The sequence below is a fragment of the Adiantum capillus-veneris genome, chromosome 18, assembly GCF_014529385.1.
Source record: "Adiantum capillus-veneris isolate H3 chromosome 18, ASM1452938v2, whole genome shotgun sequence".
Taxonomy (NCBI): Eukaryota; Viridiplantae; Streptophyta; class Polypodiopsida; order Polypodiales; family Pteridaceae; genus Adiantum; species Adiantum capillus-veneris.
In genome coordinates, this window is record NC_140948.1 from 131,939,686 (window position 1) to 132,011,774 (window position 72,089).

At 42.0% G+C, this 72,089-nt stretch overlaps 1 protein-coding gene and 2 pseudogenes across 1 annotated transcript; all 3 read left to right on the forward strand.

The window, feature by feature from the left end:
- The first annotated feature begins 22,239 nt into the window (after nucleotides 1–22,239).
- On the forward strand, nucleotides 22,240–23,246 carry LOC147436436 (uncharacterized; annotated as a pseudogene).
- A 4,004-nt stretch (nucleotides 23,247–27,250) lies between these two features.
- LOC147436437 (uncharacterized) lies at nucleotides 27,251–28,583 on the forward strand (annotated as a pseudogene).
- Nucleotides 28,584–46,749: 18,166 nt separating this feature from the next.
- On the forward strand, nucleotides 46,750–50,863 carry LOC147436438 (SNF1-related protein kinase regulatory subunit gamma-like PV42b). Its single transcript, XM_086488165.1, has 3 exons — nucleotides 46,750–47,488; nucleotides 48,473–48,812; nucleotides 50,215–50,863. The coding sequence occupies exons 1-3, from the start codon at nucleotides 47,001–47,003 to the stop codon at nucleotides 50,635–50,637; spliced, it is 1,251 nt and encodes a 416-aa protein (XP_086344291.1). The 5' UTR covers nucleotides 46,750–47,000; the 3' UTR covers nucleotides 50,638–50,863.
- The last annotated feature ends 21,226 nt before the right edge of the window (nucleotides 50,864–72,089 follow it).

Below are 72,089 nucleotides of genomic sequence, written 5' to 3' on the forward strand. Positions count from 1 at the left end.
CAGGCTGGTTGGTGTAATAGCGGAAGCATAAAATAAATGATGAGGTGAAATTTTATTTACCTCGCTTTCATGCCCTGCACGCAGAGGTGTAAGCACTTGGTGACAATGAAGGCTCCTACAGATTGAGCCGATACCAAAAGTGCCTTGTAGAACTGGGCATGGATACATCACAATTTGTTGTTTTTCATATGTAAGTTGTAAACTTATATCCTTAATTTTTGAAATTCCCACTATTGTGTACCAATGTTGTTGATTCCAAGTCAACACTTATGACTTGGCATGAGTTAGAAGCCTTGCTTCTCATGAAATTCGTCAAAGCACTTTGCTTTGTACAACAGACAATCCTTTTCAAATCAAAGTTTTAAACATAGAAAGACAAGAAAAGCTTGAAATTCTCTGACCTTGTCGCCTTACTATGGCCTATGGTACTGAACTTTCGAGGGAAAATCTCTTTTTGAGAGTAATTATCAGCATGATTTTGTTGTCTTTACTGGAAATTTGGCTCGTAGTAGCCATAGCTTCTGCTAGAGTGAGAGATGTCATATATACCATGTATGGCCTTGTGGTTTGTGTTAGACTGACACCTAGTAAAATAATTGGTAGACACAATGCAAAGTCCCCCAAGTTCGTATGCTCTTAGCATATTCCAAAGTTTGGAAACCTCAATGCCACATGTCAACATTGAAGCCTTGCTTCACATAAGTAGTCATAGAGTTCTTGTGCTCATAGCTAACAAATACACTTGCTATAAAGGTCATAGCAAAAGAAAGCTGACCTTGTCGAGCAATATTCCAGATGAAAACTTTTAAAACATATATCTTCACTGCAGAAACAAAGCATACATGGCTTTCCCAGTGTTGCAGCCATTTACCCTTGAGCATGATAACTTGCCTACTAGGAGCCATGTCCTAGCATATCCAAAACTACAACTAGAAATAAAGATGCCTATTGACTGTTATAAATGGTCGGCCTACCGTAAACCTCTACCTTGCAAGCCACAGGCCTTGCTTGTACTTCCTTTTTCATGATATAATGCAAAATAAGCTTTAACTTTGCAACCCAACCGCCCGTCGGTGGCTACATAAGCTATTCACATGAGCACTCTTGTACGGAGCCTCGCTCCCTTATAGAAAAATCCACAGAACATTCGTGGCTAGCCTTTATTTCCAGGCAACTTGGTTGAATTGCATCAACTATGATGGTCATGAGTGGATTAACAAAAAAAAAAACAAAAAATGTAATTGTAGTCCATTCTCTTAGAGACCATTAAGGCCAAGAGTAGGCCTTGCTTGTATCAAAATTGAACTTTCAAAGATCCTGCCATTGAATCCAAAGCTTCTACATGATTTCCCACTCATGCTGTGCAGGCATTCAAAAATAACCATAATTGTCAAGTTGAAACCATCCTGCAGAATGCACCCGGTTTCCAGATGTAATGCCTTTGGAATGCCCTTTTGATTTTTTATTTTGAATCATGATGATACTTCCTCGTCTTGGCCCATGGCCGAAGACCATTACCTAGGCGTGCATGTCAATGTCAATGGCATTGCTCCATTCCAATGACCATTCCATGGGAAAGTCCATTAGGGTTGTCCCTTGAGTGGCCCCCTTGGGCACCCTTGGGTGCCCATGTTTGAAAGAGAAGAAAAAAAAGAATGATGCTCTGTTTCACAGCGATGGTGGTAGCCTACACAATCAAATTGCTGAGAGAGAGAGAGAGAGAGAGAGAGAGAGAGAGAGAGAGAGAGAGAGAGAGAGAGAGAGAGAGAGAGAGAGAGAGAGAGAGAGAGAGAGAGAGAGAGAGAGAGAGAGAGAGAGAGAGAGAGTTTTGTTGCTCAGTAGGCCTTGTGGCAGTGTGACGGCTTTTCCTCAATAGACCTGGTGATCCCAACGAGACTAAAAACTGCAATTTGGCTAGGGTCAATCCGCCCTCCTTCCTCGTTGCAAGAGGCCCTGCACACGCTGCTTTTCGACTTTTTCCTTTGACCCTCCTGTGTATCCTAGGGGCCATGCCCATGCCTTGCTTGGTTACATTCCTTACATGACAGCTTTTCCACGACTCAAGCTCTCCATGTGTGTGTGTGTGTGTGTGTGTGTGTGTGTGTGTGTGTGAGAGAGAGAGAGAGAGAGAGAGAGAGAGAGAGAGAGAGAGAGAGAGAGAGAGAGAGAGAGAGAGAGAGAGAGAGAGAGAGAGAGAGAGAGAGCGATCTTATACGACAGGATATTAAGACTGTGCAAGATAGACAAAAGAGTTATGCTGATCCAAAATGATCTCCCAGACTTTTTGAAGAGGGCGATATGGTATTTCTGAGAGTAAAACCCGAATGTAGCTCTTTATCAATGGGTAAGTGTAAGAAGCTAAGTGCTAGATATTGTGGACCTTTTGTAATCACAGAGAGGGTTAATGATCAAGCTTACAGACTCTTGTTACCACCACACATAAAGGTACATGATGTTTTTCACATCAGCTTACTCAAGAAGTATGTACCTGCTCTACAACATATTCTTGATGATTCTCTATTATCTACCTCTACCAATGGAACTTTTGAAGTATATCCCGAAGTAATAATTCAGAGCAGAACCGACCCTCTGCGTAATCGGACCATTATTGAACACCTTGTTAAATGGTCAACGTATCCTCAGGAAGATGCCACTTGGGAACGTGATGATGTAATGAGACTAACTTATCCATATTTCATGTCGAGGTGAGGACACCTCGAATTTTTCAAGTGTGGGAGGACATGAAATCCCCAATTTTTGAGTCTCCTAAAATTAAGAAAAATAGCTTTCAATATCTATTTTGCTAAATTTTGACTTAAGATGCTTGATTGATAGTATTGGAAGGTTCTAAAGTAAAAAGCAAGGTCGTTTCCATGTTCCAGTAGGTTAGACGAATGTTTGGTTCAGTTTTGAAAAAAATCGATATTTTTAGTTTTTTCATGCTTTTAGGTGTTTTTTTGCAAAAAGCAAGGTCGGATCCTTGATCTACGTGTTCTAGGAAAGCTATGGTCCAATTTTGTAAAAATCTACTTTTTGAGTGCTTTTCACACTATTTTTAGCTTTTCATGAATTTTAGTGCTTGTTAGTGAAAAGTGAGTCCGCTTTTTTATTCCAGTGGACGAGGGGAACCCGTGGTTCAATTTTAGAATTTTTGTTTTTTTTTTGTTTTTTACGCTTTTTTAAGCTTTTCGTACTTTTCGGCGTTTTTGAAAAGCAATGTGCTTTTTAGGTCGACCTAAACATAAAAATAGTAATTTGAGTCTCCGTCGGATATAAAAATGATTACCTGGAGCAAAAACGGGACCAAACGAGATTTTCACGGGAATTGTTTTTTTAAAAGCGGTACCATAAATACGCCGGGTAGTACGGGAAAGTCATAATTATGTCAGGACATTACGGTATGGCATACTCTAGCTAGGGTTTCAATTAGTTAGCCAGATATTGTTCAATTGACCAATTTTGTTGTAAAAATTGAATGGTAAGTGGGAAAGTTGACCACCAAAACCAAAGGGTTGTTTTTAGAAAAGTTCCCAAAAGCAGGAAGCTACTCCTAACTGCAAAACTAGCGCTACCTTCAGCTTGGGGCACACTCCGGGTAGTTGGAGAACCTATAAATTGGCATAGAGTGCTCAGTTTTGAGCTCCTATTTGGGGGGCTTACCCACCAAAGTAGGACCACCGCTTGTCCCTTTTAGCATTGACTTGAGAATTTTAGCAAATGGCATTCAATGTCTTTAGGCACACACACACACACACACACACACACACACACACAAAAGGCTTCTGAAGCACTATTCTGCAAAAAATTCAGAGAGTGGGAGTATGCAAGAGAGAAAAACCAATCAAGCTCTAGAATGTGCAAATGAAGGGCGATTTGAGCATGGATTGGCTTGATAGGAGGCACTCAAATGGGGCTACGCACACACACCAAATTGCAAATGTCAATTTGCTAAATAAGGAGCATCTATTGAATGAAAAATGCACGTTCTTAATGGAAAATTAATGCACTCAGATGCTAATTAGGCTTCCAAGTGGCCAGTGAATAGTGGCCCAAGAGTCTTTAACTCAAGAACATGCTCGTGCTAGCCAATGGAGTACTAAATAGGCATGCGATATCCAATAGAAGATAAAACCTAATGGACCTAGCTAATGATGATTAACGAATGCTAATTGTACAAACATGCAAATGTATAATAGCAGAACTAGCTAGCATACCCAATGCTCTGATACCACTTGATGGGAACGAGATTGTGCTAGCTAGGGTGGATGAAAGAGAAACATAGTGAAAGTGTGTGAGTGTGTAAGCAAGATTATCACTCAAGTGAATTAGGTTCCAAGATAGATTAGCTTGGACTCATAAACACAAACTTGAGTATTGGCTTAGCTTAGCACAGGCTCACCATAGACAAGCATGTAGTGCAAACTTGAACTGTGTTGTTTATTCATGAAAGTAAGCTTTAAGTAGCTCTATATCTTGACTCCATTACATGTGGGATAATTCTCCCTCTTCCCTCCTTCATTTAGACTCTAGGACAAAATCCACACTTTTCAACAAGATTAATAACAAGTGAGGAGTCTATTTCTTTCTCATATGTTACTTCTTCTCTCTCTTCCCTTCCCTTACTCCTTGCTAGCTCTCTCCACCTTTGAATGTGTTTGAGGCTGAGGATATGTTAATGGTTTTGCAAGTTAATTAAGGGCATAATTTTGGTCTATGAAGTCTACCATCTTCATTGCACCAACTAGGTCTCAAGAAACACAAGCTTGTATTGTACCAAGTCTCTCTTTATGGGGGAATCTATAATACAAAAGCCTTCTAGAGGGGGCCCAACTCCACATAAATCCAATCCTCAACTATTGTCAATTTCTCTAACCCTTTCTCTCTCTCTCTCTCTCTCTCTCTCTCTCTCTCTCTCTCTCTCTCTCTTTTACAAGTATTTTTCATGCCAAGCTAATTAGGTGTAATGTTCATCTTGCTACCTTTAATCATTTACTCTTCTTATGCTCTCTAAGTATTCTCATAAAGGAAGTGCTCACTATTGTTATTTCAATTTTTGCTACAGTCAATGTTATAGCCATATTCCATTACATATCTATTAGGTCAAAAATGGCTATACACACACACACACACACACACACACACACACACACACACACACACAGAGAGAGAGAGAGAGAGAGAGAGAGAGAGAGAGAGAGAGAGAGAGAGAGAGAGAGAGAGAGAGAGAGAGAGAGAGAGAGAGAGAGAGAGAGAGATTATTATCATCCTCGGAGGTCGAATATGACTTATGGGACCAAAGTTACATGTGATGTAGTATGTGTGTGGGTGATGAGTGACTCTCGATTCTCCAAAAGTGTGGTGATGAAAGTCGCAATGGAGAGCCCACACTGTGGTTGGGAGAGAAAAATGTGTGTGTCTAAATCATGGATAAAAATGTGAGGGAAGCAAGTTCAGATGTATCCAAAATTTGAGCACTCTAGTAGTATGTGGTACGCAGACTCTTGAACTTGCAGCAGTGCACAATCAATTTGACTCTTCTTCATTGCCCCAATGCCCTATCTGACATCGAAGGGAGTGGGAACTAAGCCGAATGGCTATGATAGTGTGTATTGCTGACAAGGGGATAGGATCAAGAATGTAAGGGTGAGTATGGTTTCTTCTTTGAGCAAAGAATATGGTTTTGTAGTTGGGGTCAATATGGGTGGTGTAATGTATGAAGCATGACCCATCGGATTCCTCCCAAGCCGTAATACATTGGCACTATAGAAAAGCTTCATTCACTTGGGAGTCAATTGAGGCATCATGAAGCAAGTGTAAGGCATCCCATCTCCCAAACCACTTCTTTATGTCTTGCATCCATCCCGTGCTCTAGATGTTGCTTTTATGTGTCTTTTTATGCAATTGTGGGAAGTCGATGTGAGGGGTTTTGACGCATCTTTATCATGTACTCCACAACCCTTTCCATGCCCATAACCTCGATTGGAAGAGATCCCAACTCAAGAAGTAGGAGAGTATATGGTGTTTGTGTCTTAACTTTGAGAAATTTTGTAAGAAAATTCTTTTGGACAATCTCAAACTCTTTAAAAGTAGAATTTGAGATGCTCCCGTCCCACACCAACTCCATAAAGAGGAACCGGTGTCACCAATGTGTCAAAAAGGTACTTCTTGAGAACCCAACACTTGATGTTTCCCACATTACACATGTTCTCAAATGCATAATAGTACCCTCTCTTTCCCTCTTTCAAATGATGCGTAGCACATTCATGCCACTTGTGATTGGCCGGAACCTCAAGACCAAGGTACTTAAAGATCTCAACAACTTCAAGTGTCTCATTGTTGTATACAATGTGTGGCTTCTCCTTATGGTTGGTTTTCACAAGCATAACCTTTGTTTTGGATTCATTCACAATCACCCCACTATGCAAGAAAAAGTTCTCAAGTACAACCATAAGCTTTTGTGCATTGTCTAAGTGTGTGCTAGAAACACTACATCATCCACATACAACAAAAGCATGATTACCTCATTGAAAATAGTGACCTCTTCTATGCCTTCTTCTTGCATAAAGTCAAGTACCATTTGTTCCAATTGATTGATGCATAGACCAAAGAGAGTTGGTGACAACGGACATCCTAGTTTAACCCCAATAGTGCCTGCAAAAATTTCTTGAAATTCCTCTTCCCATGTGCAATCGACACATCCCCTTCTCATAGATTTAAAAAACGGCAAGCATAAATTCACTTGGCACTTGGAGTTCTTTCATCCTTCTCCACAAATTGTTACATGAAATCATATCAAAGGCTTTCTTAAAGTCCACAAAGCAACAATACAATTTCTTGCCTTTCAACCAACTTTCCTCCATGAGAACATGAGGAGTGACATGATGATCAATGGTGTTATGGCATCAACAAAAACCTACTTGTCCTTTTGCATGCTTTCCATTCTCCAACCCAATCACTCAATTTTATCTCCATTATGCACCAAATAAAATTTGCCATAAGAGACCCAATCAGTATAGTCAGGTAGTTCTTTACATTCCCTCCTTTATGCAAAGGCTTGACCCAATTGGTACTCCAATCATAAGGCATACCATGTTGAAGTGCAAGGTTGAACATATCACACATCCACTCATGTGTAAAATCGCCCGTCCATTTAATCATTTCCGGCTTGATACCTTGAAGATCTCCTACTTTGCAAGTGGCCATCTTTTTGAGGCCTCTGCATACATCCTTATTAATAAAAAAAGAGGACATGCATGAGAGTGAACCATAAAATGGCATTTTTACAGGAGTTGGTTGCTCATATAGTTGTGCACAATGTGTATACATGTCCACAAGACTCAAGTTACCAAAACTCTCAACTCGCTTGTCCCTCAAGTTTCTCCAAAATCTTTCACATGCACATGCCTTTTCTTGGACTTGAAAAAGTTGTTTCTTTACTTTTCATCTTCTTCTCTTCTTTTGAATCAATGCCTTGTATGTATGCAAATGACTTTGATAGTTTTCTTTGTCCATAGTTGCATCAAGATTTATCAAGGACTTTTGAGCATCTTGACATTCTTTATCAGACCACATTTTGTGTGATCTATCTTTGTTGATACCATGGACATGCTTTATGGCAAAGCATTCTTTGGCTGCACAAGAACAAATAACTTTCTTGAAAGCTTCCCATTTAGTTTGCAGTGGTGCATCATATTGAAACTTTGTCATCCATAACTTTTGCTCAATCATTTCAATGTAGATAGGTGCCCGTTTGAAATCCATGCATAGTGATAAATTCTCTTTCCTTTAGCTGAGATTATCATGCTTAGTTGCTTCCCCACATGCAAGGTCGATATGTAAAGTTTGATGGTTTGTTTTTGGGGTCCATTGGTCAAGCATAAAACTCTTCATGCGATACATGATGGCTTTGGAGAGTAGCATATAGTTAATCATACTATCCCCATTATGTTTTCTACATGTAAATCCATTACTTCGACTCCACAAAGATACACCATTGGCAATGAGCATACCTGTGATATTACGCATGTGTAAAAGCAACTTTTCATAGTGGTTTGGATCTTTTTCATCCATTGAAGTACGATCATACAAGTGAACTTCCTCCAACTCCCTTGAAATGTATGACATATCAAATTGTTGAGTGTATCATGTTCCAATGTTTTTGTGCGAGCCTTCATATCCCCAAAGACAATTACATCACCTTCATCTTTAAAATTAAAAATGTCCTCCTCTACATAAAAAAAATAGCCCATCTCTATTCATGCAAGCATAAAAGGGGGAATCATGATGAGAAATGTAGCAATCGGCTATAAAAATGGGTGCTCTTTTTGGTGTCACAATTTTTAGCCATACATAACTTTTGTGCTTGTCATCTTTCATAATTGATATAAAATCTTTCATTCCTTACTTAATCCTACATGCTATCCCTTCTTTCCCTCTTCGTTGCCTGTACATTGTAATCCTCCAATTCATTAATCCTTCATGTATCATGCTCCCAAGTTTCAACAAGAAGTACAACATCGGCTTTGCTTACAAGTTCATCAATTCCAACCCCCACATTCCATGGGTATCCATTGAAATTCTAAAAGCATACTTTCAATTGTAACTCGACATCATAGGTCACACACTCCTATTTGCTCAAGCACTTGCTTCCTCCTTGGGTGCTACAAATAGGCACGTAGCGGTCTTGTAAAATACACAAAATAGAACACTACAAGCCATAAAACAACAGATTTGCATACCTGAAGAATTCCACAATGCATAATCCATGCAATATGTGAATAGAGAGAGACAGAGAGTGAGAGAGAGTAGAAGAGCAAATACAGATGCACCTCTTAAAGAGAAGTGCTACACCAACACGATGAGAGAGAAGAGAAGATAGGAGAAGAGTAGACAAAGGTTCTGGGTGCAATCTCCCCCATGCAAGAGTGAGCATTTTTCTCTTGCACATACTTATTTTATAGAGTTTTGAATGCTCAAAATGAATACAAATTGTTTAGTCGGACATTAATTGGTTATAACTCCTACAGAGCACTTTAATAATACAATGATAATAATTTGGTATCTTTTGTACATTCCATAAAGCATCTATGCCTTTACCACTTGTCAACTACAATAAACAAGAAATACAATAATTTATCATTTCCATTACATACCTCTTCATTGGAAAGCAATTGTCCTCAGTTGCGATGTTAAAAATCTGCAATCATATTTATTAAAAAACAATGGTTGGTACCATGTGCTAGAAGTAGCACATATTGAAAAAAAATCACAAAATTGAATAACATTGCTTATGCCTGCCATCATCCACATACTACCTATTTTAGTGTCCCATACCACTAGAATATGTCATACCATGATGATTAAGGCTATCATTGGTCACACTCATCATTCAATAAATAAATTCTTGAGAGATACCCCTCCCCGGGGGTCTATGCACAAAATATACAATTTACACGTTTATACAATTTTAAATATGCATTAGAGTTGCAGAAGAATTTGCATAGGGGAGGAGTTCTCAGTGCCCAATCAAGCATGGAGTTTAGGCCATGAGCCGGACTGCATCCAGAGGTACCTAGCGACTAGTACTACCCGTGAATGGGTGTTATGAATGAAAGCGTACTCAAGTAAAATATAACATTTTGGAGGGTGAATATATGTGTACACCACGTTGCGGGGGGGGGGGGGAGAGAGAGAGAGAGAGAGAGAGAGAGAGAGAGAGAGAGAGAGAGAGAGAGAGAGAGGAGAGAGAGAGAGAGAGAGAGAGAGAGAGAGAGAGAGAATATAGTAGAGGGTGAAATAGAGTGCACAAAGATGTGAGAGAATGACAACAAAGAATCTTTAAATACCCCATCTAAATGGAACAGGCAACCATGTATTAATGCAATGACAAAATAAGGGTATACCATAACATCAAAAGTTTATGACAAAATAACTAGCAAAGCATCGGACCCTATGTATGGATCGATCGGTCCACCCATCCGCATCCGCTCTACTACAGACAAAGACAGTTTCACTTCGCCGAGAGTGAGCCAAAACACCTCCACCTACCTGAGCCAGACATAAGCTGAGGCCCCTTCGCCTCCCTCCATGAACCCGAGCTCTGAAAGGATCCCAAGTACTAGTAGGTGGTAGGGTATCAACACCAACCATACAAATTTAGGGACCATACCTCTTCGATGCCCAACTCCGAGTGTTTAGGAAAAGCCAAGGAAAAATCCCCAACATGTTAGCCGTGTAGGTCATTCAACCCTGGACGCACTAACCGTGTAGATGAGCCTAGCAAAGAAGACCTAAGCAACACCCCGAATCCAGCAAAGCCCCAGGTCAATGACCCTTTAGTCTAAGGCTAAGCGATGTAGGTGATGCTAGCCTTGTACCGACGCTGCCATGAGAAACATAACACATGAGTCCAATCACAATAGCATTTTTCATATGTACAAACAATCTTTTTCAAGCAGTTAGACTATACAGGGTCTCTACCCTTACATGTCTACTATATACCATCTAGATCACTCTATGATACATTCCCAAAACCATAACCATAATCCAATCACATCACACGGGTGAGCACTCCACCCAACTTGGGTGAGGCACAACTAATCTTGCATAACCACTTTAGAACATAACATGGCTGCAAAAATTTCGAAAGCATTTTGGCAACATAACCATATAAAAAAGAAAAACATAAGCCATGCCGGCTTCCATTTTAAAACCACAACCATAATCCATGAGGGAATCTCAGCCCTTAACCATAAATCATAATCACATTGAACCAACTCCCACACTTGGAGTTTGATATATCCCTTGCAATCAATTGGAGTCCATACATATGTGACTCTGTTTTGCAGGTCAGCAACGGTGGGTAGCGACCACCACTACATCAAGTCAAATCCCCGCCTTTTTGTATTAATTTTCTGCTCTGAAGCCGAGCTTGTAATATTTTTGCTATTCAAATGTAAAGGATTTATCTTCTGGGGCCATGGGCTTCCAAATTGTACTGATTCCCAACTCAAGCACACAATTGATTATTGAGCCATGTATTTATGGGAAACCCTCCTCCCACAAGACCTAAGTATAAAGGTCAAAATGAAGGGTTTCGTATGAAGGATTTTATGAGTTAAAAAAAAACTCTCTGTGCTAGCAGCTTATCTATTTTATGTGTGCATATTCTTTGATTGCTATCTTGTGCTGGACGAGTCGCATTGCAGAACCGAGACCACAGGCGCGTTCAGCTCATTGAGCTCTTCGATTCAACGCCAACCATTCGCCATGAGAAGCTACTTCACGAGCCTCGACCTACGGACTTACAGGTGAGTTTTTGGGAGTTTAGGGTAGATTCTAGCGAAACCAACCATAGAGTAGGGTAGCTCTCCCTTAGACGCAGCTGTAGAGACCATCTGGGACCGGTTCCGACAACTTCCATTTTGCTGTCAGACAGTAAGCGTGTTTTCTGCCAGGGTGCAGAAATCAGGTTTGAGGGTCTAGGTAGCTTGGGGACATCTAGGAAATTGCCTACGGTGAGTTTCGTGTCAGACCAAGGTCATTAGCTCAAGGTTTAGCTTAGTTTCGTGACGTAGGAGGTTCTTCGCAGATTTGAGTATTCCCGCACACACAGAACTTAGAGATCTTAGATGACCATTCCATAGGTATTCGACAAGAGGTTGACACCCTCTTGGCACGCCTCCATGCCCTAATCGGGTCAGCGACGTCCCTAGTTGACATTTTTATGTGTTGAGTAGGTTCTCGCTTGCTACGAGCGACACTCGAAAAACAACTGGCGTCGTTGCTGGGGAAGAGCTACCTAGATTAGAGTGGATGCCTTAGTGTGTGGTTATGGCTGTACAAAAAGAATCTTTCATTACTTTGCCAAAGTCGAGGTATCCTTGGCTTTGTTAGTCTAAGACAGGTGAGTTTCTTGCCGCTGTCATTGTTAGTTTAGAGTATCATTGTAGTTTAGTGTAAAAGTTGTGTTTTCAGCATTCAATAGCTTAAGAGTGTTTGGCTTAGTGTGTGCCAAAAGTGCATGCTAGGTCAAGCACAAAAAACATCCAAAAAAATACCTAAAAACTGCTTTTTCTTAGGATTTAGATACCATTTAGTGTTTTCTTTGTTGTTTTAGGGTTCAAATAAGTAGGACACATGTGTGGAGTGTTTTGGATGTGAAAGGTTCAGTTTACTTTGGATTTGCCCAAGGTTTGTGTGTTTGGTGCTATAAAGTGACTGAAGTGACCTAGAAAAGCCATCTTGGTGTACAGAGTTGGTATTAGTGTCCAAAAGCACTTAAAATCACCTCTAGTAACCACAGCAAGTGTTAGGTACCAAAAAAGCTGCAATCTGCAAGTCCAGACAGTAAGCGCGCTTAGTGTCTCCAGACCCAGATTTGGCCAACTGACCTAGCAAAAGCATGTACACATGTTGTAGGCTCAATAACAAGCAAGTTTGTGTAGTTATAATCCTATTTTGATGTGTTTTGGTCTTGTCAAGTGCTTGGTATACACAACAAAATCTGCAAAAGTGACTGTAACTCAAGCCAGCAAGCCCACAACGCAGGTGAAGACTCCAGAAGGTGAGTATAAGCCCAGGTAAGAGGTTCCTATTGCTAGGAGTGTCAAAATACATCCTGTGAGCACAGAAAGTGCAATACTTTCCTCCAGACAGTAGCGCACTTACTGTCTCCAGAGAGATACTGGGACCCTGCTTGAGCTAACACCTAAGTGATGTTGTTTTATATGCTTGATTGAGTCTTTTTGCCAAGTTGTGACTAATTTGGTGAGAGTAAGGTGCATTTTACAAGCCAGAAACTGCATTCCAGAGACAAAAATCAAGATTCCATACAAAAATCACCTACAGGAGGGCTAAAACTTGCTAGAACAACCCTAAACATTGCATTAAACATAAGGGAGTGGAAAAAATCAAGCAAACTGTATCATTTTGTGAAACTTGCATTACCAAAGCTTGTAGTACTTGAAAGCAAACATGTGTGCAAAATATTGTGCTATTTGAGCAAGAAGAAAGGGCTCAAGACACCAAGAATTTAATTTCAATCAACAGTCCACAGAAAAAGGAGTCAAAAAGGGCCACAGGGTTGGTCAAGTGAGCTAACATTCACCATTTGCATTCAAAAGACATTAAGCAATCATTAGGTGTGGTGACCTGAAGCGGAAAGTGCAATACTGTCCTCTAGACAGTAAGCGCGCTTACTGTCTCTAGTGCCCAAATTGTGATATTTGGCTTGCCACCTAATCTATACATTGAATGCATTTATATATAGTTTCTATATTGAGAAATACTTCAAATAGATAGTAAAAGTGTGTAAACTGTTTGCAGGGTGTACCAAGAGCCTCCGAGAGCATAGCCAGCTGGAAGTAAGGTAACTTTCCAGGTTAGTGCATCCAAGGTTAAGCACTTTTCATGTTTTTGAGGTCAGGAGCTGTAGTACCCTCAGGACATAGACCACTTAGGGACCAGGTGAGTCAAGTTTCTACGGAAGAGAGTGTCAATCAGACCACCCAAGTATCCTTAGGCGCAATCCCAGAGGATTACATCTTTGACACATCATCAGAAGATCTATACTATCAGACCATGGCAGGGGGACAACCATCAGTGAACTTCAAAGAGGGAGTTAACTTTATGGGAGAATCCTCCAAAGATAATGAGAGACCTCCTACAATCTTGCTGTATGCCTATAACAATGGACAAGATGCCAGAATCTTCAAGGATTCTATGAACCATAGCTGTGTTCAGATTGGAGACAATCCAGTCGAATTATAGTATAGGGTCCTGGCCACTTATGATGGAAAAGGAGGTTATATGGATGAACAGGGTGCTTACTACATGATAGTCAAAAGCCCTGATGTCACGGACAAATGGGGACAAAATGCGTCCAATACGAAAGCTGATGATGAGGTCGAGGACAAACCGCCTCTAGAGGAAAACAACGATAGAACCATGTTCAGATCTTTCACCACTAGAAGGCTTATGTCCGACAATCCTCGATGGGGAATTTACAAAGACTTTCCTGAAGAAACTGCTGCGTACTATGTCAATGAGGACGTAAACGAGAAAGAGGCTACACCGGATAAGACTTTGTATGTCTACCTCTTGAATGAAAGCAAATTATTAATCGTAGACAAGTTTGGTCAGGAGTACACGCCGACCTCTGCTACAAAGATGAGTAGGTATACATACTTAGGGTTACCCATTGTGTACCCTGAAGTAGCAAAGCCCGCAGCAAGTGCACCGCCTACAATCCTAGTAAGAAACTTAATGGACGATGACATCCTTAGACCAATCCAAGTAGAGAGGCAACCTATGCAGAGACTAGTTTCTTTGAACCTATTCAGAAACCAGAATTCCACATGCAACAAGTGCCAAACATGAGTGGATATTCGCTCCAAGCGAGAACAAGGAATCCACCACGCGATGAAGCACTCTCCGGAGGAATTCATCGACAAAATGAGACAAACAGAAACTCAGGTAGAGCTACTCAAACGACGCAAAATGTAGCTAGGCCACAATAGAGAACCACTACTGCACATACAGGGGACACTATACAAGTACTTGGGACACCAACTGTAGGATTCAGACCCCTAAGGCCGCATCAAGTCGCCAAATGCGTGCCGTCTAAATATACAGGATCTGGGGATCCATATGCCCATGCTTCTGCCTTTAGACAAGTGCTAAGAGCAGAGCAAGTACAAGACTTCCATACGCAATATGAGGGCTTTGGATTGACCTTAGATGGCACTGCTATGACTTGGTTCCAACCATTAAGTAAGAGCTCATTCTCTGACATAGAGGATCTCTTATCTGACTTTGTCCAAGAATTCACCAAACGTGGGATAAAGCATGACACAGTCTCACAAATATACTCTTTCAAACAACAAGAGAAAGAGAAAGCAAAGGAAGCCGCCTTGAGATTGAAGCAATATGTGGAGAGATGTCCTCCCAGGGAGATCCCTCAACAAGAAAGGCTAGCGTTGCTCTTCATAGAAGGGTTACTAGACGAGAATCCAAGAAGGATTTGCATATTCAAAGATGCCAAACTTTAGACGAGGTTATCAAAGAAGCGGTATACCTGGTCGACAATTGCAATATATATGGAGAATCCCAAAAGGATTCTGATACCAGGTCAAGCGACTCGAGGGTGACTATCAGTGTTGTGAACACGGGACCAACAACCCCTGTGCGAACCGCTGGAGAAACCGATGCCCTTATAGACAAACTCCTTGAGCGTTTCAACAATGCTGCGTTGGCACCTCAACATGTGAGACAACCACAATTAGGCGTATGTAGCATTTGTGGAGGGAGTCATCCCACAACCCAGTGTCATGTGATGCAACCTCAGCCACGCGACCAACCTAGACTGCAGCAAAAGTGGTGTGAAATAGAACAAAAGTGGACAAATCATTCGACGGAAGAGTGCTACCACCAAAGGGGATATGTGAGAGAAAGGCAGTACGAGACAAACCCTGTGTACCAACCGCAACAAGGGCAAGCCATTTCTCCATATCATATGAATAGGGCACCACCACCACCACCACCACCACCACCACCTAGATATGCCACAGGACATCCGGATGTTCAGCCAGGGCTGGAAAGAGTGAAACCTGTCCTTGGACATCAACCACCACTGCCAGGGGAAGCCCAGGCAGCAGTCAGGTACGTGTATACAGATCAACCAATAGAGGAAAGAGCCTTAGTGACTACACCACCCTACCACACGGACGAGAACTATGGATATGGTCAAACTGTAGAACTCAGTACAGGAGGGGGGGAGATGTATGATCCATGGATGTCGAATCCTACCACTAGTTACATTCCACAACCAGACACTTCCATGATGTCTAATGAGGGAGTGACTGTGGGTCATGGAACTTTGATGTTCATAGCTAATCACCAGGGAGGAATGAAGCCAAAGATCTTATCCTCCAAGGCAAAATTTCACCCCACAACCTCCTCAACAACCACCAAGACCATTGGGACCATGTTACCGGTGTGGTGGAGATCATTTGATGAACAGTTGTCCAGTGGGGGAACAGAGTATCAAACCTCAGTGTCATCAATGCGGAATCACCCACTTGTATACCGACTGTCCAAACGAAACCGACAATAAAGGAAAAGCGAGCATAAGTAAGATTGGAGTGATACCTTCTTCGAGTGGATCGGAGATCGAAGCGACAGTACTTGTCGAGGCAGTTACACGAGCTCAAACTAAGGGGAAAGAAGGTGAGAAAAAGGATGAAGGCCAAGAGAGAGCTAGTCAAGCTCCTAGTCGAAGGGTAGAAAGACGTAAAATCCGCTCTAAGGAGAGAGCTAGAAATCATCATAAATACAAGGCTGTATCTGCTGAGCTTGTAAAAGCTCAAGAGCAATTGCAACAGCATCTTTCTGGAGTAGCATCTGATTCTTGGGAAGTAGAACGAAACAAGATAGACAACACGAACAGCCAGGAAGAGAAAGATAAGGAGAGCAATAGCCTAAGTTCAGGCGGATCAATCCTGGTTGAGAAGGTGTGTGAACCCTTATATGCTATAATAAAAGCCTATGAAGCCAGGATAGAAACGTATCAAACTCAGGCAAATCAATGGCTGACTTATCCAAATGCGGAGCAAGAGAAACAGAGGTTCGAAATGTGCAAATAATTGATCCAAACAGCTCAGGCATTATTAGAAAAGCCTCCTGCGATGCCATTTGAGGAAAGGATAAGTCAACAACCTCCATTTGACCTAAAATGTGATATACCTGAGGAGGTGAATGTTCCAGAAGCTAGCTTCAAGGAACCAGAAGAGAAATCTGATTCCCAAGTAAAGATTGAAGAATCGCGGGCTGAAGAAGAGAGCAAAAGACAAGAGTTGGACCATAGAGTGGTGGAAAATAGCACAGACAAATCCATCTATAACGAACCACCCATGGCACCTGAAGTCAGAGATGATTGGCCTCATAAATTGTGGGAGCTAATCAGAAACGCCAAAGATGGAAGCATGACACTCGAGTCAGCTCCTCTAGAGGAAGTTGATGTAGAACGCCAGATGCCCGATCTAGATGCTGGGTCAATGTATGGAGACATAGGGTCAGAAAAATCGGTAGAGAGCATAGATGAAAATCTTAAGGAACTCCCTGCTTATCAAGGCGAATATGAAGCCAAGTCTGACATTATGATCCTTTCGTCTCAAAGAAAGTCATTCAAGCCAACCTTAGACTCTAACGCACTTCATGAGTTGCTGTCAGCGCAAGTGAGATGCACTTTAACATTGGCAGAGCTGCTCAAGATACGACCACATATGTGGAAAGAAGTGAGCACATGCTTAGAGAAATTGGGTCTAAAGGATTCGCAAGAGACGCTTGAAGCAGAGTTGGGTGACGATCAAAAGACAAAAGCTAGTGTCAAACCTATACCAGTAAAAAAAGTTGGAGATTACTGTGAAGGTGAGGAAGGCAACACAATGCTACCACTGGAGTTCAATGACGTCAAAACCATGGCAATTTTGGATAGTGGAGCAGGTGTAGCCATAGTCACAAAAGATCTTTGGGAGAAATGGGCAAAACCAGCACTCCGAAAGACCAGAATGAAGCTACAATTAGCCGATGGTTATGTCGAAAGACCCTTGGGAATATTGGAAAAAATCATCGTAACGTCATGTGGTATAGAATATGAGCATACGTTCACAGTAGTTGATTTCGGTTATGTCGAAAGACCCTTGGGAATATTGGAAAAAATCATCGTAACGTCATGTGGTATACAATATGAGCATACGTTCACAGAAGTTGATTTCGGTGACAAGAATAACTATGAAGTTATTCTTGGAAGACCCTTCATGCACCAGCTCATGATGACACAAGACTGCGGCTACAACTACCTGTATCTTCGCCACATGGACAACATCACAAGGATAAACCTCGAAGATTACTCTTATCGTGATGTGCAGCGAACACCTATGGAGGATTTTGACTCAGCCACAATAGCTAATTCCGAAATTCAAGCATTTCTGGTCGAAAAACCTCAACTATGGATGTGCGGAGCTTCAGACAATGGAAGCTTGGATAGAAATGAGTGCAAACTGGAAAGAAGTGTAGTGGATGATGCATATATTGCAGAGCCATTTCCAGAAGAAGCCTTTGAGCCTTTGGAATGGATGCAGATCTTAGCTACGCTTGATGTAAGCACTAACGAGACCACTCCCACAAAGTTTTGTGACAGTGAAGGTTTGGACTTAGTCCCCCTACGCATGCTAAAAGCACTTCACACGATAGACAAAGGCAATGAGGAGACCACAATGGTCAATGAAGTCGATGAGATAGAGAAGCAAGTCCAATGCCTGAAAATTCAAGATGAAATTTCTATCAGAGACTTAACTCCTTGCTCTTCAGCTCAAGAGATGATAGACGACACTGAGCCAAAAAACGAAGGGATCCAATGAGAGTGCCTCTTCATAGAAGATGCAGATGACGAACACTCGAGTGGGAAGCATAGTGAGTCTGAGGATGAAATGAGGATTCCTTTGAGGATACCCAGACCACCCCACTATAAATTGCAGCGCTACAAGAGGAAGATCTAGAAAAGATACAAGAAAACCAACCCGATGCCGGAGCTAGAAAGCGAATTACAGTTCTTAATGCTAGTCAAGGCTGAAGACTGCATTAAAGATGGGGTAACGGGGATGTATTTCAGAGAAACAAAACGAAGAATAAAGAATCAGCCACCTAAAAAAGAACCTGAGGCTAAAAGCAATATTTCCGCTAAAAAAGAGCGACGTGAACGACGACGAGAGAATTTAGCCAAGAAAAGCTTGCAAACCAACGAAGAATGGACCACAGAGCTATCAAATAGCACAAAAGGAAGCAGTTCAGTGCATGATGGAATCAGCGTTCCTTCCCACTACAAGCGATATACTATTCAGGATAGGCGTATATGTTTGGAACAGCCTGTTCGAGAGAAGAAACAAGTCGGGACATCGTATGATGGTCCTGAAGAAGCGAAGAGAATTGATTTGGCAAACCCTGGAGAAGAGCCTAAACCTGCCTACATTGCCACGGATCTTACTCCAGAGGAAGAGTTAACATTAATCAATGCCCTTAAGGAGTATAGGGATGTTTTTGCTTGGTCTTACAAGGACTTGAAGGGTGTGGATCCTGTTATCTGTCAGCACACCATTCCCCTAAAAGCCGATGCAAAACCTAGCAGACAACGCCCATATACGTACAACGAAACCTTCGCAAGAAAGATAAAGGAAGAGATAGACAAACTTATGAAAGCAGAATTCATCTATGAGATTGAACATACGGAATGGGTGTCACCTATTGTGGTTGTCCTCAAAAAGAATGGCAAGTTACGAGTATGTGTCAATCTTAAGAAAGTGAACGCTGCTACAATCAAGGATAACTATCCTCTTCCCATAACCGAACACGTGCTAGAGAGAGTAGTAGGCAAAAGAGCGTATAGCTTTCTGGATGGATTCTCTGGTTACAATCAACTGGGGATCAAGCCAGAAGATCAACACAAAACCTCTTTTGCTACAGAATGGGGCATATATGCGTATAGAGTGATTCCATTTGGGCTCACCAATGCACCAACAACCTTCCAGAGACTGATGAGTCACGCATTCAAGGAGTATCTTGGAAATCTATATGGATGACCTGTGTGTTCATTCCCTTGCGAGAGATGAACATGCAGTTCACCTTAAGAAAGTCTTTGAGAAGTGTAGAACATATAGAATCTGCTTGAATCCTGAAAAATGCGTATTGATGGTCAGACAAGGGAAGATATTAGGGCACATAGTTTCAACAAATGGGATATCCACAGATCTTGAAAAGATTAAAGTCATAGTGGAATTACCCAGACCTAAAAATGCCATAGGCGTGCAAGCTTTTATGGGCCATTGTGGATACTATCGCAGATTTATCTATATGTATGCTGTGATTGCACGACCTTTCTATGCCCTTATCAGTGAATTCAAATGGACTGAAGAATGTGAGGAATCCTTTAGAAAGCTAAAGGAAGCGCTGATCATGGCTCCTATCCTCAAGGCTCCAGATTGGAAAAAAGAATTCCATGTTCACATAGATGCTTCAACTATAGCGATTGGGTGTATCTTAGCTCCACCTGGTGACGATAATATGGATTTCCCAATATCTTACGCCAGTAGACAGCTGAATAGTGTTGAGAATAATTATACCACCACTGAAAGAGAAGGTTTGGGAATGAATACGCTGTAAAGAAGTTCATACACTATCTTCTAGCCAATCATTTCACCTTCTTTGTAGATCATCAAGCACTACTCTACCTGGTGAATAAACCATGCAATATGGGAAGAATCGTCAGATGGTTCATCATATTGCTAGAGTTTGACTTCACTGTAATAGTTAAAAAAGGTACAACCCACCAACGAGGTGATCATCTATCTCAAATCTTAAGCGGAGATCCACCAATGGGGATTGATGATGATTCGCTTGACGCTTACCTTTTCAATATAGAAATGATTCCTCGATGGAGTCACAAAATCGTCCAAATCCTGTCTATCGGACAAGTTTCAGTAGGGCCTGAACGTCTGATGTCACCAGATGTGGTCTTTGAAAGCAAGAACTTCAAGCTGATTAGTGGAAGATTGTATTGTCAAAATGCTGATGGTATATTCCAATTATGCATTGAGCCAAATGAGATTCCACTATATCTGGTTGAAGCTCACACAGAGGTCATTGGAATACATCACGGATTCCACTAGACTTCTAGGAAGTTGAATCGACTTGGAGTGTATTGGCCGCAGATGAAGAAGGATGTGCACAAGTACATTTAAGAATGTGCACGATGCAGAGCCAAACCACCGGTGGATCATGCCACCTTATACCAAGTGACCATAGCACCTAAATGGAGTCAGTATATAGTCGATTATCTTAGGGGGACTCCATTTCCCGAGAAAATGAGCAAGACAAGGGAACGAGCGATAATAAAGGAAGCAGAAATGTATCAACTGATTGGCAATCAATTGTATAAACGAAACAAAGACAATCAGTTAAGGCTATGTGCATCGGAAAGAGAATACCTGCCAATCCTACAGGAAGCACATGCAGGTCAGGCTGGTGGCCATTTCTCAGTAGAACGCACTGCGCAATTGATTATGTTTGCAGGGATATGGTGGCCGACACTCCTTCAAGACGCGAAGATGTATGTCAAGCGATGTGGCGACTGCCAACGTGCAAAAGTTCCTATTGGAAAGGACCATATGCCTCTTAGACCTATGCTAGGAACTAGAGCATTTGCCAAATGGGGAATTGATTTTGTGGGTCCGATCACACCGGCCTATAGGAGTCACGCTGAATACATCATTGTGGCTACAGATTACTTAACGAAATGGGTCAAAGCAAAAGCCACGACTAAAAATAATGCACGCACCACCGCTCAGTTTCTATATGAAGAAATTTTCACTAGATATGGGCTACCCATAGAAATAGTCAGTGACCGAGGAACCCACTTTGTCAATGAAGTGATTGAATACTTGCTTGACGAGTTCCTTGTCATACATAAGAAGTCAGCTCCATATCACCCGCAAGCCAATGGCTTAGCGGAGAACACAAACAAAGTCTTATGCACAGTGCTCACAAAAATAGTGAATAACAATAGGACTGATTGGGACCAGAAATTGCACGCTGCAATTTGGGCATATAGAGTGGCCTATAAGACTGTCCTAAATACAACACCATACAATATGGTGTATGTCCTTAATGCAATTGCCAATGGAATTCCTAATTCCTACTTTAAGAGTGGCACAAGCACTCGAATGGACAAGTCATGAGCTCATACAATGCCTAGATGACCTAGAGAAACTTGATGAAACAAGAATGAAAACTGTCATAGGCATCTACGCGCAAAAGCGCAGAATGAAGGAGTTCCATGACAAGCACCTGATAACGAAAGAATTTCAGAAAGGTGATTATGTGCTTGTCTACAAACTCAAACAAAAAACCAAGAAATTGAAGAAACGAGGCATGGGACCCTATTTGATTACAGATATATCATCTAGCGGGGCCATCAAAATTGCCACATTAGAGGGACAGGAGATGCCTAATTGGATTAGTGGATGCATGTTAAAGAAATATCATCTCCCGCTAACTCCAGAAATGCTTGAGAGGGTGCATGCTGGTTGTCAAAAAGCTATAGCCAAATTTATCAAAGAAGAACCACGGCTTCGACAACTCAAACGAAAGCAGCAACAACAAGGATTCAACGAGCAAAAGTGGACTCGGATGTATCAGATTACTCCTTTTGATCTGGATGATGAAGATGTTGATCCTTGCATTCCGATTGAAGTGACCCTGGATAAAGTTCCAACCTATGCCTTAGTGGATTCAGGAGCTCATTACAACTACGTAACATACAGTTTCTTTAAACAGCTGACAGGTGTTCAGTTAGTACCAAAATTCTGCTGCTGTGAAGCCTTCAATAATGCAATTATCATAACCAAAGGCTGGGCGGAGATACCCTTGTATATCAATGGCCTACTGTGCACTCATCAATTTCATGTGTGCAATGTTCAAGATGATTATTCCCCCATCATATTTGGTACAACCAAAGGAGATACAATGCTTATTTGCACTGGTCAGGTAACCAAATGTACTTTCAAGCAGAGGGAAAGGTCAGCAAAGTGTTGTTTGCAAGCGAGGAGGAGGTCCCTCATCAGCAAGTACGAGAAAACAATCAGAAATTCCTTCCTCCACCACCTGCACCTGTTTCAGCAACTGTACAACCGTCACAACCAAAGGAAACTGCTGATGTTGCATGTCAGGTCAACATTGAAGAACTAGTGTCACAACTTGCACTTCCTCACACCAAAAAAAGGCCTTAACATAAATAGTGTCACAACTTGCACTTCCTCACACCAAAAAAAGGCCTTAACATAAATCCGGAATTTCACAGTTACCTCGCCCAACATACAAGAAAGTTTGGCGGCCAAAACAATCAAATCCACAATCTCCACTGCCAAAGCCTAGCCAACAACTTGTGTGGAAAGCGAAGCCACCAACAATGCCCAACACATCGACAACATCCAACAAATATAGGTGGACTCCAATCAAACCTGCTAATGTCATTACTCCTATACAGAAAACCAAGCAGGTCTGGCGGCCCAAGAAACCCAAGCCAACAGTTGCTCAACCCCCGCTGCCAAAAGGCAACCACACGGCAATCACAGCTACTCGACAATTGTGGATACCCAAAGATACCGCTAGAATTGACAACAACTACATTTGGGTAAAGAAGTCAGCAGGCACAACCATCCATCCTCTCCGACAATCCAAATAGTACACCCGAGCCCACCCACTGCCCAGGAAAATCAAACCCAAAAGTCCTATTCACTACAAACAAGTTTGGGTTCCTAAACAGCCCATTAAAACTGTCGTCTCGTATAAATGGCAACCCAAACAAAAGATTCAAAACCCCAAACCGGCTACATCTAGGTTGCAATGGCAACCAAAAAAACATCAACAGGTACTCAACACATCAACGTTGGTCAAACCACCACCAGTTCTGACCATGTCCGAGAAACTTAGTCTCTTGAAAGCATTCTACCACTTGGAAACCTCGCCAGCAGATGCCCTTAAGCAATCTGCTTAAGACCCTCATCTTGCACAGCATTAATTTTTCCATGCATTGACCGAGTATCCATGAATAGGGCTAATTACATGGCCTTGCATAGGCACCAATGTTTTACCCATGCACAACACCACTAGTATGACACAATGTCGTCCAGGAGGACTCCAGATAGGCGGGGGGGAGGCATTCCAAATGCGGACCCAAAATGATGATAGGGTAGTGTATTCAAATGTTTTCCGACTTATTTTGTGTTTTATTGCGAATTTTCTTGACCAAGTTTGCATTTTCTGCCCTGAATAGTGGTAAAAAAGGGAAAACTGCCAGATATATACCCCTAGGTGTGTGTAAATATGTACAAAATTTAGTTTTTAGCTATCTTAAATAAACATGAGATATCCGGGACATCCTGTGATTTTTTGGATAATTTTTGGAGTGATTTGCTATTTTTCTGCTATTTATTTGCTATTTTTCTCTTTTTATTTTCTAATAAATAGTAATAAGCTGCCAAAAATAAAACAGAGATACAAGAAATGTTTCCTACTAGTAGGAAACCCACAGGAATTTTCAGAATGGATTTCCAATGTCAACAGGTCAGGTTGCGGAAAATGACGGAAACCATATTTTTAAAGCGGAAAGACTCAAAGTGCAAAAGTGATGGAATTTGGCCATACGGTGTCCAAATCACAAAATTTTCGATCCGTAGGTCATCTAACATGTGAGTTGCGACTAACCATGGGGGTAGTTGCACTTGCACATCGTAAGCCCCAGGTATGTATACCCCAAGCCCTCATTTCTTAGCTCATTTGCTACTTGTCCTTGTGAAAGAGAGCTTGAGAGAGCATATTGCTACCTGATTCCACCTGCCACCAACTTCCACATTGCAGTCATGGCTACCATGAGGGGTAAGTACGAATACTTTTCAAGTCATTTAATGCTTGTTTGACTCATTTACAAGCACGTAACAAGCACACACAGGGCTGGGAAGGCACAATCCCGTAGAAAACACAGCAAACTCTAGAGACCACCAAAGGCTATAGGACTTCACAGAGACCTCAGAGATAGGTCTAATAACAATGCCACATAGGCATATACTAACCCGGAAGGCCGAGACCAACACAGAGTCAGCAGATGGCTTTGGGAGTTTGGGAAGACACCACACCCAATGTGGATGTCAAAAATGACAAGTGACCACACCAAAAGGGTGTATAGGGCCTAGCTACAATCTCCCAACACAAAACTCCAATTGCATGTCACTCCTGTGACCCCCCAGACAGTAAGCGCGCTTACTGTTTCTAAGGGATTTTTGGCCAATTTCTCAACTTTGAGCACATATGCACCTGAAAATACATCAATATACATGCATTTGACCCACAAAATCACAAAAGCCCCATCCTTAGACCAAAATCCAAGCTCATTCTCAACTTTGAGCACATATGCACCTCAAAATACATCAATATACATGCATTTGACCCACAAAATCACAAAAGCCCCATCCTTAGACCAAAATCCAAGCTCATCAGTCTGCCAACATCAATCCTGGTGAAGAAACCATGATACCCAATTCCAAGTTGAGAGCCAAGCTCCACAATTGCTTCTTAGAGCCTCTATGAGCCATCCATAAAGCTACATTCTCAAAAAGTTCAAAAAATGCTCAAGAGACAGTAAGCGTTCTTACTGTCTCCCATGTCCAGACTACTACCAAAGTTTCCAGATAGCTCCTATACATCACCATGATTACATTGGCTAAGCCTCCTACCAAGTAAAAATGGAAAAGACCATCACTTAGCCATTTCAGTCCCGGCTAGCCAACTGTGGACCTACTGTTGCCAAGGAGCATCACACTATCGAAGTCATCACATCAAAAATTATCAAATGATGCCTTCCAGCTAACCCTAGCATTACAGATCAAAAAACCAGCTCCATATCACTCTGGAGACAGTAAGCGCGCTTACTCTCTCAATGCCCAGAAGTTCACTTGCACCCCATCAAAAGCTCTATCTAGCCTAATTGCGCAACATTTGTGAAACCACAAGCACTATGCATCAAAATTTCACTAAGTTACCTATTTATACAGCTCACCTACCATCTAGGGTTTGCCATATCTCATGGTATATTGCTCCATATTACACCAAAATTGGGGATTACACTCCATATGCATCGTATTACATGCCTATGCACTCATTGTAACCTCAAAGTGCCAAAAACACCTACTGGAGACAGTAAACATGCTCACTGTCTGATGTTGCTAAATTGTCATTTTTAGTGTTTTGGGCTTGCAAGCATGCTTTATACATATATTTTGAGTGTTACTTGCATTTGATGATCATCAAAGATTCAGTTGAAGCTCCTATCCAGCACTCTGACTAGACATTGACAACTTTCAAGTTGGTGGTCTGCTTACATGGAAAATGCAAGAAGGAAAGAGTCCAGCCAAGAGACCCATAAGAAAGTCCATCAAGCAAGTATTAGAAGAGATGCCCTCTTATACTATCCTGAAGAGGACAATGAAGGAAGCAACCACCTACCTAAAGAGAGAGCTTTTGGAAGCACACAGTGCAACCATATATGAGGGAATATTCAGAACCCCAGACAACCAACTGGTGGATGTCCCCCTAACCCCAAGAGAAGTCTACGGGCTCACCAGCCAGCACCAAGATGACTTGGAAAAAGTGGATCTACATAGATATTTTGAAATGGAGCCGTGCGGAGTAGATTTACAAAGAGCTTATGAGCTTCTGCACACATTTCAAGCAGATGGGATTGCCCATATCACCAATATGGCCAATGAAAAAGTCCAAGTACACATAAGCCAAGAAGTTATTGTAGTTGCACTGAACGTGTCAAACACGGGGATGCCAATGAGGGCTCGACATGAAAGAGAGACAAATACATTTGTAAAGCGGGATTCAGCTGCTACATTTGATAGCATTATCTGCTAGAGGGCTCGGCTCCCCACCCGGATTTATTAGCACTTCTTCCATATTACAGATAAAAGACCGCCCTGCTTCACCACCCCCAACCATGCAGTGGCTACTACATTCTCATGGGCTTGCCGACAACATGCCCCTATGGATATATATCGTCCACAGTACATTCATTATAATCTCCTTCACCTCTGAAGAAAGGGCCCTGTCAAATATTTAGCTGCCCCCGAAGTTCTGATAAGAATTGCATATGAGGCCATTGGGGCCACAGCTCAGCTACCACCTGCTCCCTCCCAACAAGATTGGTTACAAGATTGATTCCTTTGATGACAAGCCACCCAAGCCGAAGGCTAAGCCAGTGAGGGCAGGATTAAGAAGGAGGTTAGTGACAGTGCAAGAAGAGGAGGAGGAAGAAGAGGAAACACATCATGAAGCCTCGCAACCAGAAAGTGATTCCGAAGAGGAAGAACAAGCGAGAACCTCTTCTAAACCACAACCAACACAAGCATCAGAGCCGGAGACTTAGGGAGAGGAAGAGGAACACACCCCATTGATGACAAGGAAAAGGAAAATACCTCCCACAGCTCCAGTGCAAGAGGATCCACTACAAAAGAAGGCTCCCCTTGAACGCCTAAAAGAAGCATACAAGAAGCAACGGGTAGTAGCCGGTGACCTTGAGGAGCAGTGGAATCCACGAGAACCACGCGTCAAAAATCCCTCAGTCACCACGACCGACGAAGAGGACCTCCTTCTCAAAGCATATCTAAAGGAAGAGGAGGACAGACTTGCCAAAGAGAGGATGGAAAGAATGGAGGGCTCAACAACATATGAACCACTTGTAAAAGAACAGCAGCCTCTATCTCCTCCTCCACAACCTGAAGAGCCACACCTCTCAGAAGCACAACCTGCACAAGCAATACAAACAGAGCCTGAGATAGCTAAAGACGAAGCTCAGAAGCAAAAGCAAGATTCAACTCAATTGAGTGGAGAAATTGCGGCAAGAAAGGTATCTGTCTCTGTAACAAGAACTCACATACTAAGTCAACAATATGCAGGACTTGAAGAAGAGGGAGAGCCCAAGGTCCAAAGTGCTCCAATTATTATCAACCTCGAAGATGATGAAGCGGCTCCGCCTCCAAAGGAAGAAACTGTCAAGCTTGCTATGCCAGAGAAGCAAAAAGAAGCTGAAAGTCTAGCTCACACACCAATAGCTGAATCATCAAAGGCACGAGAAGACATAGTTGCAGTACCACTTATATTCCACACTCCTCCAGCAGTGGTCCCACCACCGATGCAGACCTTCGGTCAAGGCTTGGACTTCTTTGCTGCTCAGATTACAATGATGACCGAAGGAATGAAGCATCAGGGCAGTCAGCTTGAGCAAGAAATAGCTACAAAGAGCTTGCAGCTTGAAAAGGCACTTCAAGAAGTAGCTCAACTGAAAGAACAGCTAACCAGCACTAATGATGAGCTAAGAAAACTACAGACTCAGTTTACAACAGAAAAGGAGCTGCATCAGAAAGCAAGACATGAGTATAGTGGACTCAAATTTATGTATGATCTGGGCACATATCACATCACTTCCTTAAAGGCCCAAGTCCAGCTTCAAAGTGAACTCATCGACAAGCTCAAAGGCTATGTAGCAGTCGAGGCCACCTACTCCTCAACTCAAATAGCTATGCAAGAAAAAGATCAGAAGATAGAAGAGCTCGAGAAGAAGCTGAGGATGGAAGCCTTTCAGAGAGAAGAGCTGGTAGCTCAATCTATGCTACAAAAAGACCAACTCCTTCTAGAAAATGAAAATTTAAAGCAACAGTTGGCGCTCTTAAAAGCTTCAAGTTCACAGCCAAATATAGCGCCTACATCTACCAGGCCTGAAGCCAGGCCACTAGAGACAGAAGGGACTGTACAACAAGAGATGCCTCTAGAGGAACCAATATCTGCAGCTAGAGCCTACTACAACTGAAGCAGCAGACAAAGAGCTTACATTGAATGAATTGGCAGAGCTGCAGTTAAGAGAGCGCATGGAGACCCTCCATGAGAGGTATCATTGGAAGAGCCTAAGCGAGGAGTAGCGTATACTACACTCTGCAAATGTCGCTCACCTGACTCCCCAGTAGATAAATGAAGCTTGGTATGTGCGCATGCTTCCCTTTCCACTGATGAAGTTTGAATCTCTTGATTTCAAGCAGAGTATATAGCTGAGCTTAAAAGGACAACAGAGGAGTAGCAGGTGCCGGAGAAAAGTCTTGAACCTACATGGCGACAGAGATGGCTTAAGAAGCATCCAGAATTTCTTATCCATCAAGTCCATGCACCTAGATACATTAAAGAAGATCCTACAGTTTGCCCCTGTCCGCGAGTATACACATGGAAAGAGTTTGAGCACCTTCAGAAGGAGCATCCCACTTGGATGAACTATCCACTACTGCCAGCTCCTAAGCCAGGTGACTACCTTACAAAAGAATATATGATCAGATCACTGACTGAAGCTGAGGAAATGTACAGAGGTCTCCCAGACCATGCTAAGGAAAATATGTCTGATGCTACTAACCTGTATGCAGGTATACCACCAGACGGAGTTAACTGACACTCCCTAGTTGGGTTTTTTGGAGGGTACAAGAGGCCTATACTATGATCTATCCGGACAACCCGATGAAGTCATTTTGCATGGATTTTGTGCTCGTCTAATGTTTTTGCCCAGCTACTACCTCCAAACATTCGAAGAGGCTTTCTACACCGGCTTCTTCTCCTATAATTCAAAGATCTTCAACATCGAAGTCACAGACCTTAGAGCAGGATATGTAAGTTATACAGCGATCGAGTTGAAGCATGGGATCCAGAATATCCCACTATCAGCCATTGAAAAGCAGAAGAAGGCCCAGTTCAAAGCGACCCTTAAGCTTATGGTGGCAGGGCGTAGATTAGAAAGATGTCCACTCAATTGGACAGATGAAACGCCAAGCGCTTAACACACTCCACAACAAACCCATGTCGAGGACGAATTGGTTTAGGACGGGGGGAGTGTTGCAGGTCAGCAACGGTGGGTAGCGGCCACCACTACATCAAGTCAAATCCCCGCCTTTTTGTATTAATTTTCTTCTCTGAAGCCGAGGTTGTAATATTTTTGCTATTCAAATGTAAATGATTTATCTTCTGGGGCCATGGGATTCCAAGTTGTCTTGATTCCCAACTCAAGCACAAAATTGATTATGGAGCCATGTATCTATGGGAAACCCTCCTCCCACAAGACCTAAGTATAAAGGTCAAAATGAAGGGTTTTGTATGAAGGATTTTATGAGTTAAAAAAAAACTCTCTGTGCTAGCAGCTTATCTATTTTGTGTGTGCATCTTCTTTGATTTCTATCTTGTGCTGCACGAGTCGCATTGCAGAACCGAGACCACAGGCGCGTTCAGCTCATCGAGCTCTTCGATTCAACGCCAACCATTCGCCACGAGACGCTACTTCACGAGCCTCGACCTACGGACTTACATGTGAGTTTTTGGGAGTTTAGGGTAGATTACAACAAAACCAACCATAGAGTAGGGTAGCTCTCCCTTAGACGCAGTTGTAGAGACCATCTGGGACAGCTTTCGACAACTTCCATTTGCTGTCAGGCAGACAGTAAGCGTGTTTTATGCCAGGGTGTAGAATTCAGACACTTGAAAAATAGACTCTTAAGACGTGATTCTTTCATGCATAAAAGGAGTCCGACCAACAACTAATCTCATGGTATAAAAATCCAATTTTTGGTAACATCCAACCATGCAAAGTTGATGCATCACATCTGCACTGCACCTCCCTAGCACATAGAGATAGTTTTGACCTAGAAAGGTGGAAAGCAATCATAACCATGCATATGAGGCATCCACATCAATCCATAAGTTTCCATACATCATATAATAACATTCCATCACCATAAACATGATGCAAAACAGCTCCGACCTTAAGGTCAACCATAAGCCATAACTTCACACATGCAAAAAACAACTTTTTTGCATTTTTGGGAGCATGAAAAACATGAAAATAAAAGTATTTGACCTCAAACCTTTGAATCAAGCTCAGCTCCATAATATAGAATAGCACTCTATCACATCACTTCACCCATATGGTACTTACACAACAAACGGTAACCCAAAAGAAAGCCACTTTAATCATATCTGCCTATGCGGTTTGGGATGTCTAACCATATACCTTCACATAAGTTTATGGGCATATAATAATTGAAATCAAGTCACCAAAACAAACCATAAATCATACATAAATGGCTCGGTTAACTCACGATGTCATATGGTACCCCCCCTTGGTAGCACTCCTACACGTGTAGGTAAAACCGGTTATAGAACGATTAACAACTTGCATTCTAGAGATGATAACTGAGACCTAAATACATCTATAATAAAGCTTCATCAAGCTTTTCAATTGGTAAAGTGGGTTTGCCCATCCGGTGAATCTGTATAGTGTTTCTCCAAGGAGCCTCGAGTCAAAAACATTGGTTGTGCAGTGGACAACAAGTTGTTTTTTTACCATATCTCTTAGCTCATGCATGATTTTCATATGACACCTAGAGAGAAAATGTTCTAATTGATGTGTTTTATCTCTGAAATAAAGGGTTCGGGCTGATTCATAACGATTTGTGATTTATTACCAAAACAGTGTTCCTACTGTCTCTATAACGTGAAACGAAAAAGCGCTTTTTATGCATGCACGTGATCATAAACGCATCATGTGCATAAATCAACGTGTTAAACATGATGAATAATCATGGGGCAACTTTATACGTACTCGGTTAATCCATACATGCACATGTATACGAAAAAACAATCACCGACAGGGTGACTACTCAAAAAATGACATAGAGAGAGAGAGAGAGAGAGAGAGAGAGAGAGAGAGAGAGAGAGAGAGAGAGAGAGAGAGAGAGAGAGAGAGAGAGAGAGATGATGGCTATGGAGTTTAGAGCTTCTCACCATGCTTTAGAATCGAATAGGGACTGTCGAAAGGCTTCTTGCTTTGTCGCAAGAGAGCGGTGATGAGAGCTACGTAGAGGTATTCACCATGAAAGCTTCCAGAGAGCGCGTACATTGTGAAATGAGAGAGAAGATAGTAAGCAAGTAGAGAGAGAGTATCCTTCTTCTTCTTCTTCCCAAAAGAGAAGAGCTTATGGAGATGGTGGTGAAGAGCTTGCACCACTCCGTATAATAGATACATATAGTCTTGATGTAAGGCCCCACATTCAAGGAGAAGAACCGGTTTTCGGCGGACCTCACCAAAGCGGTATGTTGCATTAAAGAAATTTTTTGGGTCCAAATGGATCCTTGCCATGGCCGCACCACAACTCAAGGCTTCTCCAATCGTCCGTTGACACCATGCTCGCCTGCCCGGGGATGCCGCCCTGCTGCCCGGCCTGACCCCACCTGCCCGCAATCTTCCTGAGCTACCCTCGCATGCCCGAAAATGTGCCCGACTAAACACCCTGACCTGAACTTCCCAGGCCTATTTGAGCCCCCCTTACCATGGCCGGTGGCCCTGCCCTTAATCTCCAAAGGCTCTTAGCCATAAGAGAGTATTCCCACCTACAGAGATCACGAGGCTAGCATATCATTAAGCCCTCCATAGGGGGAGTGTCAAACCATGTAGTCCCTTAAGAGTGAGTCTTTCTTACGAGCATTCAAATAAGCTTTAAGCAAGAAAAACTTCAATATTTTAAGGCTTCAATTTTAAACTATAAGCACATCAGAGCCAGAAGGCTTCAAAGAGAGAGCATACTGAAGCACCAAAAGCCTTTATCATCAAAGATCAAGCTCCAATTGTGAAGAGGAGCTTCACAAATGGAGTAGAGCTTTACTAAGGAATTCTTTCTCTCTCTCTCTCTTTGTCAACTTGCAATTAAATAAATCCATCCAATCACAATAAATAAACTTCAATTTTGGGATACTTGTGCCCGTGTAAAGAGGTAAGACACTAGCTAGGAGAGTCTCCTAAGCTAAGCCCCTCTATTAGCACAAATGGGAGAGAAGGGAATATAAAAATTCAACGGCGTCGAAGGGTTTCACACCTGGAAAACAAAGTTAAGAGGATACCTCATGAAAAAATGTTTGTGGTCTATTATCATCACTGCCTTAGAACAACAAGCAGACACTGATGTAGTGCACACTAGGGCATCCACACTCATAGCAAGTGTAGAAAATGTGGCCAAGGACGAACAAGCATTAGGAATTATCATCACTTCCTTGCATGACAAGTATGTGAATTTTATAGATGAATGTAAGCATGCATATGAAGCTTGGCATGTCCTAGAAAGTAATTTTGGAGCCAAGGCTAAAAGAAGTAAGGTTGAACAATACCTGTAAAAGAGAAAGAGAAAGGGTTAGAGAAATTGACAACAGTTGAGGATCGGATTTTTGTGGAGCCGGTCCCCCCTCCAAAAGTCTTTTGTATTATAGATTCCCCCATAAAGGGAGACTTGGTACAATACAAGCTTGTGTTCCTTGAGACCTTGTTGGTGCAATGAAGATGGTAGAGTTCATAGATCAAAATCATGCCCTTATTTAACTTGAAAAAGCATTAACATATCCCCGGCCTCAATCCCAAGACCTCAAACACCTTCAAAGGTGGAGAGAGCTAGTAGGGAGTGATGGAAGGGAAGAGGAAGAAGAAGTAACATACGAGAAAGAAATAGACTTCTCACTTGTTATTACTCTTGTTGCTTAGCATAGCATAATAGCGTAGTAATGGAGATGAAGGAGATGGCAAGCATGCACTTTGGAGCATGGCTCTTGGTTGGATTTGAATTGCATAGAAAAGTTGTTTGTGTAGGCTCTCCACTCCTCAAGCTTGAAAGGAGATGGAGTTCTTGCACAACACACCATGAGAATGAGAGTCTGTGTGAGTGTGTGTGTGAGAGAGAGTATATGGTCAAACACACCACCTCATTTCTTGGGTCAACCCCTCCTTATAGCTCATGCTTGAAGCTCGATGGCTTATGTCAAGCGTAGCCAATCACAAGCCTAGGTCATTTCAAGCAATAGAGGTAGCCTTTGGATAAGTGTCCTCATTTACCCTTTGAGAGAGAGGGCTTGAATAATGCTTAAACAATTAACTAAACAAACTAAATTCTCAATGGACCCCTTTAGAGGCCAACCAATAGGCTTTAGGCACCTTATGAGGGCAACATGGGGAGGATATTGGCATGTGTCCTTGTTGCCTCTTTTGTCTTGGGCTTGCCTTGAGTGAGTGAGTGTGTGTGTGTTCTCTCTCATGTCCCTACTTGTAGGGCTCACCTCCCCTTGTGTAGGGATCTAGGTTGACTTTGGAACACCTCACCCCTTAAGCGCCTTAGTCATAAAGCCCCTCAAGCACCTTAGTCATAAAGCATGACAAGCACCTTAGTCATCAAGCATGACACAAGCACCTCAAGCACCTTAGCCATCAAGCACGGCAACCACCTCAAGCAACTCAAGCATGACAAGCACCTTAAGCACCTTAGTCAGTTGAGCACAACAAGAACCTCAAGCACATGCTTAGCTTGTCTAAGGTCTAAAATACCCTAAGGTCTTAGGTCTAAGGACTGTTAACACTAACCTTTGGAGGTATTTAATGAAGCTAACCCTAAGGTATTTTAAGCTCCATTATCTAGTCATTGCTCTTTGATAGACCATCTTCCTTTTGGACCCGTTGCCTTCTCTCCCTTTGGTCCCGTACTAAGATAAATCTAAAAGCAAATGTATATATTCTAACTCTTGTTCCCGTTTATTTTCCCACATTAAATGATCAGTTCAATATGAGAAAATTATTTGTGTTAGTTAAATATTAGATTTTATGACAAATAGTAGTTCACTCTTTTGATCACAACTTTTGTATTCAAACTCCAATTTGGGTTATCTATAGCTTTAATCAGAGATCACAATGCCCTCTATGGACTAATGTTTAAAAAAAAAAGAGTAATGAAAGGCTACTTTATAGTAGCAATTTTGAAGTGAATTGGTTATGGCACTCGCAAAGGCTTCCTTTTTCAACAAGGTCCACAACCATTGTAGAAAACGATTCAAAATCTCCTAAGGATGGAGATAGCAACACGAGCACTCCACCAATGACATCAAAAACCATGATTATGGCATACTTGGTACCGTTGTAAGTGACAAGAAACAAGCAAGTTGAAGGCTTATGTGCACTTGCAATGGAGAATGGCATGTTAAGGGTTCTTGTTATTGAGAATGAGCATCTTGAGAGGATGCTTGAGATACAAAAAACACGTTTGATGTAACTTAAAGAGGAAGTCAAAGAATATAAATGCTCTCTTGTGGACTTGAATGCTTTGAAGGAGTGCATGAGCAAAGTGGAGTGTGACCATGTATTGAAAGAGGAGAAATTTGACACCATGAGTGGTGATGTATCCAAGATGGAAATTGTATGCACAAACAAATTTTGGTCTCTCATGCAAGTTATGGCCCAAACAAAGAATGTTGAGAATGTGGATGTAGCGGAGTTGGAGGAACGAAAGTGATGCTCCAAGAACATTGTTATTCATGGAATTCTTGAAGAAAAGTTGGAAACACCTCCTTTTCTTGCCATTGTTATTGAAGATTATTCCAAAACCCGCTTTGGCTATGCATTGCTCAATTGGAATAAATGGTACTTGACTTTATGCAAGAAAAGGTATTGAAGAGGTCACTATTTTCAATGTGGTAATAATGATTTTGTTGTATGCAGATGATGTAGTGCTTCTAGCACACACTTTAGAGGATGCACAAAAGCTTATGGTTTTCCTTGAGAAATTTTTCTTGCATAGTGGGCTGATTGTGAATGAAGCCAAACAAAGGTTATGCTTGTGAAAACCAAACATAAGGAGAATCCATGCATTGTGTACAAAAATGAGACACTTGGAGCTTAAAGCACCTTGGCCTTGAGGTTATGACCATTCACAAGTGGCATGAATGTGCTATGCATTGTTTGGAAGCCGAGAAGAGAGCATAGTATGTATTTGAGAACATCTGTAATGCGGGAAATATCAAATGTTGTGTTCTCAAGAAGTACCTTTTTGACACATTGGTGGCATGGCTCTTCTTTATGGAGTTGAAGTATGGAGCGGGAGCATCTCAAAGTCTACTTTGAAAGAGTTTGACAATGTCCAAAAGCATTTTCTTACAAACTTTCTCCAAGTTAAGACACAAACACCATATATGTTCCTACTTCTTTTGTTGAGATCTTTTCCAATTGAGTTTATGAGCATGAAAAGGGTTGTGAAGTACATGATAAAGATGCAGCAAAACCCCTCACATCAACTTCCTACAATTGCATGGACAGCAAGCAAAAAAGTTCAAAAGATGCATAAAGCAAGATCTTGAGCATGGGATGGATGCAAGAAATAAAGAATTGGCTTGGAAAACGGGATGCATTACACTTGCTACGTGATGCCTCAATAGACTCCCAAGTGAATGAAGCTTTTTGGCAATGCCAATGTATTACGGCTTGGGAGAAATCCATTGGGTCATGCTTCATACATTACACCAACCATATTGTTCTTAACTACAAAACCACGTTCTTTACTTAAAGAGGAAACTCTACTCATCCTTTCATGCTTGAGCCTATCCCGGTGTCAGCAATATGTACTATCATAGCCATTTGGCTTAGCTCCGAGACCCTTTGATGCAAGACATGGTGTTAAGGCAATGGAGGAGAGTCAAATTTATTGTGCATATTATGCTCACTACAAGTTTGAGAGTTTGAGTACCACACACTGCTAAAGTGCTTAGCTTTTGGTCACATCCAAAATTGCTTTCCTTACATTTTAGCCATGATGCTAACCCACATACTCTCCTCTCCCAACCACAGTATGGGCTCATTGAGTCAAGCATTGGGAAGAGAATAGTTTAGCTAGATGGGCATGCATCAGAACAGCCTGAATAAGAGAAGTTTGATTTCAGATTAATAGTAGAGCTCAATCAGCAAAATATAAAAGGTTCAAATCAAGGCGTTGAAAGAATAGAGAGGGAGCGTGGTCTTGCAAAGCTAGGTGATCCATTTAATGAATATGCAGTAGGCATTCATAGTAAGAAAGAAGAAGAATCACTATCCAAATGAACAAGAGGGGTCCAAAGTGGTTACTTCCAGATGATCATGAGATTGAGGAATGCAATCTTGGTACATATGAGAACCCTACAATGGTGAAGATCAATAAATATCTAAAGCTAGAGATCAAAGAAAAGGCCAGGACTTTGTTCAAGAAATACAAGGATGTATTTGCATGGGAACACATAGATTTGAAAGGAGTCGATCAAAAAGTGTGTCACCACCGGATACCACTAAAGCTAGATGGTAGGCAAGTCAAATTGCAGTGGTATAGAATGAACCCCAACTATGCTAAAAAGGTCAGGGAGGAGATCAACAATCTTTTGAAGGCACATTTTATTACTCAAGTGGCAAGCAGTGATTGGTTATTTCCAATCGTGGTGGTTCCAAGGAGAATGGGAAGTGAAGGGTTTGTGTGGACTATATGAAGCTTAAAGCTCAAACTATCAAAGATCCCTTTCCACTTCCATTTACTGATATGTTGCTAGATGAAATTGCGGGCCACAAGATGTCTAGCTTTATGGATGGTTATGATGGCTACAAGTAGCTAAAGATTGCACCAGAAGACCGAGCTAAAATAACGTTCTCATCACCGAATGAAGAGCATTTATGTACTTAGTCATGCCATTCCAGACTTTGCAATGCTCTAGAAACTTTCCAAAGGGGTATGATGGAAATATTCATTGAGTTTTTGCACAAATTTTTGGCAATATCTATGGATGATTCTATTGACTTCTCTACTGACAAAATGCATCTACTCTTTTTGGAGATGGTTTTTGAGTGATGCAAGGAGAAGAGGATTTGCTTGAACCAATTCAAATCAATATTCATGGTATGGAAAGGTCAGGTTGTTGGATACATTGTCTCGAGGAATGGCATTGCAATGGGCAATGATAAGATTAACTATGTTCAGCAAGCTAGTGTGTCGACAAATGTATTTGAACTAAGCGCTTTCTTAGGATATGATACTTTTTTTATGAAAAATTTATTCATCTGTTTGGGGCTAAATAAATTCCTCTAAACGAGTTGACTTAGAAGGGGAAGAAGTTTATTTGGACCCAAGAATGTGAAAAGAGTTTCCAGTGCTTGAAGGAGGCGATCAGTAGGAAGCCAATCCTTTGCCAACTAGAATGGGATATGATTTTCCATGTGCATGTGGATGCTTCTAGAATAACAATGGGGGCTATACTGGCCCATCTTGATGGGAAGACAGACTATCCAATCTACTTTGCCAGTCGTCGATCCAGTTAAGTTGAACAAGGGTATTGCACTACAGAGCAAGAAGCACTAGGAATGGTGTTTAGTTCCATAAAGTTCAGACACTACTTATTGGGGGCAAGTTATTTCACTTCTATGTGGATCATCAAGACCTATTTTTGTGATCAATAAAGTGATCATTTAGGGCAAGTTGATCAGATGGATGCTGTTTCTGATGGAGTTTGAATTTAGAACCTTCCATAAGCTAGAAAAGACACATTGTGGTGCAGATTTTCTTTGAAGAAGTACAGAGGGCATCTCACATACATCACTGAGGGATGAACCAATGGACGCCAAAATATTTCAAAATACAGCTTTAGGAGGAGCAGATTTGAAATGGTAGTTGCATATGACTTCCTTCAATTCGAAGGATTCCAGAGAATTGGTCCCAAAAAAGCAAAAAGACACTGATAATAAAGAGTTTGAAGCTCACCATCATTGGAGGAGCTATGAAAGGAAGGATATAGGTTATCATAGAGGCTCACAGTGAGTATGAAGATGGGCACTTCTCCACTAATATCACTTATAAGAAATCCTGCAAGGAGGCCTCTCATGACAAAGCATGATGGCCAATGTTAGAGCCTTTTACAAGACCTATGACATTTGTCAGAGGATGGGGAGACTGACACTAGCTGACTTGACGCCTTTGACTCTAGTACAACCATTAGGAGAGTTCATGAAGTGGGGACTGGACATTATGGGTCCATTTGATAAGGTCAGGAAGGGATATATGAAATTTCAAAACTAGTACTACTTGAGAATAGTTCTAGTTGAAATTCAGACACCTAACACACCAGTCAAGTCTAGATATTCTAACAATCACTGGCATAAAGTGAATGACCCAATCATTGGAAAAATCTTGCAGAAAACGATTAGGCATCTTCAAAGGCAGAGGGAACTGGAACATGCTAATCTCCACCCAACCATGCTCTATATAGGCCCTTGGCCTGCTAAGCATAGAGGCCCCCTTGACTGCATGTCCGTCCTGGCCCTTGGCCCTGCCTAGTCCTACCCATGGCATGACATTACTCCCCCCTTGGAGAAGCGTTTTCGTCCTCAAAAACAAGAGTGGTAATACACTAATGTTTTCCATAGTGGCATCCTCATGGATCTAGCTGTTTGCTTGACCAGAGCACGATTCAGTAGGAGGTTCAATGAAACCAAGAGTAACATCTTGATTTTCCACATTGTTGTCCATTTACAACCATCTTGTGTTACCGGTTCCTATTCAATCATAATATGTAGAATCCATTTATAACGCACATGAGCATGCTAAACGAGTTATCACAACAAAGATGTACCCAAAAGAGTACCTCTTTTCACTTTCCATAAAAGTAACTTGCTGACATAACTCATCAGCCAAGCTTAAGTCCTTGACTTGTTCTCAAATTTCATCAGTAAACAACCCCACCATAACTAGTGTTCAAGGTTGAGAACTTGACTTAAACATGAAGAGACTAAACCTAGTTGCAAACATGCTTTAACTTATGGTCAACAAACTCAAAGTAGAGCCATAAATTCTTTCTAATTGGATTGCTTGGTGCTAACGTACACACTTCACATATCCTTTAATACGAGATTAAACTTTGTAATTTGCCTATTCCCTTGGATACTGACAGTATTGAGATGTGTTTCTCCATAGTTTACAGAGAGTCTTCCCAGATGACCGGTAAACGAAGATCACAATGTCGTACAATATTGCTGCGGAATCAACAATGACATTCATAACCATCTTGGTTAACTTGAAAGATCCACAAGGACCCAAACCGAGCCATGACCTCTGTTGGTGGTTGGTAGATCCAAGCATAATCTCATAGAGATACTGCACATAGAGTGCAAAATGCTTCATAGCACTAATGTGATGAATATGCATGCCTCTCCAAATCAGCCTTTGCTAAACACTAGGGCCCATAACACCTAGTGTGCATGCATTTAGCAAAAAATAGATCTGAACCTGTATATCCATGATCATCCTTGCCAATACTGATGGCGAATTTGATGCTCTTAGCACACATTAAAGAGGAATGTAAATAGTTCTGAAAAGAAACTAAATACTTTGTGCTGCAATCATTTGCAAGCCTTTCTAAAAAGTTTGAACCATAATAGAAGGTGAAACATTAATTACTTCTAGTTACAAACAATGAAACCTTTTCATTAACAAATCATAGCTTTGCTATATGCATAAACAACCATCCGTTAATGTTGTTTAGCAGCACTTGTACCTTAACAAGTCATTTTGAGTATCCGACAATTTCTGGCCACTGAAATTGTTCCTGACATGTTCAACTGAAAACGGTCTATAAAACGGATTTGACCAGCATCTAGGGACTTTTTCATGCCACATACTTGAAATAGTGGGCACCAGTGTCGGTCCCAGAGACTCACATTCTCCACATGTGGAATATGTCTCATGTAAGGTGTTTGAAAAAAGAACATCCTTTAAGTACAAGATGTACTTGTGCGTGGAATGGCTTTCCTTCATGGAGATCTCAAGGAAGATGTGTACATGAAGTAGATTGAAGGGTTTTTTAAGCCAAGCAGATATGAGCTTGTATGTAGGCTCAAGAAATAACTTTATGCCTTAAGACATGGTCGTAGAAAATGGTATTAGAAATTTGATATTTTCATGTAGTCTCATGGATGTAAACGGATTCACAAGGATCATTACTTATACACAAATAATCTCAATAATGGATCACTTATTCTTCTTGTGTTATGTGCGATGACATGTTAATCACCGGGAGGAACAGTCATAAGATTGCCAAAAGTTGAAGCAAATGTCGAGTTAGACTTTTGCCATGAAGGATTTGGAAGAAGATAATTACTTTCTTGGTATGCATATCAAGCGTGATAGGTCAAAGTTTGTCATAAAATCTAATCTAACCAACCCAAATGATTTTCTCATATTAAACTGATCATTTAATGTGGGAGAATAAACAAGAACAAGGGTTAGAATATGGACATCTGCTTACAGATCTATCTCAACACGGGGCCAATGGTAAAGAGGTCCAAATGAGAGATGGTCTGTCAAAGAGCAAGGATAACCAATGGAGCTTAAAAGACCTTAAGGTTAGCTTCATTCAAGACCTCCAAAGGTTAGTGTTAAAAAGTACTTTGACCTTAGGTAAGCTAGGATTGAGCTTGAGGTGGGAAGCCATCCCAAGCTTGCTTGATGACTAAGGTGCTTGAGGTGCTTGTCGTGCTTGCTGACTAAGATACTTGAGGTGCTTGTTGTGCTTGCCGACTAGGGAGCTTGAGGTGCTTGTGGGAACACTACCCAAGCTTGAGGTGCTTTGTCGTGCTTGCTGACTAAGGTGCTTGAGAGTAAGGTGTTCCAAAAGTCAACCACATACCTACAAAGGAGGGGGCGAGCCCTAAAGCTAGGGGGATGAGAGAGAACACACACACAAGGTGAGCCCAAGCCTCATGAGGCAGCAAGGGCACATGTTAATCCCTTACCCATGTTGCCCTCATAGTGTGCCTAAAGCCTATTGGTTGGCCTCCCAAGGGTTCCAATGATAAAATAGTTAATTTAATTATCTGCTTTTATTTTTATCAAGTCCTCTCTCTCAAAGGGAAAAGGGGGACACTTGTCCTCCCTTGTTGCTTGTTATGCATCTGCATGTAATTGGCTAGGCTTCAAGGGGTCGAATGAGCTTCAAGCAGGAGCTACAAGGGGGGGACGACCAAAGAAAGAAGGGAATCTGCTTGGGGGGTATACTCTCCCACACACACTCACACACACTCTCATTGTGTGAAGTGAAAAGTGCAAGAGCTCCATCTCCTTCTCCAAACTAGTAGAGAAGTTCAGAGCCTACACCCACACTCTTGGCTATGGAGTGCAAATCAACCAAGAGCCATGCTTCAACGCTTAAGCTTGCCATCTTCTCCATCTTCATTACTATGCTATTATGTATAATGCTAGCAAGATGAGTGATGATAAGTGAGGAACTACTTCTTTCTCCTATGGAATGTTTCTTCTTCCTCTTCCCTACCCTCATTCCCGGCTAGCTCTCTCCACCTTCGAAGTTGTTTGAGGCGTTGGGATAGTTAATGCTTTTTGCAAAGTTTATGTTATGCTTGTGATGCATGAATCTTTCCATCTTCATTGCATCACCTAGGTCATAAGGGAACACAAAGATTGTATTGTACCAAGTTTCTCTTGATGGGAGAATCTATAATACAAATGCCTATTAGAGGGGGGATCGGCTCCACATAAATCCGGTCCTCAACTATTGTCATGTTCTCTAAACTCTCTCTCTTGCAAAAGTATTGTTCATGCCAAGTTAACTAAGTACTATATGTTGCTACCATCAATTAAGTTCACCCTATATACTCACAAATAAGCTCACAAAAATGCTTTATCTAATTTTCCTAATTCCACTACTCTCAAAGTTCATATGCCATTTCCATTATATTGGTATCATAGCATTTGGTATATCTTTTCTTGCTTAAGAAGAGAGGTCCTTAAGTAGCCTATTGATGTTTGATTTTGTTAGTTATATCAAGGTGAGTAGGAGTGGGATCTATTATCGGTTTTATTGATCCCACTATGTGGGATATGACGCATACTTTAGGAGCTTTGGTTTTAAAAATGGAGTCTTTTTAGACTTGCCTATGGCTTTACCATTATCGAGCCATAAGAAGTTTGAAAGGAGCTATCCCTTGACAACTCTGAAATATTAGACTCACTCCCACTCTCTATAATTAACCAATTCGAGCCGTGGGTCAGCTCGGGGTTTGGATGTGAAGGACATAAAGCACAAGAAAGAAAAACAACAACAAAGACCGTACCAACATCGACAATGAGGTCATGTCAGGGACGAAATGTATTTGTAGAGGGGGAGTGTTGACCCATGGTTCAACAACACGACATAACTCAATTTCCATACCAAGTCTTATTTTTTGAGAGTTATGAAATGACGCGGATTATGGTTAAAAACATCATGTAGAATGAGTGGTTATTCTAGTGTAGAACCCGTGGTGCAATGGCAATTCTAGATTGTAATAGAAAGCCATTTGACCCCTTGAACTCTAATTTGATTTAACCTATGGTAGCCTTAGTACATAAGGTACCTAGGTCATTTTGTAAAGAGAACTTAATCATAATCAAAATCCCTGATAGACAAAGAGAGACAAGCATCCGCTCTGCGCATCACCAAGACACGACAAACTCCCTCTGTCTCTCCCCACATTGGCACTCAAAACAAAATCCCTTTGTCGCTCGGTCATTGTGCCGACACATAAATCTCTCTCTCTCTCTCTCTCTCTCTCTCTCTCTCTCTCTCACGTGCCCATTTTGGCCCACCTACTAGGACCCACAAATACATTATTGAGCTTGTTTTCTCTAGGAGCCCCAATAAAGCATGATGTGTCATCATTTTCTTGACAAGATCTTGCAACAATGAGTGCCCTCTACTTTATCTACCAATCAAATATTTTTGTTCCAACAAAAAATTAATCCTATTTTTAGCCAGCCAAAAAGAGAACCCATCTCTATGGCTCTACCCTTTGGACATGCCAAAAAGCTTACAGTTCGGTTCTTGTTTGCAAACGAGAAATCACACTCAACTCTTGAGCGATGCTATCGTTGAGTCTTGTGAGCTACAATAGGACAACAAACTTTATACCACTTCAAAGATAATTTGCTTTTTGATGGATAGTTTTTTTAATTGCCCTTCCAAAGAATTCATACTCATTGAAGGGAAAATTCTCTTTAGACCTTTTTAGACACAAAATTTGATTGTCCGAATTTACCACTAATCTTGTGAGTGAGCTACAAATGTGGCTCATGCCAATTTGTAACAATTTGAGGGTAATTTTTGCAAATGACCACAAAACTTCACAGAACTTGAGCATATAGTTTAGATGCAAAGACAACTTTTGTGGTACAAAATTCAATCAAAAGTCTAAAAAATATTTTCACTTTTTCAAAAGGTGACATTTTTATGTAAAACTGCACTTCTCCACTTAGTTTTGGATGGCTGTAAAATGTCATCAATTTTTCTCTTAAAAATATAGAAGGTTTCTGGACCCATCACATACATCTTTATGTATTTTTGGGTTTCTAAAAAGAAGCCTCAGAGGAGAGTTGAGTTATACATACTTTTAAGGTTTTAAGTGATGACTCATACTTACCTTAATTTCACCTTTCATTTCACATCCTTACATGTGTTACATGTGTTGATTTCTCTTTAATTCTATTCTTTTAAAATATTGAAGTGAAGCTTCACTATGCATAATTCTAATAAATTTTATACATACATATACACACACATATATATTTATATTTATATATACAAATACACATGTACGCGCACACACACACACACATAAATAAATAAATAAATAAAATAAAAATATAAATAAATAAATAAATAAATAAATATATATATATATATATAGAGAGAGAGAGAGAGAGAGAGTGTTCATATATAAAACTCATTAATGTATATAGATGAGGTCTCTCTCTCTCTCTCTCTCTCTCTCTCTATATATATATATATATATATATATATATATATACACACACACACACACACACACACACACACACACACACATAGGAAGATGAACTATGTGAGAACTTAGTTTAAAAATTTTGCAAATTATAAAAGTTTTGCTGGTATTTACAGTTTGCTTCTTTGCAAGGAGGAAACTCGATCGTTTAATAAAAGAGACATTCCCGAACAATGCTTCACCTTATATAATTCTAGTTAAACTCAACCTAATGATTTTATCAAATTTTTATTGTTTTAGAAAGCCACCGTGACCCTTTCACTTGTTTAACGAAGTTTGAACTTGCTTAAAATTCCTTTGACTTATTTTTTTTTGGAGGGAATTGTAAAATTTTGTGCGTTTGGACCGAGTAGTCCTTATAGATGGTTACAAATTAGGAACTTCTAGATCACTAGATTTTTTTCCAATTTTTATTCGACTCGTACTGTATGTAGGGCATGTTTCCGTAAAGCGATTTTTCATTTTGATCTTCTCACAATTTTTGGTGATTTTGTTGACTACATAAGTAGTCCTTAGTAAAGCGTGCATTTTTGGGTGCAAATCTGAACCATTGGAAAAAGCTTCTCGATTAATGCCACATGGCAAGTTAATGATAATACACTTTATTTTAAATTATTTCTTTTAAGCAATCGTGAGAGGATGTTGACATTTGTGTACCTCTCTTTAAAGAGGGCATTGAGTATTGTGTCAAACATTATTTTCTATGCTTTTGTAATATAATGTAAACTGAATAGTTGATTGTTGTCACATAATCTTTTATTGTGATACCACATGTTTTCAAATACTAGCTATACTACTACTAGCTCTATGTAGATTTTATTAGTACGAATCTTTCCAAATCCTCCTCCCTTTGCGAAGGCATGCAGGGTGTTCCCATACTCCTCGTCACGGCCCTCCCATCACATCCCCTTCCCTTGCTTCGCCCACTTGATAGCATTCCTACCTCCCTCATCATGCAGAGATCCCCTTCAAGCCTTGTTTAATCACGCACGTGTAGTTCTACATGTCATCTCCCTCTCCCCTTGCATGGCATTTGCGTGTCTCACTCCGCCTTCGACCTCATACAAGCCATCACTATTTCTCTTTGCGCCTATCATCTCGCTTCCCGTCTCTGGACAACGCATCCATGAACTTATTTCCCTTCTCGGCTACCTCACACCTCCGCATTCTCTTCCTTTCTACCCCTGGGCCTAGCACCTGTGATCTAGACATTGCACACCCTACAAAAAAACGAGAGCAAGATGGTGTTCTCCAACCCAGGCATGCCTTCTTGCAGAGAGAGAGAGAGAGAGAGAGAGAGAGAGAGAGAGAGAGAGAGAGAGAGAGAGAGAGAGAGAGAGAGAGAGAGATTGGCATTGCAGCCCGCGTCTCCGTTGCATAGGGATGAGAAGAAGAGAGAGAGCAGGCTACACGTTTACGTGACACACTCAAACCAAAAAATCTATCTCTCTCTCTCTCTCTCTCTCTCTCTCTCTCTCCATGTGTGACCTCCCCTCTTTTTCCCTTTGAAAGCATGACAGAATCTCCGCTTGATTCTCCTTAAGAGACAACGCATCCATGACCTTCTTTCCCTTCTCCGCTACCTCACACCTCCACATTCTCTTCCTTTCTACCCCTGGGCCTGGCACACATGATCCAGACACTGCGCCTCGTGCAAAAAACCTAGAGCAAGATGGTACTGGTCCAACCCAGGCACACCCCACACGTGCACGCGCGCGCGTGCACGCACGCACGCACGCACACACACACACACACACACACACACACACACACACACAGAGAGAGAGAGAGAGAGAGAGAGAGAGAGAGAGAGAGAGAGACGTTGGCATTGCAGTCCGCGTCTCCGTTGCATAGGGACGAAAAGAAGAGAGAGAGCCTCCGTGCACTTGCCTTTGCAAGTTTACCTGACACACTCAAACCGAAAAATCTATGTCTGCCTCTTTCTCTCTCTCTCTCTCTCTCTCTCTCTCTCTCTCTCTCTCCACGTGCGATCGCCCCTCTTTTTCCCTTGGAAAGCATGGTAACATCTGGGAAGAGACTCCAAGAGCAAAATTGAACACACTACATGCTAGTGTCACTTTCTATTCTTTCCTCTCACAAAGAAGCCTTTATTATAGAACTCTTCTCAGTAGCCTTATGTAGGCCGTAGTGAATTTTCACCTTGTTTTACAAAAGTCTCTAAAAACCCCTAAAGTGGCTCATTCAATGACAAGGCCAATGCTAAGCGAATATGCCCATCAATTTCTATCGCACAATAATAATAAACTTAAAAGTTAAATAATAAAACTAAATTACTTGGAGAGCAATTCTTCTGGCGACATGACATTTTTAAAAAACGGCAGCAGAAGAATCACCGCGATGTGGGTGGGGCACGCGCCATCTCAAGATGGGCTTCCTTGAAGCGGGACACGCACCGACGAATCAATGGTCGCAAAGTGGCACATACAGAGAGAGAGAGAGAGAGAGAGAGAGAGAGAGGTGCTTGCATGCAAGCTCTACAGGTGTCGGCACATGAAGGTGTACACACACAAAAGCACTGTGGTAATGGAACTTGGGTTCTACCTAATTGGACTCAAGTTGCAACTGACGGCCTTCAGGATCTAGGGGGAGGGGGAGAGGGAGAGGGAGTACTGTGAAAAGTATTGGAATGGAAGACCTCAGGCACTTACTGAAGTCCACCCCTCTGCAAAAATTGTTAGAAAGCCAAAGCAAGCTCATAGAGGTGGCACATACAGCAACAATCGCAGAAACCTTGTATGCCATGCGTGAAAGCAGAGTCTCAGCAGTCGCGGTGGCTTCACCCCAATCTAACATGTGGCACTTCAATTGCAAACATTGTCTCGCTGATTTGAGACAGTGGGGCAGCACTATACCTGACAGCAAATCATCAACTGACCACGAACACATAAACAGTACGTTTTTGCCATCAGATGTGATTACACGTCCCGAATTTGACTTCTGTGCTTCTAAGAGGTACATCGGCATTGCCTCAACCTTCAACATATTTGTCCATCTTGCAAACTTTTATAGCAAGACAAGGGATTCCAGCATTGCCCCGCGGCTTCTTCTCGATACCCCAATTCATCAATGTATCAAAGCTCAAGACACCTTCTGCGTGTTGAGTCCTAATAGCAGGTATGGACGATATCCAAAGCTTATTTGTATTTGTAGTTGTGCATCGTCGGGGAAAAAGTCAAATTGATTGTTCTAAATTTCTGTATATGTAAACCTGTGGCATTTTCACTCTATGTCGATTTTGTGTGTATGCATATGCATGTGTAAGTGCATATCGATGCATTGATGTGGCGAGACCACTGTTAGAAAAAAACTGGGGTCTAGTGTATTTTAACCGCCTGAAATCCTAAAAGCCCGGTTAGATTTTGAGCTTGCCTTGAAGAATTTTCACAATTTTTAGTGTAATTACGGGCAAAAGCTTCAAATTTTGACCTAAAAACAGGGAGAATTTCAAGTTTGCCCTTATTTTCTTCGGATAGGAAAAATGTATTTTTCTAGCCCTGGGCGAGAGCACTTCATTTTATTCTTTCTTTTTCTCTTTGGCCTATAGAAGCTTTAAGCCTGTAGAAAAGAGAGCACCCAAGCACTTCAATGATGTCGAATGACAGGATTTGGATAAGCGTTACTAGAAATGAGTGATAAGCATCAAGGAACATGAACATGGGAAGCATGAATAATGCAGAACATTGAACTGGTTATTTAATACCAAGGTTTGGTGGTAGCGGTGAGCGTAATCAAAGGGTTCCCTCGTACGACTGAAAATACAGTAGCATGTACAACATCACAGGCATTGCAATGTTTTAAGAATTAATTTTTTCCAAGCATGCATAAGTCATCACAGGTCACTTGAATTTCATCTTGCTGCAACCTTATAGGGATGCAAGAATCAAACTTAACTAGAGCATAAACATGTTCCTTTGGCTTTTAACCATAGTTGGCTTTGTCTTGTCGTATAGAGGCGATTGAGAGCAGCTTATTCATCGCATGTGTGTGTTTTTTGGTTCACATGCTAGCTTGCTCTGTACTAATTTGGAGCCCAGTCATTCTTCTTCAAGGGGAATGGCATCCTCACACTAACATCTGCTGTTACTTTTCTTTTTTCAGCGTGCTTGAATTGATGGACAAGATGATAAATGGTTTACAAAGGGCACTTGTCCCACATGTTAATAAGCAAAAGAGGGGTGGTGGGGAGAGAGAACTATGTACTGGTTATTCCATGATAACACAAACAGACATTATCAAGTTTTTTCAAGGAGAATCAAAGAAGTTCAAGCACATACTGAGGCAGAGCGTGGAGTCATTGCAAGTACACCAGCCAAGAGTGCTTGGTGTGTGGTCAGACATACCTGTTGTCGATGCCCTCAGGTGCATGCATGAGGCATCACTTGCTGTTGTCCCTATCCTGGATGTCGGCGGAAATACGATGACTAAAGAGCTTATACCTGTAAGTATATCTCATCATGTTGTGATACACCATGTGTAATGCTTGAAATTGGAATGAGAATGTTGTGTATGCTACCTATTATTCATGGATGATGGAAACCCAACAGACTTCCCCGCTCCATTTTGAATGTACAAGATGCATTTTGTAGTCGAATTTTCAATCTTCTAGTCCCATGTGACCAACTTGACCGACCCCCCCCCCCCCCCCCCCCCCCCCCCCCCCTTCCGGGCCCACCTGCGCCTAAATGTGGGCCTTTTACCCTTTGCATTACATCAAATTCGGCTGAAGGTCAATATACAAGAAATATAGGAAAAACCCTGAAAATATCTCAATTACATCATATAGATAAATCACCTATACAACCACATGATACATCTATAATAAGATGCAATCAATTATCAAAAGTGCCCCTCTCTAGTTTGTCATATGCCATGTATGTATCCCATGGATAAGATGTGGTACACCAAGGTAGGATAGAGATGGGTGAAAGCATGTTAAACTTTTACCAAAAAGTATGTCCATGGATAGTGTTAGTCAGCATAAAATGGAGATATACTAATTGGATTCAATGATGGGATATTCCATACATTTATCTATCATAGGAAATATCACTAGAAAGCTCTTGAAACGAGAAATGTACTTCTAAAAGCTCCGACAAATTTAAGTTTGATTTACGAAAATTTTACCACATGCCCAATTTATAAGCATAAAACTACTAACAAGCATAAATACCGTATGTGTTAAAAGTGCTTTTAGCCAGATCTCCTATAGAGCCATATTGTAAATTGATTGAACACACATTGGCTAGGCTGTATGCATCGATTCTACTCTTGATCGACCGAGCCCTTGAGCTTCGGAGATCCAGACGCCCACGACTACGAGGGGCATCACGACATCAACGGAGATGACAATTGAAGATTAATAGTACTCTACTACAGCACAGGTGACGCTCAGTTAGAGTACTTACCATGGAGGACATCAACGAGATTCGCCATGACCGATGTTGGACATCTTTGGACATCGATGTCTTAACCCTTCTGATCCCTCATGAGATTGTATTTTTGTTTCTGCTAGAGAGCTCCTCCTCATAGTGCCCTACAGTTCTATTTTAGCTTTTTTGCTTTCAGTTTCAGTTTCTCTTTTTTAATATAACATTTCATTTCTCTGTGCATCTGCGCATAACTTGTTATGACATCCCAATTAACATCATTGTCCACCAGTGGGCCCTAGGTATCAATGTGCACAAGCAATGCATCGACTTGCCTTGAGCTGCTTGATGTTATGAAGAATATAGTGTATGGGTATATGAGTAGAACTTTCCATTGCAAATAAATTTGTGTGTGTACATGCATATCAATGTGTCAAAACAGGAAACTGACTTTGAGCTCTATAAATGGTGAAGGCAGAAGGGAAATTGATTGTGGGTACCTTCTCGGTGAGTGATCTGAAAGGATGCAATGCCGACGCATTGAGTAAGTGGTCGCAGCAAGGACTGTTGAAATTCTTGAAGAGAATGATCATGATGGAAGTGTGGCAGTACTCGGTGGATGCTCTGGAAGCTGACAACGATGTCTTGTATCATATGGACCTCATTGGAAGCTTCACCCAGTGGGATCTTGTCAGCTGCACTCTCGACATGACCATAGAGGATGTCATCAGCAGGGCACTGCAAAACAATGTGCAGAGAGTGTGGGTTGTGGAGAAGGATTGTGTGCTGGTGAGCCTTGTTTCCTTCACGGATATTTTTCGAGCAGTGAGAGCATGTTTGGACGGAAAGCAGAAGGCAGGTTTATGTTTGGGAGCTGCCCATTGTGAAGACACCTAACATAACATGTTAAACCCAGCTAACATAGCCAAATCTCTTTCTTGTACATATCAAAATCTCATCTTTTTTGGTGTAAAATGAGTGTCACTTGTGAATTCTGCAAAAAATGTTCGATTTTTCGTCGAAGTTGCTCAGACTGCTTGTACTTGTAGGTAGCTATATTTGACAGCAGACTTTTTGACATGTGTAATGGCCTAGAAAATGTCATGAAGCATCTTGGGAGACAGATTCTCTCTCTCTCTCTCTCTCTCTCTCTCTCTCTCTCTCTCTCTGCGTGTGCATTTGACAACCTTAAAAGTAAAGTCAATTTACCTCTTTCTCAAGTTTTCAAAGTTTTTTTTCAAGCTCTCTGGCAAGAACAAGTGGTGAAGGGAAGGGTTTTTTTTTTTATTGAGAGGTAGGAAATTACAACTCACACACCCGACTCCGTGAGGTGGAGCATCCCAGCCGGTTAAGGGTGGCCAACTCCATCATATGGACCATGGGAACAGCCCCTAGGGCTTCATGTCACACGAGTTGTCAAGGAGGTTTGAACCCAAGACCTTAGACACAAGAGGCTCTTGCTCTATCAACTGAGCTAGCACTTGTTGACAGTGAAGGGAAGGGTTGTCGAGGTGGCTTATGCATAAGGTGGTTGTTTCAAAAGTAACTCTCTCTCTCTCTCTCTCTCTCTATATATATATATATATATATATATATATATATATGTGTGTGTGTGTGTGTGTGCGCGCACGCGCGTGCGCCCACACTCGTCTCACCTTAACCTTCAAGTAAAGTTTCTCAAGTTTTGAAAGAAGTGATAAAATCACGAGGTTTTCTCGTGGGTGTAAATGATGGTGAGGGTTATGTTTTGGTGGTTCCATCTAAAGTTACCATGCCTTTTTCTATTTAAAATGTATAAAATTTTAAAATCTACTATTCATAATGATAATTTGAGGAGTTAATGTAAGATCTCTTCAAAGCTAATGTAACCCTCTGTCTACAAAGATTATAGCAATAGCCCAACCCGTATAGTAATTTGACAATAGCTAAACAACCATATATGAAGTCATTATTCCCCCTCCCCCACCCCCACCCCCAGAAAAAGATCCTTCCATTAATTTTTTTTTTCTCTTCCATTAGTTAATAAAATTGCCAATAGGGCTACCACCACCTCTACTAGTGAGGGCTTCATTAAAAAGAAGGGGAGACTCTTCCAGCGAGACCAAAATATGTACAATGGGGGCTAAAGCACAAGATGGGAGGAGGAAAGAGCCACACAAGTGGACGGTGGTGCCATCTTGGTCCACCTTGGACCATGGTGAAGAAAGCCCCTGGGCACCAGTGTCGCAGGAAAGCCTCTTTGTGCTCTTGCATGCGGTTGGAGCTGCCCTAGAGTCTCTTGAATTGACCCTTGAGAGTGAGAATCAACTCCAACCAAAAGTCACCAAAAGTCACGAACATTCTCTCCTACTAGGGCATGGCGAGCCTCAAAGATGTGAAAGTAGTGGGCCTGCCAAATGAACCAGTGTCAAGCCATAGATGAGCTTCCAACACACGTCTCTCACTGTACCACTCTTGGGGGATAAGCTCTATGGCAAGCTGAAGTGAAGGTCGACCCCCTTGGATCACTATCATCCTGTTGGTGGAGGCTAGCTCAAAATGGAGCGCAGGGCCCATGAGGGTGGACCAGGTTGCAACCCTAGTGTAATGTCCCGTTGTGGAAAGAGCTGGCACCAGCTGAAGAACCTGAAGCCAAACTTGCTGTGCTATGGGGCAATCCCAGAGACAGTGATGTTGAAAAGCCATTGTGTACTAGCCAACTCCAGCTACTGTAGGTCCAGTTGTTGTAGCTTTGTGTGCAACTAGCCAGTGGAACAAAGTGACTCTCCTCGGCTGTCACGAGTCCCACAATCGCTCCCAAAAACTTGACAAGAACTCAGTTGTGAGAGCCTCCTTCTGCCAATGAAGTGTTGTGCAGGACGAGACTCTCTCCGCGCTACCAGTATGTGGCGTCCCACTCGAATTTTACTGAAAGAAGAGGATCCTAGGGTGATCACCCGAGAAGAAGTTGTCTCTCCAGAACCACTCTCCAGGGTCCCACTATACTCGTGCCAGAGGGTAGCTCTCACAAGCCCAAAGATGCCAGTGGCTTGCCTGAAGATTTGCTGGGTCAGGATCTATGACACATATCTCCCCACAAATGCCCACTTCGCGTATCCTTGAAAACAACACTGCCACCTGTAGAGCCTCTATTGAGACTGTGAAGGGGACCCTCTCCATGAACCTAAAAGAATAGGGGGGTACGAACTCCGAGCAAGCACGAACTGCAATGAGGACCTCCAGGCGCGTGAAGGCGCCCATCTATCTGGGAGATGTTGGCTCTAGAGGGGTGAGCCAATCAGGTGGCAAAGCCCATCTGGGAGCTGCTGTCCGTAGAGGGGTGAACCAATCAGCTGGCACAACCCATCTGGGAGTTGCTGTCTCTAGAGGGGTGAACCAATCAGCTCGTAGAGCCCCTATAATTTCCTGGCACATACTCTGCGCCCCCCTCATGCCTCGTAGTTGGATGCTTTGATCCTCCTTGGACAAACCTGTGAACTGCGGGCGCATATATTCTCAAGAAGCCCATGAGGCAACCCTGAACGTGCGTAGTAATCCACCGAGCCTTGTCTGGCACAATAATACCTCTACCCACAATGGCCTGCTACCATGTCCGCAATAGTCATACATACCCCTCCCTTGATATCACCAGGTCCAAATGTTACTGACCAAAATGTCTCATAGCTACGCAACATCTGACCACATCATCTAATGCGGCTCTCACAAAGATGATGCTCTTGAAGCATAAGAATATCAATCTCATCACCCACAAGGCATTGCTATAGCTCATGATGTAAGTGACCTTATTGACACTGAATGGATCCACCTAATCCCTGTAGATTCCATGAGAAAATCCTCAAGGATTCAGTGAGAGAAAATCAATGCTGCAACTACAACCAATCTCACTATCTTTGGGGCCGACTTGGATGGGGAGTAATTGTCATAAAAATCAATATCTAATTCTCCTAAATGATTTTCTCATGTGTTAAAATGATCATTTAATATGGGGAATTGCTAGGGGAGAAAAAGCTAGAATATTGGTTAAGCTAGTAGACCGGCCACGGTAGGGATCCAAAGGAGGGAAAATAGGGATCCAAAAGGGGGGCCATCTGCAAAAGACTCAATGTGCACCAATGGGCTTAAAAGACCCTAAGGTTCAGTCCATTAAGACTTCCAAAATGCCAAGGTTCCAAAATTCAAAGGTTCTGTCCAAAGGTCAAAAGCCTAAGGAAATTGGATGCTTTGTGTGTGTCCCAAAAGTCTTCAACCATCCCTACATAGGAGGGGGCGAGTCCTAGAAGTAGGAGATGAGAGAGAAATTCACACACACACACACACACACACACACACACCCACACACACACACACACAAGCTCCCTTTATACAAAGGGAATGATGGTCACATGTCAGCTCTTTAGCCCAGATGCCCACAAGGTGTATTCAATTCCTATTGGATGGCCTTGGAGGTGGACCAACGAGAATTAAGCTAGAGTAAATCTAGTTTAATTAATTTAAAAACACTTAATAAAAGAACCAATAAGAATTAAGCTCTCTATAAGACTATTGGACAGTCTCCCAAGGGGTCCAATGAGCATTTAGCAACGGCTTGCCTGATTCCTATTGGCCAGGAGACAAAGGGGTCCAATGAGAGTTGAATTAAGTAATTCCCTAAAGCTCTCAAAAAGGGTAAAGGGGGACACATGTCAGAAGACTATCACTTATGGTGCTTAATTTCCATTGGCTAGGCCTGAGGAGGTCCAATGAGGTGTGAGGATGAGCAAATAGCAAGAGGGGTCGAGCAAGAGAGAGAGGGGGATTGATTTTTGCAAGGCATTATCACACACACACTCACACAATCTCATGTGTGAAGCAAAGAAGACTCTCTCTCCTTCTCAAGCTTTACTGGAAAGCTTACACCTACTCCAAGCTTGTGAGAAGGGAAGCCTACACCAACAACTCTTGGCTTTGTGATGCAAATCCAACCAAGAGCCAAGCTTCAATGCATGTGAGGTCTTAAGTCTGAGACTGTGAGGGAATTGATGTTGTGTTTGATAAGTGTTTTGCGTAGTGCATGAAGTTTCCATCTTCATTGCACTAGCTAGTATTGAAGGAACACAAAGAATTGTATTGTAAACTGTCTCTCTTGATGGGAGAAACCATAATACAAAGCCTTTTGGAGGGGGGACCGGCTCCATGCAAATCCGGTCCTCAACTGTTGTCAAGTGCTTAATTTCTCTCTCTTTTGAAGTATTGTTCATGCTATCTAACTAGGTGTTACACTTTTTGTTGCTTTCTCCACCCAAGCACTCTTGTTATTCTCATTAGGAAGCTATTCTAATGAAATGCTCACTATGCTCATGCTATTTTCCACTACACACAAGTTACTAGACCATTAAATGTTACATTGGTATCAGAGCACAAGGTTTCTTATTTCTTGCTTAAGAGGGGAGGTCCTCAAGCTATAAATGGTTGGTACTATTAATTGCATGTGAGTAAGTAGAATAGGGATTTTTTAGCCTTGCAGCGCGCCTGCCTTTGTGCAGTTAACGGGGCATCACCGTGGAGAGCTATGGTCTTAATAGTGGAGTCCTACGGGGCTTGCCTATGGCCTAACCACTATTGAGCTTTTAGAAGCTTGACAGGAGCCGGTGCTGTTTTGGTGTTGAACGACCCTCTCTTCTATTCCTTGCAATTAATGGTATTCGAACCACGAGTGTAGTAGCTTGAGTGATTTTTCTAAAGGGGTAAAGAGGAGTAGCAACTAGGGCTTGAAGTGCCAAAGTACACCTAAAAAGGTTACACCTAAAAGTTGTTAGAATGGCTGACAATAGTAAAGAGAGTGAAATTAATGTTGATAACTTTGATTTTGCTGATGAGCAAGCCATATTTGATGCCCCAATGCTTGTTAACTATCTTGTTTCTAGAATTCAACAAGCCATGGGCAATCCATCCCTCCAAAGTGAAGTGCAATGGCAGCTTTGTGCTCATGGGATTATCCAAGCTCCTCACCATGACGAGAGAGCACCCAAGAAGCCTCCTTGTGAGACTTCCAAAAGAGGCCTCTCTCCGATTCGGGAAGAAGAAGAGGATCCATACGAAGGCTCAAAATTTTTCTTCTTGATGATGCATCTCCTTCTCAAAGGAAAACTCAAGAGCCTCCACCGAAGGAAGAAGAAAGAAGTGAGTCTCCCGCCACCTCGGTGGAGATGGCTCCACGAAGACGACGGGCTAAACGCTCTCCATCACCTCCAAAACGGAGAAGACCATCGCACCTTCTCCACACCATAGTTCAAAGAGGGATGTTAAAAAGCAAGAGAAGAAAAAGGCAAGAAAAGAGGACACCCTCTTCTCCATCTTCTTCATCCTCTTCCTCTTATGAAAGTGATGGTGAAAACCAAGAAGATCAAGGCAAGAAAAAGGCGAGAAAGAGGTTACCCTCTTCTCCATCTTCCTCAAATTCTTCATATTCTGAAGAAAGTGATGGTGCAACCTTGTTGGAATTAGGGTTGCAGAGAAACACACACAGCTTGGAGAAGACGAAGGAAGCTCAAGGCACACAATAGAGAGCGTGTTTCTTAGTATGAAATGGAAAGATAGATAGCCCTAGAGTGATGGGCGTATATACAATGCTCGGGGGAAAAAACCTCCTAAAGAGGGAAAAAATGCTGTGGCGATCCTAGTGTGTTCACACACATCACTACCACATGTATATGGTAACAAATCCCCCCTGGAGTGATGCGGTGAACGAGAGCTGGCACATGTGTAAAGGGAAGTGCCATGCCCTGAGGACATGATCAGTCCACAAAGGGGAGTAAGCCCAAAGCTTTGCGGAAAGCTTCAAGCTTCTCACGAGACAATGCCTTTGTGAAAACATCTGCAAGGTTGTCCTGTGTTGGCACATAAGCCAAGCTGATCTCTCCTACTGAGAGCCTCTCCCTGACATAGTGGTAATGCACCTCAATATGCTTTGTGCGAGCATGAAAAACTGGGTTCCTCGCAACTGCCAATGCACTCTGACTGTCAGTGTAGATAGTGTTGGCTGTTGGGGTATAAAGCCCAATGTGGTCACCCAGGTAAGTGGGTGGGCCGCCAGGTATATACACATATTCTTTTGTAAAAACCTAATAAGAACTCACTATGCTCTACACATTACAGTAGAGCGACTTTACCATATCGTCGTGCTCTTCTTCTCGCATTCTCTCTCGCGTCACACTTCCGCTTGTACTCCTTCAACTGGTATCAGAGCTCAGATCGAGGCTAGGGGCAGCATTTGCAGGTAGCCAGAGTCACCTGCTCAGATTGGAGTGAGATTCGACAGGCGAAGACACGGCCCCAAATCTTGTGGGATTCTGAGGTCATCTCGGCCACCGTTCGGCTTCGACAAAGTTCTGCGCAGGCCATTTTCGACTACGTGGTCTTAGCGGGTGCAGATCCGACTTTGCAAATTTGGGGTTTCGGCCTACCATTGCAGGTGCTAAGGATATCGGCACTCCCAGAGTGTTGATTTGTGGCTGTCTACACATCAAAGGACGGCTCACAGTTCTTGGAGGCGTGTCACATACGACACAGGCGCATCTACACACAGACTGTAGGCGACATCCACTAGTTCATCAGGTAGCTTGTGTTTGCTGCTTGATATTCCAAATTTCATCTTGACATTGCAGGTACTTCCACATGGGATGTATTGTCAGAGATGATGTATGTCTGTTGAGGGTTTGTTGGCTGTGAGTCACGCAGCAAACAACCGCCGCAGCGGTTACAACATATAGTGGGAAATTTGTGGATGTATGACTTTATGGGAAGTCTATGTACTGTCAGATTTACTGCAGCCTTTGTTGAGGGTCGAGTGAGGTTTTATTGAGCTGGGGGATTCTCGAATGTTGAGATCCTTTCGGTGATACAGGTCTTGGAGCGATCCCTCGAGCACCCTTAGATAGGCAGCTAGGATGTATTGACTGTGAGTTAGACAGTTGGGATTGCATCTTTGCTTTACTGCCATTGAGGCATTGTCGCAGTCTATGCTTACAGGACAGTGACAGACAGTACAGGTGCAGGACAGGTTTACCCACAGCTTACAGTGTTAGAGAGACAGTGGTTTTTTGAGCTGTTTTTTGGTCTGTTTTTGAGTACACCAGAGCCATTTTACAAAGGAGACTCTGCCGAAATTTATGCAGAATTTGAAGCTTTCTTGGTTCATTTGACAGGTTGATATTGGTTCAGAGGTCAGTTTACAGGGGAAACTCTGCCGAATTTTTCCCAAGAAAGTAAACTACTGTGAAGCGTAGCTATGGCTGGATCACAGGACACTGCTCTTTACAATATCAAGAAGCTGGATGGAACCAATTTCCCATTGTGGAAGAAGCAGATTTGGCACGTGTTGGTACAAAAGAAGCAGATAAAACCTATAAAGCTCAAGGGGATAAAACCAGAAGATATGGACGAAGATGAATGGAGCGAAATGGATGAATTGGCACTTTCTACCATTATGCTGACTTTGGCAGAAAGCGTTTACTTCAATGTAGCAGACGAGATGTCGGCTTATCAAGCATGATTAAAGTTGAGTGATCTTTATGAGAAGCAGAGTGCAGCTTCACAGGTATACTGTCTTAAGAAGCTTGTTGACTTGAAGATGAAAGAAGGGACACCTATGTCCAATCATCTGAATGAATTCAACACAATCTACAGTCAATTGTCAGCTCAAGGTGTCAAGTTTGATGAACCTGTTAGAGCTATGTTCCTGTTGATCACATTGCTGGAAAGTTGGGACACTTTTCGCACAGCTTTGAGTAATTCTGCACCTCCAGATGGTTTGAACATAGCAGGTGTAGAAGGAGGTCTGCTTACTGAAGAAACCAATAGAAAGACAATGGACAAAGACAAAGGAACAGCCTTAGTTGTCAGGGGAAGGACCAAAGAAAAGTACAAAGGTGGAAAGAGGAATCAGTCTCGTAGCAAGTCCCGCAGTGCTAAAGGCAACAGTGACATAGAATGCTACCATTGTGGCAAGAAGGGTCACATGAAAAGAGACTGCAGAGAATGGAAAGCAGAAAAAGGCAAAGAGAAAGCTGAAGAACATGGTGAGAAGAACAAGTCCTCAGTGAAGATTCAAGAAATAAATGTGACAAACACTGTTGCAGAGGATGACAGTCTAGTGTCAGGAGACATCTACTTCTTGAAGAATACAATGGACTCAGCTCTTCTTACAGCATCTGATGGAAATGCACTGAGTGACTGGATTATAGACTCAGGGGCATCACATCATGTGTCTCCAAACAAGGAGTGGTTTACCTCTTATGTGACCACTAAAGATCATGTTCGGCTAGGCAATGGGAAGACATGTGAGATCTTAGGTGTTGGAGATGTTCAATTGAAGTTTCAGAATGGCTCTTCTTTCACGCTGAAGAATGTGAGACATGTTCCCGCAATTACAAAGAGCTTGATCAGCACATGTTTACTTGATGATGCTGGCTACGTCACCACTTTTGGACAGAACATGTGGAAGATATCCAAGGGTTCTATGATAGTAGCACATGGAGTTAAATTCCGGAGGACTTTACATGATTTATGTATCAAATGTCTCTAAAAATGTAATCAATGTAACTGAGCAACCGAACGTTTCTTTGTGGCATAGCCGGTTAAGACATATGTCCAAGAAGGGAATGGAAATCTTGTCTCGTTCTGGTTATTTGCCTGGCTTTTCATTTAATGATTTTGAATTCTGTGAACATTGTCTGTATGGTAAGCAAACACAGCAGCCACATAAGCATAGAAGCAGTAGAAGAGATACACAGTTGGCACTTGTTCATAGTGATTTGTGTGGACCTATGCCGAACCTATCTCTAGGGGGAGCTTCTTACTTTATGACATTTATAGATGATTACTCGAGGAAAGTATGGGTTTACTTTCTCAAGCACAAGGATGAAGCGTTTAGTGTTTTCAAAACGTTTGTGACACTTGTGGAGAATCAGAGTGGCAAGAAGCTTAAATGCTTACGCACTGACAATGGTGGAGAGTATGTTTCAAAGGCCTTTCAGGACTTTTGTGAGTCAAAAGGTATAAAACGTGACCTTACTGCTCCTTACAATCCTCCTCAAAATGGTGTTGCTGAGAGGATGAATAGGACCATACAAGAGAAGGTCAGAAGTATGTTGTCTAATGCACATATGCCAAATGGGTTTTGGGCTGAAGCTATATCAACAACTGTTCATCTTATAAATAGATCTCCTAGCAAGGTTTTGCAGAAGGATTCAGTGCCAGAGATCGTATGGTCAGGCAAAATGCCCTCATACAAGCATCTCAGAGTCTTTGGCTGTGAGGCATATACTCACGTTCCAAAGGAATTTAGGAACAAACTTGAGCCAAAGAGTAGAAAGTGCATCTTTCTAGGCTATGGTAATTCTGGTGGGATGGGGTACAGACTTTGGGATCCCGAATCCAGAAAGGTTGTCCGCAGCAATGATGTTCACTTTAATGAATCCAAATATCATTCTAAACCAGAGAGGGTTGAGGAGATTAGAAGAGTTGTCTTCCAAGAAGATGGACCTGCACGTGCAAGACAAAATGTCAGGGCTCAAGAGGAGCAAGGACATGATAGATTGGAACCACAGGTTGTGGCTGAGCCTGAGCCACCTATTGTGCGTAGATCTGGACGTATCACGCGACCTCTTGATAGGTTTGTTCCATCTATGAACTATGTCATGTTGACTCATTGCAATGATCCTTCATGTTACAAGGAAGCAGTGCAAATGAAGGACTCCGAGAATTGGCAATTGGCCATGCAGTCAGAGATGACAGCTCTGCATAAAAACCAGACATGGAAGCTAGTTAAATTACCACAGGGCAAAAAGGCTCTACCTTGTACATGGGTTTACAGGTATAAGATCACCGCTCATGATAGTCAGCCAAAGTACAAAGCAAGGCTTGTTGCCAAGGGCTTTAAGCAAGAACAAGGCATTGACTTTGATGAAGTCTTGTCTCCGGTGGTCAAGATGACTACATTGAGATGCTTTCTTGCATTGGTTGCCATATTAGATTTGGTGTTGCACCAAATGGATGTCAAGACAGCGTTCTTGCATGGTGATTTAGATGTGGAAATTTACATGCAGCAGCCAGAAGGGTTTGTTGAGAAAGGCAAGGAAGATTGGGTATGCCAGTTGTAAAAGAGTCTTTATGGCTTAAAACAATCACCGAGGGCATGGTACCATAAGTTCCACCAGTTTATGCTTTCTCAAGGCTACAAACGTAGTGAGTTCGATCACTGTCTATATACAAAGAAGGCTAAGAATGGCAGTTGGCTGATCCTTATTTTGTATGTGGATGACATGTTGATTGCTGGCAAGCACTTGGAAGAAATTTCAGCTTTGAAGTCAAAGATGGCAAAATTGTTTGACATGAAAGACATGGGTGAGGCAAGTCATATACTTGGTATGCGCATTGAGAGAGACAGATCAAAGAAGTTGATTTGGTTATCTCAAACAGAGTATATTGACAAGGTTTTGCAACGTTTCAATATGGAGAAGGGAAAGGCATTGAGTGTTCCATTGCCACCATATGTGAAACTTAGCAAACAAGATTGTCCTGTGTCTGAGGAAGAACATGCTGAAATGGATAAGATTCCATATGCGTTTGTAGTGGGTATTTTAATGTATGCAATGATTGCTACTCGCCCAGACATTGCATTTGCAGTGGGAGTAGTAAGTCGATACATGTCAAACCCAAGCAAGAAATATTGGGAGGCAGTGAAAGGAATATTGAGATACCTGAAAGCTACAAAGAGTACGCGTATATGCTATGGGAGTCAGGAGCTAAGTGTAAAGGGTTTTACAGACTCAGATTATGCAGGTGACTTAGACAACCGAAGGTCTACGTCAGGGTATGTCTTTACATTGGCTGGTGGAGCAATATCATGGCGTTCTAGATTACAAGATTGTGTTACTCAGTCTACTACAGAGGCTGAATATGTTGCAGCATCAGAGGCATGCAAAGAATCAATTTGGCTTAATAGACTAGTAACAGGTTTGGGAATCAAAGAAGAGATGCCTGTGTTATATTGTGATAGTCAAAGTGCTATACAATTGGCTCGCAATCCAGTTTATCACTCAAAGACAAAGCATGTGGATGTGAAGTATCATTTCATCAGGGAAATGCTTGAGGATAAGCAACTTCAGCTTGTCAAAGTTCACACCACAGAAAATCCTGCTGATCTACTTACAAAAGGACTTCCCTCAGAGATCTTTGCGCATTTTCGCAAGCAGTTAGGTGTAGGGTAGTACATCACTTCTCTACATCTCTTGTATATTAGCTTGTATAGTAGCTTCTCTCACACTTAAAGTACCACATTGGACTTTAAGTGGGAGGTTGTTGGGGTATAAAGCCCAATGTGGTCGCCCAGGTAAGTGGGCGGGCCGCCAGGTATGTACACATATTCTTTTGTAAAAACCTAATAAGAACTCACTATGCTCTACACATTACAGTAGAGCGAGTTCACCATATCATCGTGCTCTTCTTCTCGCATTCTCTCTCGCGTCACACTTCCGCTCGTACTCCTTCATTGGCAGTGTCCTGTCCAATACCCAAATCAGCCCCATAAGGTGTCTGAGCCATACACACTCAACCATAGCTGTGAAGACTGCCCTGTACTCAGCCTCAACAACTCGAAGTGGCCACAATAGGTTGCTTCTTGCTCAACCATGATATACATGAATTGCCAAGCATCAAACAAAAACCACTTGTGGACACCCGCGTGTCAAAACAACCAGCCCAATCTGAGTCCGAAAAAGCATGTAAGTTTGGCGGCAATGATCCCCTCTTGGGATAAAACAAGCCAAGATGTAAAGTGCCACTAAGGTAGCGAAAAATCCTCTTAATAGCCTGCCAATGCTTAGACCCTAGGCTGTGCATAAATCTGCTGACCTGTGAGACTACAAACTGAATATCTGGCCTTGTGTTGCATACATAAATGAGGCAACCAATAGCAGTTTGGTAAAGAGTGACATCAGCAGGATCGCCAGCATCATGTAGACTCAACTTCAAACCTATTTCCATGTGAGTGGCAATAGGTTTGCAATCCTCAAGTCCAAACTTACATACAATGTCTCTATGTAACTTTTTTGACACAAGGCAATACCACCATCACACTGCTTAAACTGTATACCCAAGTAATGATGCAACAGCCCCAAATCTTTCATCTTGAAAGTAGCATTCAAATCATAGCCTTAAATTCAACAATATGTCTCTCATTTGGTCCAGTGATCAACAAATCGTCGACATAAAGAACCACAATGAGAAGTACATCACCCTCACGCTTTACATACAATGTGCTTTCTGTTGGACTGTTAGAAAGCCTCGTTTAACCAAATGAGTGTCAGCTTTCTCATACCAAGCACGAGGAGATTGCTTCAACCCATACAAAGCCTTCTTACATCTGCACACTTTGTCCTCTTGTCCTTTTATGACAAAACCGCGAGGCTACGTTACATAAAATTCCTCAAATATGTCACCATTCAAGAGAGCAGTAACAATGTCTGATTTATGTACATCCCAACCAAAATGAGTTGCCAATGTACAGAGAAAGCGCACAGTTTTCATACGACAAGTGGGAGCAAAAGTCTCTTCATAATCTATGCCTTTTTGCTGTGCATAATACTTTGCAACAAGTCGAACCTTATGGCGATCGATCTCACCATCCAGCTTGCTTTTCAACTTGTAAACCCACTTTGTACCAATGGCCTTTTTGCCAGGAGGCAAATCACATAAAGTCCATGTGTCATTTTCTATAAGTGCATCATATTCTGATTGCATGGCAGCCATCCAATTTTCTGAATTCTGTGCTTCATCAAAAGACAAAGGCTCCTCAACATCATGTAAGCTAGACACAGCCAAAGCATAAGAATCTGATGCATAAGATGCATGGTGAGAGCCTGAACGAGTACGACTATACAAAGGTGCATCCAATTTACTGTCACGCAAAGTGTGCACTAGCCATTTTGGCAACCTCTAGCCTGCTCATTTTGAGCCCTTTCCTCATCAAGTACATCATGTACATCTGCATCAGTAATAGGCTGATCTGTAACATTTTGAGAAACCCCCATAGGCTATACATTTGCCTCATTGGAACTTACATTCGTATTTCCACCATTGAAAAGAGGCAACAAAGTGTCATAAATGTCATGTGAGCTTACATTACTGTCTCTTAAACATGACAGCAAGGGCTGAACAGAATCTTCCACAAACACTACATCTCGTGAAACCAGAATACGCTTTGTTTGTGGATGATATAACGTGTAACCTTTGCTTTCAACACTATAACCAACAAAAATACTTTTGACAGTCTTATCATCCAATTTTCTGCGCTGTGTTTGTGGAACCAAAGCATATGCCAAACAACCAAAAACACGCATGTGCTCAATAGAAGGCTTTCTATCATGCCATGCTTCATATGGAGTAATAGACTGCAAAGCTTTCGTAGGACACCTGTTAATTACATAAGTGGCACACATTGATGGACTCAAGCCAAAAAGAATGCGGCAAAGCTTGACTTTTGACCATACATCGTGCCATTTCCGGAAGTGACCTGTTTTTCCTCTCAGCAACACCATTTTACTGAGGTGTATAAGGCATTGAACATTGGTGTTTTATCCCATGACTAGCCAGAAATGCATTAAATTCATGAGACATATACTCCCCCCTCGATCGGAACGGAGGGTGCCCATAGTACATTTCGAGACATTTTCAGCCATAGCCAGAAACTATTTGAAGCACATAAAACTTCGGACTTCGCTTTAAGCGGGAATACCCATGCATGCCTGGAGTAATCATCAATGAAAGTCACGAAGTACAGGTAATTGTCCAAGGACGGAGTTTGCATTGGCCCACAAACATCACTATGCACATGCTACAACCTGCATGTGGCCCGAACTGAACCATCCTTTGGAAACTTAGAACGCTGCATCTTACCCAAAATACAGCCTTCACAAACATGTTTGATAGGTGCTTCAAGAGGCGGCAAAGAAGCAACCATATCAGATTTCTGCAAACGCAGCAAACTGGCAAAATTCAGATGACCAAAACGTGCATGCCAAAGTTTTGCATCTGAAATAGCCCTTGAATATGCAACAACATTTGAAAAATTTGGCCACACTTGTCATACAAAGTGAGTTTATACAGCCCACGACACAAAAGACCATATGCAACAATTTCATCACCAAAACTGAGATCATGAACTGTACATCTGTCATCCACAAATTTGACTACAACCCCAAGTCTATCAAGTGCGGATACAGACAAGAGATTCTTCTTGATCCCTGGTACATAAAGTGCATCAACAAGTGTGAAGGAACTTCCATTTGCAGTAGTAAGCATAATCTTTCCAACTCCCTGAACTGGATAAGAGGTGTTGTTGGCATAAGTGATTGAATTCCCATGAGGGACAGACTCGAGAGAGGTAAAAAATTCACAATGTGAGGTAATGTGCTTTGTAGCACCACTGTCGAAATACCACACATGTGAATCTGCAGCAACTGACAAGCATGCATCATGGACAAGAGGATTGTAAGTGCACTCTGCGCTAAAAGCCCATTCTACATCAACATCAGCAACACAGTCTCCTTTCATAGAAGACTCAACAATGGCTGCATTTGTAGTGGAACGAGCATTTACAGTGGAACCACCCTCTTTCTTCGTAGCCTCTTTGGCCTTCAACTTAGGACATGACTTGATCAAGTGATCATTAGCTTTACAATAATGGCCACGCATCTTCTTTTTGCCCTTATCACCAGAATTGCCAGATGAAGTGCTGCTAGCAGAAGCATTAGGAACATAAGTTTTTCCACTTGCAGCAGAACCATATGAAGTGGCTGCATTGCTGTTACCACCCTTTCTTTGAGAAGCAATAAAAGCCTGTTCAACTGCACGCTGTCTAGTCTTGTTTTTTCTGGAAAGTGACTCTTGCAACAGCAATGTGCATAATGCATCAAACTTGACAACTTCTGGATTTCCTTGGGTCATAAGTCTCCAAGTACTAGCAAAAGTCTGGTAAGAATCTGGTAAGGCATCAAGAACAGTCTGTACAAGGGAACTGTCTGAAATAACTTCACCTGCAGAAATAAGTTGCTCATTGATATCCTTGACACTAGCAAGGAAAGTGTCCATATCATCTTACTCATGCATAATCTTCGACTCCAGCTCTTTACGCAGCAAAGCAATTTTAGCCTCATTACGGCTTGCATAAAGACCTGCTAGAATATCCCAAGCCTGTTTTGCAGATTTTGCTGAATGGATGTGAGGAACAATGGTGCGCTTCACAGACAACGCAATCAATGCATGAGCCTGTGCATCCTTTACATCCCAACGAGCTTGTTCTACCATAGGCAAAACAACTCTAATAGCAGCAATCCTTGCAGCAAGACCTGCAACATCCTCAACATTGCCTACATCCTCAGAACCAGGACGTACATCAATGCCTTGCACAATGTTCCAGACGCCCTTTGACTCAAGCACATGTTGCATCATATAAGCCCACATAGGGTAGTTGTCCCCATGCAACCTGTCCTCAGCAACAAACATCTTGAACACATCTGTGTTGTTGTCAGCCATGGTAAATGATGCACCTGATGTGAAAACTGCTCGAAAATAGGAGAAACGGAGCATGAACAACACATGCTATATAGCACAAACCATAGAAGACTATAAGGCACCTGTTATGCAAAAAACGGCACTGACAGAATTTCTGCACAAAATGACGAAATTGCCTATGCAGACTTATCTGTGGTGGAAACGGAGGCCGACATGAGCCCGAATCAAAAATCTGAGCAGACTAAGCTCTATGAGCTTACTCGAAATTTTTGTCGACCTTCGAAGGCTTGCCAAACCTCACAGGCGTGTGCTGGAGCAGTTGGCGACTAAGCTCGGGAGGATGCAACCTGATCTGATACCAATTGTTGGAATTAGGGTTGCAGAGAAACGCACACAGCTTGGAGAAGACGAAGGAAGCTCAAGGCATACAATAGAGAGTGTGTTTCTTAGTATGCAATGGAAAGATAGATAGCCCTAGAGTGATGGGCGTATATACAATGCTTGGGGGAAAAAACCTCCTAAAGAGGGAAAAAATGCCGTGGCGATCCTAGCGTGTTCACACACATCACTACCACATGTATATGGTAACAAACCTTTGAACCATCAAAAAGAAGAGGCCATAGGAAATCCTATGCCTCGTGGAAGAGATCGTCCAAGATCAAGAAATTCAAAGAGGGAGGGAAGAGCATCTCTTTCCTTACCTATGATGACACTTTTGGTGCTACGGACAAAGTCTTGGCCTTTATCCAACAATTTGATGCGGCGTTTGGAGATGAGGGCTTCACAGAGTCCTCTAAGCTACGCCATGTAGCTATGCACTTTCAAAAATCTGCCAGGAAATGGTGGTCTAGCCTACGGGCCAACGGTGAAGCTCCACGAACATGGAAAGCTTTAAGAGCTTCCATTATGAAGCAGTTTTTGGCCACCGATGCCAAAGACAAAGTACTCACCGGATGGCGAAGCTTGAAGGTCTCTCCCTACGAATCCATTCATAAATATGTAGACAAGTTTTGGGACCTACAACTCAAAGCCACTGTCTTCAAAAAGTTGGATTCTGGACAGCAAAAGAAACAATTTTGTGTGGGCTTAACCGAAGAAATGGCGGAGTATGTCAACTCCGAAAGGCCAAGCACCATATCGGAGGTTATACACCATACTATGGTGGCCTCTCGAATCAATTTCCAAATGGGGGACTAAAAGAAATTCTAAACTCACAGAAAAACAAGGATTCCAATGAGCCTAAGGGTAAGGACAATGTCCAAAAGTCTCCTAAGGGCAACTCCAACAAAGCTAACGAGAAGGGAGTTTACAAAGGCAAAAATAAACTCTCTTCTGAAGATCTTGAGCGTTATCGCAAGGATGACCGCTATTTCAAGTGCGGCGAGCAAGGGCATGTGTACCGCGCTTGTCCCCAAAAGAACACCCGCCATGAACCTCCTATAGCTACCTTGGTCGAAATCCAAGAGGAGGAAATTCACCACAAAGGATCTCCTCTATGCCATGCTTGGGGAAAGTTAAGAGAACATGATGCTTTTATTCTCTTTGACCCTAGTTCTACTCACAATTTTATATCTATAGAGTTGGCCACCAAGCTAGGCATACAAGCCTACGAGATGGGAGATGTCCTACCCGCAGACGGTGCTTTCAAGGGAAAAGAAGCTTCAGTCACTCCCTTAATCGGGAAATTGAGGCTCCATGTCCAAAGCTGTGTGGACAAAGAGGACTTCTTTATCTCTCCTCTCAAGCATGAGGATGTAATCCTAGGGGCGCCATGGTTTGATCGCATGGCTGCCAATGTTAAATTCTCTGAAAGGAGAATCTCCTTTAAGTTCAGGAAAAAAGATATGTATATAGATGCTAAGGAAATCGGTAACACTATACCCATTGTATATACACAAGCTTTCGACAAGTCAATAAAGAGCTCTATTTCCGTGTACATGATTTTTGTTAAAGATTCTCAAAAGGAACCTAATGTTTTAGCAAAAGAAAATATACACAATCAAAAGGAATTAGAGTTATCCAATTTTCTCAAGGGGTTTCAAGATGTCTTTATTGATGACATCCCTTGTGAGCTACCTCCTAAACGAGGCAATGATGACCATGCAATTGAACTTCTTCCAGGAAGTTCACCGCCTAACAAACCTCCTTATACAGTTTCTCAAGCTCAACAAGAGGAGATTATGCGGCAAGTGCATGAGTTAGTTGAGAAGGGCATCCCTAGCTCATGTTCATTTTGTTCTCCTGTGCTACTAGTGCAAAAGAAAGATGGCACATATCGCATGTGTGTGGACTATAGAGCACTAAATAGTATCACTATCAAGAATAAGTTTCCCGTTCCATGGGTAGAAGACCTATTTGATAAGCTACAAGGGTCCACCTACTTCAGTAGGATTGACCTAAAAAGTGGCTATCATCAAGTAAGGATAGTTGATCAAGACATTGTAAAGACCACATTTCTCACTATCACTACAAGAGGTTATTCATATTAGCGACGCTCACACAGCGACGCTAAAAAAAAAAATTCCCGGCGTCGCTATGAGCGTCGCAAATTTACTTGTAAATTTGCGACGCTCATAGCGACGCCGACTGGGCTAAAAAAATAACAGAGAGCGCCCAAAAACTCAGATCTCAGATCTGAGTTTTTTGGCGCCCTCAAGCAAGGAGCAGGTAACGCTCTCCCTCTCTCTCTCTCTCTCTTTCTTCTCCACACACACACACACACACACACACACACACACACACACACACACACACACACACACACACACACACGAGGAGAGGAAGGAGAGCCAGGTATGCTCCTTCCCTCTCCTCACTCTCATGTTCCCTTCCCCTCTTTCTCTCTCCCTCTCTCTCTCTCTCTCTCACACACACACACACACACACACACACATAGTGTTTTTGAGAGAGAGAGAGAGAGAGAGAGAGAGAGAGAGAGAGAGAAAGAGTACAAACATAAAAAAAAAAGCACACACACATACATAAACAAAGAATGCACACACACATTGAGAGAGGAAAAGAGAGAGAGAGAGCATGCATAAACAAAAAACGTACACATTGAGAGAGGAAAAGAGAGAGAGCACATGCATAAACAAAAAACGCACACATTAAGAGAGGAAAAGAGAGAGAAAACATGCATAAACAAAAAAACGCACACACATTGAGAGAGAAAGAGAGAGAAACTAATTTAACATCGTAGGAAACTAATTAAAATTAAAAGACCTAAAGATCTAGTCGACGAGGAGTTGAACTCAAGACCTATTATTCAAGAGGGAAATGGCATAACCAATCTATCATACTTGGCATGGGTGATAGAAAGGTTATACCATTTATCTCTTTTTATTGGCACACACATCCACACACGCGCACACACACAAGAAGAAGAGAGTTATAACGTCGTAGGAAACTATCCTAAAAGACGTTAAAGATTAGGTTAGATTTAGGTTTATTTTTAGATTTAAGTTTATTTAAGTTAAATTAGATTATATTTAGGTTTATTTTTAGTTAGATTTACGTTTATTTACGCTAGATTTAGATTTACGTTATATTAGATTAGATTTAGGTCTCCATAGACTGCGATGCCTGCATGAAGCGGGTGAAGAAAGCCCTCAATGGAATATAGGGTATTGCTGCCTTCCCTCATGGTGGGCTCTGTCGATCCAAAAGTACTGGTGAAATGTCTTCAGAAGATAGGGAAGAAGGTGGATCTTCAGGGCGGGAAGAGTCGCTACATCCCCGACAATGACCATCTAGACAACCTCTAGTCATTCAACAACAACTTCAAAGTTAGTAACAAGAGCAAGAACGGTCCAAAGGGCCAATTGCTGTCGTCAGATGTGGATGGAGATGAGGCAGCGTCACCGTCGGAAGTTAACTCTCACATCTTTAGTGATGAGAATGCCAACTCTTGCCGAGTTATGTGAAAAATTATGTGTTAAATCAGTTTTAAGGTTCTTATAATCCCTGTTAGTTTAGTTCTTTGTTTTTAATATAACATAATTTACATTAGATTTAGATTTATGTTATATTAGATTAGACGTAGGTTTATTTAGGTTTACCCACACACACACACACACACACACACACACACACAAGAAGAAGAGAGTTTTAACGTCGTAGGAAACTATCCCAAAAGACGTTAAAGATTAGGTTAGATGTAGACTTACGTTAAATTAGATTTAGGTTTATTTTTAGTTAGATTTACGTTTATTTAGATTTACGCTTATTTACGTTAGATCGAGTGCACGCAAGAATTACTTACGGTTTAGGGTTTAGAGTTAGACGAACAGTGAAAAGATCTACTAGGAAAAGATGTTAAGATGCTGTGAAGTGCTACAGCTAGAGAAGAGGCAAAGGGGTTTTGTCCACTACATGCAGTATCATGTAGACGTGCGTCTGTAGATTTCTTGTACCCACAAATATAGGTATTGACCAATAAAGACGAGATTATAACCCGGTGGTTCTGATCTCCGTGCACCTCTACACCGAGGTGTGCGGGGATTTGACATGACTAGAGAATGTGAGGTAGAGAGAGAGAGAGAGAGAGAGAGAGAGAGAGAGAGAGAGAGAGAGAGAGAGAGAGAGAGAGAGAGAGAGAGAGAGAGAAGACAAAGAATGCCAATAGAATATTAAATTTGTTGTCCAGGTTATAAGATTTTTATCCTCATTATGAGTAGTCATGAGGATGTGGGACCGTCCAACCGAAACACCTATCTCTCAACGAGGGTCTTATGTCCTTGTAATCAATGCAAGCATGCTGTGCGACGGACAAGACGTGTTTCTTTGTAGCACGTTCGCGAATTTTGCGAGTTCGATCCATCTATTATAGATCGAGTTGTTGCCAATGATAACTCGTCGGACTCTGACGCTGGCCAACAAGCAGCAATCTTGCAACCCAATAGACGTGTTCGCAGGCGCTTTGGTCAAGCAGCATATGTGAGGCCACAAGATGTAGCCTCTGACAGCTCGGGGGATGATCATGCAGAGCACATTCCCAACAAGGCAATGTTTGAGCCCGAGATTGATGAAATGATCGAGACGATCATGGATTCAGAAAGGCTTATCTATGATGATATGAAAAGTGAAGCCGATACGCCATTGTATAATGGAGCACGTATGTATAGATTGAAAGCACTCCTAGTTCTTCTCAACATGCAGGCAAAGTTTGGATGGAGTGACACTAGCGTCACAGCGCTTTTCAGGTGATCTATTACAATTAGTTTACTTTAATAAAACTCTAAATGTATAATGATCTGATAGATTTTTACACGACTGTATCGTATTTTTATGTTGTGTAGATTGCTTAAAGAGCACATACTACCAGCTGACAATGTGATGCCAGATTCCCGAGATGAAGCAAGAAAGATTTTGCGAAACTTGGGGATGGATTACAATTCTATCCACGCTTGTCCTAATGACTGCATTCTTTTCAGAGGGGAATACATAGACATGGAGAAGTGTCAAAAATGTGATTCCGAAAGATATCGAGTAGATCTCCACGGGACAAAAATTCCACAAAAGGTTTTGCGACATTTTCCTTTGCTTCCTCGCATCAAGCATTTCTTCGAATGTAAGTCCATGGCCGCCCTACCATCATGGCATGAGGAGAATAAATCTTCGGATGGTGTGCTACGAATTCCTGCAGATTGCGCAGCCTGGAAACATATAGATGGAACATGGTCGGATTTTTCCAGGGAAGCTCGAAACTTGTGCTTAGGCCTGGCTATGGATGGCGTAAATCCATTTGGTCAAAGATCAACATCTTACAGTGTATGGCCCGTTGTCATCGTCAGCTACAA

Bases quoted from the DNA above. Each gene is read 5' to 3' on its own strand.
- LOC147436438 (XM_086488165.1), top strand. From the start codon at position 47,001: ATGGAAGACCTCAGGCACTTACTGAAGTCCACCCCTCTGCAAAAATTG. The intron at 47,489-48,472 runs GTATGGACGATA...TTCTTTTTTCAG, and splicing joins GTGTTGAGTCCTAATAGCAG to CGTGCTTGAATTGATGGACA. The intron at 48,813-50,214 runs GTAAGTATATCT...TAAATGGTGAAG, and splicing joins TGACTAAAGAGCTTATACCT to GCAGAAGGGAAATTGATTGT.